The 72,089-nt window shown below is 45.8% G+C and overlaps 2 protein-coding genes and 1 long non-coding RNA gene across 4 annotated transcripts; 2 read left to right on the top strand and 1 right to left on the bottom strand.

Annotated features, from left to right (window-relative positions):
* Positions 1-8,136: 8,136 nt before the first annotated feature.
* Positions 8,137-11,047, top strand: LOC119345009 (spliceosome-associated protein 49-like). 2 transcript variants are annotated; one of them, XM_037615267.1, is made up of 4 exons: positions 8,137-8,273; positions 9,771-9,982; positions 10,201-10,393; positions 10,479-11,047. In XM_037615267.1, exons 1-4 carry the CDS (start codon positions 8,249-8,251, stop codon positions 10,607-10,609), a joined length of 561 nt encoding a protein of 186 aa, XP_037471164.1. In that variant the 5' UTR covers positions 8,137-8,248; the 3' UTR covers positions 10,610-11,047. The 2 variants fall into 2 exon arrangements, with proteins under 2 accessions (XP_037471164.1, XP_037471157.1); XM_037615260.1 differs by lacking the exon at positions 8,137-8,273 and adding an exon at positions 8,354-8,601.
* A 48,077-nt stretch (positions 11,048-59,124) lies between these two features.
* On the bottom strand, positions 59,125-61,948 carry LOC119345003. The gene is made up of 2 exons (XR_005166888.1): positions 61,144-61,948; positions 59,125-59,423 (listed from the first exon to the last, which is right to left on the bottom strand). It is a non-coding gene; the product is annotated as an uncharacterized LOC119345003 (long non-coding RNA).
* Positions 61,949-62,662: 714 nt separating this feature from the next.
* On the top strand, positions 62,663-65,055 carry LOC119307465 (probable beta-1,3-galactosyltransferase 8). Its single transcript, XM_037583548.1, has 8 exons — positions 62,663-62,818; positions 62,897-63,106; positions 63,234-63,301; positions 63,390-63,835; positions 63,944-64,031; positions 64,135-64,260; positions 64,349-64,458; positions 64,554-65,055. Exons 1-8 carry the CDS (start codon positions 62,813-62,815, stop codon positions 64,703-64,705), a joined length of 1,206 nt encoding a protein of 401 aa, XP_037439445.1. The 5' UTR covers positions 62,663-62,812; the 3' UTR covers positions 64,706-65,055.
* The last annotated feature ends 7,034 nt before the right edge of the window (positions 65,056-72,089 follow it).

Here is a 72,089-nt window from a genome sequence, read left to right as displayed (position 1 = left end):
ACCATGGCAGAAAATAGAAAGAGAATGAAAAGTCATTCCCTATGCCTCAGTCATAGGTTCTATAAAGTATGCTATGCTGTGTACCAGACCTATTGTATACCTTGCTCTGAGTTTGGCAAGGGAGTACAATTTTGATTTAAGAGTAGATCACTGAACAACGGTCAAGAAAATCCTTAATGAGGACTAAGGAAATATTTTTTGATTATGGAGGTGATAAAAGAGCCCGTCGTAAAGAGTTACAACAGTGCAAGCTTTTACACCGATCCATATGACTATAAGTCTCAATCTGGATACATATTGAAAGTGGGAGCAATTAGCTATAGTAGCTCCATGCAGAGCATTGTAGACATAGAATATTTGCAAAATAGATACGGCTCTGAATATGACAGACCCGTTGACTAAACTTCTCTCACGAGCAAAACATGATCACACCTTAGTACTCTTTGGGTGTTAATCACATATCAATGTGAACTAGATTATTAACTCTAGTAAACCCTTTGGGCGCTGGTCACATGACGATGTGAACTATGTGTGTTAATCACATGCAGATGTGAATATTAGTGTTAAATCACATGGTGATGTGAACTAGATTATTGACTCTAGTGCAAGTGGGAGACTGAAGGAAATATGCCGTAGAGGCAATAATAAAGTTATTATTTATTTCCTTATTTCATAATAAATGTTTATTATTCATGCTAGAATTGTATTAACTGGAAACATAATACATGTGTGAATACATAGACAAACATAGTGTCACTAGTATGCCTCTACTTGATTAGCTCGTTAACCAAAGATGGTTAAGTTTCCTAATCATAGACATGAGTTGTCATTTGATTAACGGGATCACATCATTAGGAGAATGATGTGATTGACTTGACCCATTCCGTTAGCTTAGCACTTGATCGTTTAGTATGTTGTTATTGCTTTTCATGACTTATACATGTTCCTATAACTATGAGATTATGCAACTCCTGTAGGAACACTTTGTGTGCTACCAAACGTCACAACGTAACTGGGTGATTATAAAGGAGCTCTACAGGTGTCTCTGAAGGTACATGTTGGGTTCGCGTATTTCGAGATTAGGATTTGTCACTCCGATTGTCGGAGAGGTATCTCTGGGCCCTCTCGGTAATGCACATCACTATAAGCCTTGCAAGCAATGTAGCTAATGAGTTAGTTATGGGATGATGCATTATGTAACGAGTAAAGAGACTTGCCGGTAACGAGATTGAACTAGGTATTGGGATACCGACGATCGAATCTCGGGCAAGTAACATATCGATGACAAAGGGAACAACGTATGTTGTTATGCAGTTTGACCGATAAAGATCTTCGTAGAATATGTAGGAGCCAATATGGGCATCCAGGTTCCGCTATTGGTTATTGACCAGAGAGATGTCTCAGTCATGTCTACATAGTTCTCGAACCCGTAGGGTCCGCATGCTTAGCGTTCATTGACGATATAGTATTATATGAGTTATGTATGTTGGTAACCGAATGTTGTTCGGAGTCCCGAATGAGATCACAGACATGATGAGGAACTCCGGAATGGTCCGGAGATGAAGTTTAATATATGGGATAATGTTGTTTGGTCTCCGGAAGGGTTCCGGAATTCACCGGAAGGGGTTCCGGATGTTTCCCGAAATGTTTGGGTACGAGAACATGTTATTTGGGCCAAAGGGGAAAGCCCACAAGGTTTTTGGAAAGCGCAAAAGGGAGTTTTGCGGAGTCTAGGGGCCAGACGCCAGGGTCCCTGGCGTCTGGGTCCAGACGCCAGGAACCCTCGCGTCTGGCCCTAGAGTCCGAGAAGGACTCTTGCCTTTCGGGTGAAACCGACTTTGTGGAGGCTTTTACTCCAAGTTTCGACCCCAAGGCTCAACATATAAATAGAGGGGCAGGGCTAGCACCAAGAACACATCAAGAAACACCAAGTCGTGTGCCGGCAACCCCATCCCCTCTAGTTTATCCTCCGTCATAGTTTCCGTAGTGCTTAGGCGAAGCCCTGCGGAGATTGTTCTTCACCAACACCATCACCACGCCGTCGTGCTGCCGGAACTCATCTACTACTTCACTCGTCTTGCTGGATCGAGAAGGCGAGGACGTCATCGAGCTGAACGTGTGCAGAACTCGGAGGTGCCATGCGTTCGGTACTTGGATCGGTCGGATCGTGAAGACGTACGACTACATCAACCGCGTTGATAAACGCTTTCGCTTAGCGATCTTCAAGGGTATGAAGATACACTCTCCCTCTCATTGCTATGCATCTCCATGATCTTGCGTGTGCGTAGGAAAATTTTGAAATTACTACGTTCCCCAACCCCCCCCTGGTGAAGAGAAGTGCATATTCGTCAATGCCTAAATTCTCCATCAGTGCACTGTGTTACATTTCTTCTCAGCCACCCATATTGATGTGGGTGGTTAAGAAGAAGAACTAATCTCTTCTACAAGGTCAGGTCTTCAATCAACTACAACCAGGGCGAATGCACGTACAGGTTTTGGGCCCTTATACCTGGCTTCAGATATGTGGCTTTGCCTCTGCTTGGCCCAGGATATTTGCCCCCACTGGCCTGGCTACTTCTCTACTGTTCTGTTATATAAAGCCCAACCCATCTTCTATTGTGTGGAAAAAATATAGCAGCGGAGCAGCCCATCTTAGAGAGATTGAGAGAACACAGGAGGCAATGCAAACGAGTAGGCTCAAGTCAGTAGAAGCGTAAGTGCTCGTCAAACAAAAAGAAAACCGTATCGCTCGTCCACCACCTGGCTTCTCGCATGGCCGTCGAAACAAAAAGAAGCCGCTGCTGACGCCACCGGACTCCAACTATCAACCTCAATCTGCAGTTTGACACATACACGCCGAGTCGCTGATCGGTCGGCCGGGTTGCCATCCCTAAGGAGAAAAACTAAAAAAGATGCACGCCACTCATCAGCCCTAGGTTTAGTTCTGATATTTCCCTTCTAATTTTCAAAGTATTAGTCTATTCTGATTCCATGTTTAAAAGGTACAAGTTGGTAATTAGGTTGACTCAATCTAGCTTCATATAATTCCGTATGAATAAGTTTAACCACTCCTCAAACCCTAGGTTCAGTTCTGCTGGGAGTAGAATAAAATATATAGACTATAGTACTATACTAACTTGATGTATGCCAATTTATGTATCATTTAACTACTTAACAATGCCAGGAAAGCTAATGGAGAGATATTTTGCAAAATCCACAACTGGTAGTATGCCTAAAATAGTTGATTGATCTGGACAAGCTTACTCGGGATCCATCTAAAAGGAAGAGACTGACAGATTATAATATCAATCATCATGAGGAGATTATGAGAAAGTACCTGACATGGGGGGCTTATCAACCTTGTCCAGCCAAGTTTAAACCCAGGTTGATTGGTAAGAGTAAGCGGTATTTCAATCCTGAATGGTATGATCTGCATCGTAATTGGCTAGAGTACAATGAGGTAGAGGATAGGGCATATTTCTTGCATTGTTATTTGTTTAGAGGCAACATTAAAGGTCACAAACCTGGGCATGATGCATTTGTGGTAGATGGCTTTGTCAATTGGAAGAAGGCAGTAGAGAGATTTGCGACTCATGTTGGTGATCGTGATAGTTTTCATAACAATGCACTTAAGAATGGTGAGGATCTAATGGAAACAGAACAATCAATCCTTGTAGCCTTGCATAAACAGAGTGAACTTGAGAAAAATGAGCATCTTATCTGGTTAAATGCTGCAATTGATGTATGCAGATACTTGTTGCATCAAGGACAACCGTTTCGGGGCCATGGTGAGTCAAAGGAGTCTACAAATAAAGGAAACTATCGGGAGTTGATGGACTATACAATTATGCACAATGATGTTATAGCCAAGGCATTCAAACATGCCCCAGCTACTAATCAGTTGTTGTCTTCAACAATTCAAAAGGATATTATCAAGTGGTTTGTAGAAGAAGTATTGAATTGTATTTTGAAGGAGCTTGACAATGGCGTGTTCAGCTTATTAGTTGAAGAATGTCGTGATGTTTCCGACAAAGAGCAAATGACAGTGGTTATACGTTACGTTGGTACACATGGACTGTCAAATGAGAGGTTTGTTGGTGTTCTTCATGTGGAGGAAACAACATCTGCTTATCTCAAGTCTAAAATTGATTTTATAATTGCAAAGCTTGGTTTGAGTCTGCAACAAGTGAGAGGACAAGGTTATGATGGAGCGAGCAATATGGCAGGTGAGTTTAATGGTTTGCAAGCCAAGATTATAAGGAGAACAATTTAGCTTTTTTTGTACATTGTTTTGCTCACAAACTTAACTTGGTTGTTGTGGCCATTGAAAAAAAGATACTTGATGTTGGCGATTTTTTTGATATGATATCATTGTTAGTGACTGTCGTTGGATCATCTTGCAAGAGAAAGGATAAACTTAGAGAGAACCATTGAGAAGAACTAAGGAAAGCGATTGGTAAGGGAGAGATTGCTACAGGATCATGATTAAACCATGAGCTTTCTCTTCAGAGACCAGGTGATACTAGATGGAATTCTCACTATACCACTTTGTTGAGTTTGTCTAAGATGTTTCCCTCTATGATAAAAGTACTAGAATATGTGGAGGAAGAGGGTTCAGATGCTACTAAGCAACGTCAAGCTAGTGGTCTTTTAAAATATTTCCACTCATTTGATTCTACATTCTTTCTACATATGATGATGATTATATTAGCTTTAACAAATGGGCTATCAAAAACCTTTGAAATAAAGGGTATGGACATTGTTAAAGCTATATCAAATGTGGAATTTGTTAAGCGAGAGCTAGATAAGCTTAGATCTGAGCATGAATGTAATTCTCTCCTGAGCAAGGTACGTTCTTTTTGCAACAAGAATGATATTTTTGTTATGGACATGGAAAAGGAGTATGTAAATCCAAAGAAGCTAAGGCAAACGACTAGCATTAATAATGAGCATCATTATCAGGTCGGCTATTTTTTTGCTATTTTGTATTAATTGGTAGAAGAACTAAACCGGAGATTTAATGAGGTAAACAATGAGTTGCTTTGTTGTATGTCTGCTTTCAACCCAAGTTGTCAGTTTAGTCACTATGATGATGAGAAGCTGATGAAGCTGGTTAAGTTCTATCCTAATGACTTTAGTGATAACGACCTAAACCATCTTGAGAAAGAGCTTTGCCTCTACATAGATAATGTATGCAATCATACAAGATTTGCTAGTTGGAAACTATCAATGATCTGGCTAAACTGATGGTGTCTACAAAGAAGCATCTTTCTTATCATTTTGTCTATCGACTTTTAAAGCTAGTACTGACTCTTCCTGTTTTCACTTCAACTGTTGAGAGATGCTTCTCGACGATGAAGCTTGTGAAGAATGCTTTGCATAACAAGATGGGTGATGATTATTTGAGCAATAGCCTTATTTGCTTTGTGGAAAAAGAAATGTTGGATACTATTCCTAATGAGGTGATAGTTAAACTCTTTCATGCAAAAAAATGTCTTGGGATGAAACGGAGGAGGTAATGTGCTCAATCTTTTATTTTCATCTATCAATGTTTACATTCTGTCTATGTTTAAAAATGATTTTTTTCATGTAGCTTGAAGGCTAGAAATAAGAGACATAGCAACAAAAAGGAACGTCATACCCATATTTCTCAAGTTATTCTGTCTTAAGTGGTTAGTTTACTTTTATTTTGGCATTGAACATATCATAGTTATGCGTGTGATGACATTATCTTATAATAAATTATATGATTTTGCTTCGTTGACACTACATGTATGCTTGTGTGGTTAGTCCTTGAAATTATCTACCCATTAGTTCGTATACATGTTTCTAGAAAAAAAATTGTATACCTCTGCCCCCACTAGTTTTTTGTCCTGGCTCCGCCCCTGACTACAACTATCTGATGAATTTGCTGAAGACTTGACATATGCTTGTTGGGATCAAAGCTAATCGTGATAAAATGAGTTTTTCATTTCACACATCCATTATGCTGCTAGTTATAATTTGTTGATGAAATTCACTTACGAAATTTATCATCATATTCTTCACTCTGAAGTATATGAATTTGTAGGTCAGACTAATGCTTCTACATGATGACACACCAAAAGCCAATGAGTGGGTCCTGGACAATGGCTGCATGGATCATATGATTGGTGATAGGAATCTCCTCACCAATGCCCCCCTTACTTCGTCTCATCTGAAGCATATCACTTACGCTGTTAAAGGAAAAATCAAGGTATTGAGTATAGGTAAGATTGCTATCTCGAAGGATCGACACATGGAAAAGGTGATGCTTGCCGAGTCCCTTGGATATAACCTCATGTATGTCTCAATGTTTTGTGATCTTGATATGATTGTCATCTTTGGAATAGATGCATTGTGTTAATGGAATCTGACAAACCTAGATGGTTAGATGTCATTTTCTTCAGAGACCAAGAGTGATTGTGGTTCTCGAAGAAGAAGTTTATGAAGGTTGGGAGATCACCTCAAGTATCTACCACGAGTAATCGACATTGGTTGACGAATCAATTGTCGAGGAGAATAGGCGAATAGAGTTTATCTTCTGTGTTAAATCACAACACCTCCAACCAGACGTAGTCCTTGTGTGGAAGGACGAATTGGTCTATCAAATTCCTCGTCTCCACCAAGCTTTACTGGTTATTACTTCACTCTATTTCATTCGAATTACCCTGCCTGTATGATTACAATCATGTGATTTTCATCAATGACTGTGTTTAGTTTTAGTTAGGTAGTTTACCTTCACTCACTATTATCGGTTATCCTGTGTTCTGAGAGTTTTGAAGGTTCTGAAAGAAACTTTAAAACTCCCATTCACCCCCGCTCTGGTAGACATACTTTATTCCTACAAGGAGTAATTCCCGGACACTTTAATTCTTGTCACAACACTCTTGCGGTATTTTCACTATTGCATTGCTTTTGCTTTGAACTCGATAAACCTCTATAAGAGGCAAATACATTTCCCATCTCTTTGTGGGATCGACACTCTTAATTCAAAAAGGCTACAACTCAACCATGTGCACTTGTAGGACATCAAGTATTTTATTGTGCATGAGTTCGAAAATTTGGCCACAATTTTGTCAACATAACAAGGTATTATGTTTAAAGGAATGAGATAACAGAAAGGATCTCCAGAGTAGGCGAATGCTTAGGTTTTTGGGTAGGACTGGGCCGTTTTGCTCCAATTTCCTTTCTATGTAAGAAACAAGTGCGGATATGGAAATTCCATTTTTGTTAGTGTTTCGCGGAAAAACATCATTTTGGTTGCATTTCCTTTTATGCAAGAAGCTTTGCGCTTCACTTTTGTTCCATAATTTTTCGTTTTCATATTTATCCTTGTCTTCCATATTTCAATTGTTTCTTCCATATTTGGCCGAATGAAAAATTTCCATTTCATTTTCATCTCTATCCACCTTACCATAGCTGGGCCGCTGCCCTGGCATCCGGATCCCGTCAAATTCCCTAGGAAATAACTATAAAAAGGTAAGCATCGTTGGGGTTCTTTCTTTTTCCAAGTGAACCCACTCTTGAAACCCTAGCCGCCACAACTCCGCCGCTCCCTCACCAACGAGGCCACAGGCCCCCTCCACCGATTGCCCTCCGGCGACAGGAGGGGGTGGGGACCCGAGATCTCCATTGCAACACTGTCGTTAGATCTCTTAGGATTAGATTTCGGTTCCACAACGTGACACTATGGTGGTGATGGCAGAACTATGCAGATCCAAATAAGATTTCCCCGACTCTTGGCCCACTCGTCGACGACGATCTCGTCGGCGGCCTAGAGGATGGTGGGGATAGTCCAGTCACTGTTCTTACGGAGTAGTGGATCTGATTTGTGTCTGCGTGTTATGTAGGTGGTCTTCAAAGGTGTCTTCCGACGGAGTGGATGCTGTCGCTTCGCGCCTTGGTCCTCGGGCTCCTTCTTTGACAGGCGACATTCAGACAATTTTGGTGTCGCCGAGGAACTTGTCAGGTTATCTCTCCTTGAATGTGTCTGGTTATATCTCCCTGAATATTCTAGTCGGATCTGGGTGGTCGTCCAACCCATTCACTGCCTTCTTCTTTGCAACGATTGTCTGTTTCCCAGGTCGTTGTCCTCGACATGTTCTAGCTCCGACCGACTCCCTGACAACAATGTGTCCTTGGATAAGATGATGTATCGGAGGTCCAATGCCGGCAACAAGCTTTACTCGTGACGCGCCGCCGCCGCCAAGCGGAGGAGGAAGATGTCATGGATCTCCACAAGGACCGGTGTGGTAAGATTTTATCTTGTTAACAGCAGCGAACAAGCGCCCACCGATACCTAGGCCCATTCACTGCTCAGCCGCCCGAGTCCACCGAGCCGCCTCGGTCGCGGCGTCGGCAGCCGAAGCCGAACGGTACCGTCTCCAAACCACCTGCTAGAAATAGCGCCCAAACGCCGTGAGCCACCAATCCCCTTCCCTGTGAGCTCGTGCGTCGCGCAGTCGTCGTGTGGTAGTCGCTTCGCCCGCCTTGCTTCCCCCGGTTGGACTCCTTCCTCCGCGTCCGCCTCCCCAGATCCGGTCCCTATGGCGAGGAATCCGGGCTGCGCCGTCTACATAGGTGAGATCCCAGCCCGAATCGTGCGGTGCGGTTCTTCCTGCGAGTTTCCCCCAATTTTTTGTGGCCGTCCTGGTGGTTCGGCTTGGGATTGAGGGGGGAATTCGCTCTGTTTCGTCCGAAAAGTTGACGCCTTTGCGGCCGGTGCTCCTACTGATGTGCCCTAAGTTGTTACTTTTCGGAATTGCTGTCGTTGCCCCGCAAGCAGGTTCAACCAGATTGCGCGCTGTAGATGTTTTGATGAAGCGGGATTTCGCCCCCTTTTCGATTTGGCTGGCGTAGATTTACGCTCTATCACCGTAGCTTAGATAGTACTCATGTGTTGATACTCCAGCTTTTAGATAGTACTCTATGGATTAATTGATTATTAAGCTTGTACAGTCGGTGATTGCCTCATGTGTTGCTGTACCTAGCTCCTAGATTCGGAATATGAATTGTTCGCTGTACTATGTTTACTTGTATATTGGCAGGTTAATTAACTTGAACATGCTGATTTCCTTGTGCAACAATCATTTCTTGGTGTTATGGGCCCTGTGTGGTGCTTTCAATTGAAATTATGTAAGCATGCACATAGTGAAAATCAGCATAAGCATATGCCCGCAAAACCAAATCTAATAGCAAATTGAGTCTGCTTAGTAAATGCATTATCAAGGGTTTAGATGTGTGAATGATTGTTGTGAGATTTATGACAATCATGGATTAATGTTATGCTTTATGGGGCTAGCCATAGAGGGCCTATTTTAGTAGCTGACAACTTTGTGTCACCGAGAGGAATTTACCACAGCTTCACTAACTATGGTCCTTGAAAGACATTGTTGTAAGATAGAAATGAACATGCTTTTGTATCAGGGTATTTAGGGGTTTTGTTTACTGTTAGGCTGTTGCAGATCCTCTAGTTCTGCTAGTTGACAGATCTATGTTTTTTCATGGTTGACACTGTTGCAGTACTCTAGCTCTGCTATTTTTCAATGATTGTTTTTGCCCCATTTTGCCTCTCTTTTTTGCATGCCTTAATATATGTTTTTCATGGTTTACACTGTTGCAGTACTCTAATTTTGCTATTTTCCAATGATTGTTATTGTTCCACTTTGCCTCTCTTTTTTGCATGCCTAAATATAACGAAGTAATCACCAGTACTGTATTAATTCTTCAACTGTGTATTTGTTAAATAGGTAACTTGGATGAAAAGGTCTCGGAGAGGGTTTTGTATGAGATTCTTATTCAGGTAGGTCGTGTAGTAGACTTGCACATACCCCGTGACAAGGAAACTAGTCGACCCAAAGGTTTTGCTTTTGCTGAGTATGAAACAGAGGAGATTGCCCAGTATGCTGTTAGGCTGTTTTCTGGCCTTGTTCGGCTTCACAATAGAACACTTAAATTTGCGGTGCGTTCTTTTTTCTCCCTGGTTATTTTATTTGTTATAGTATAGATTGCAGTGTGTTGTTCTTATGGTATGGTGACTTACATTCTCTGTGAATAGTTGATTCTGGGCCCAATCCAATACCTGAGGTTCTTGCAGTTACTAGGTTTCTATTTATATATTTATTTGCGAAGCAGTAGCAAAAGACTCGACCCTGAAATTATGCCCTTTATGTTTGACAGATTTCTGGGCAAGACAAGGCCTCTTCAAATGTCAATGTTCCTGTAACACCTAAAATGAACCCTATACCACTATCAAATCCACCTCAATCAATGAGATTTGGTGATACTCCTGTGTCACAACATAGAGTGATAAACGGTAGGATTGCAGGCCATGGTGTTTCTCCAAATCATTCTTATGATTTCCATTCCCAAGGTGAGAGAGTTTCTTTGGCCATATGAATTATGAGATATTTAATGTGAATTTTGTATTAAATCTGACGATTCCTTTTTTTCTCCAGCATCAAGTGGGGTAGCAAGTAGAGGATTAAACAATGGTACATATGAGTATAGTAGACGTGTATTTGGTTCTGTTATGAATGATGTTAGCCGTCGAGCTGACAGACAACCAGTTCCATACCCGTCCTACTAGCATACTAAGCTCCAATGAATGAAACATCGGCCAGTGCAGCCATTGTTGTCTCAGCCCTTCCGTAGTGTCATCTGGGTACTTGCCATTACATGCATGTAAATATGGCTGATGGTAGTGCATGTGCGTATCTGTCTGGTTGTTTGTTGTTTTCTTCATCGTAGGGAGGCCTGTCACTGATGGTTAGGTTCCATGCCTTATCTTCCTGATAGGATATTGCCTCCACTAATGTCGCTGTAGTACTTCTCCTAGTCATAGGGATGGGGTTGCAGTATTCTCAGTTCAAAAAATGTGAACTATTATGTTATTTGTTGTTTCTCATGTCAGTTGGATCTGTATTATGTTGGGACCTAAATGGGTAAAGAAACCCAAGAAATCTGCCATGTATCTTTAAACTTATCTATAATTGTTGGTTGTTGATATGACTTGTTTGCTTGAGCAGTATTTGTATGGCAGCCACATGCATCCATCCTCACTTTGGATCCAGCATTGGCTACCTCTTGCACCTGAGTAGTCGAGCTGTACATTTTCGATTACTTGCTGCTGAGGTGCAACTGCTGTGATTTCCTGGTATGGCTTACTGTTCTTGTTGGTTGTACGAGGAAAGTTTTGCTACTTGATTTTTCAACCGTTACCATTTGTAATATTCATTGATGGTGCATTTGCTGAGTTACAAATTTGTCAGTGACCCGTTTTTACTGAGAATTTCACAACATATACGAGAACCATCTGCTAGTCACATCATTCAGAATGATAAGAGCTGTGGCATTGAGTCAGATGGCTTAAAACTACTGAAGTGTTAACCTTGTTCGCTTGTGTAGCTTGTTCATGGAAGTACTAGAATTTATCGAGCCATGAAGTGCGGTGTACTTGGGGTGCGGGACCCAAATTTCAGGAAGTGGCTAATTTTGAAAGCTAGCTGATTTAAACCAACCAGTGGCTTGCAGTGCAGGGGGCCATTGCATTGCTGTAGGTGATTTAGATGTAAGCACTGTTTGATGTGGTTACACGTTGCCTATGTGGCTTAAAGTGCAGTATGATGTGTCACCTGCTGTGGCTTACTTATTCTTCTTTCTCTGTACGAGCTCAGTTTTTCTATTTACCTGCTGATATGCAGAGGAACTACTCAACCAAGCTTCACTGGCGATTGTTTCACCTCATGAGTGAACTTCATGGCGATTATTTCTGTTGTTGGAAACGAGTTGAACTTCTTCCTTTCTGTGAGCTCCTTTATCCTGTTTCCCCTTGATATGCAGCGAAGCTATGGAACTGCACATGGTAGCATCCATTCCAGATGTGATGCTTATATTGTAAGTAGACGACATTGGTGACCGCTTCATATCTGATGAGGTGGCTTACAAATGATTTTAACCTGCCATCCGCGGCTTACAAATGAGTTTAACCTGACATCCATGGCCTATATTGCTATGGAGTTCGAAATCATTGTGTGCATGGAAGGACAGGCCGAAGTGCTCGGGTGGGTGGAGGTGCCAGTGATTAGCCAGTCGGAATCAGGGCAGTGGTATGATCGGATGCTCGAGCCTTGTTCAAGAGCGTCTGAGCGGCAGGAAGAGAGTTTATTTTTTAAGCTTATATAGGGTGAGCCATGCAGCACGTTGGCAAACTTTGCATGTCGCATACTCCCTCCGTTCTAAAATAGCCGATTCAGCTTTGTACTAACTTTAGGAACGGAGGGAGTAGGTTTGAAAGTCCTTTTGGTCCAAGTCATTTAGGCTAACCCCGTGTAAATGAACTCTATTTGGTGAAATGAAATCTCTCTTTCCTTGCACGAAGAGGGAAATGAACTGTGCTCGGCAAATCCTGTCTGTTTTCTTTGCTGGCCTACATCGCCTCCCCACTTGTCTCCAATGCTGTGCACAGCGGACAGTGGTATCAAATGTCTGTCTCTTTTTCAAAAATAGATAAAAATAAATTAAACCAAATGTCTGCCATGCAGTCTCACTTTGAATCATCGATCGATAGCACTTTAACCATACATTTAAGGGTCAATTACATTTGTGCCTTTAATTGGAACCCGCTACTCAAATTTGTCCTTAATTTCGAAGTGTGCTCTATAACCACACTTGACGGAAGAGGGACAAATTTAAGCAAACTTTGGAATTAGGGGCAAATTTGAGTAGGTGGTTCGAGTTAGGGGCTGAAATGTAAAGGACCCTACATTTAAATCCTAACAAGAACACTGGATATTCTAGAATTTTTCAAAATCCATCGATCTCAGATTCAACCATACCCCTCAAAAGCAGCCTTAATCTCAAGTTTTCTCTCCTCGAGCTTGAATTTCTTCATTGACGCATGTTGTTCACCTAGATGGCCTCCCCTCAAGCTTCATCAAAACACGCATCAAAGTGAAGGGCTTGCCCTCCGTCCTTCGGTACATCGTGGCAGCGCATGCGAGCTATACAATGGCATGACCATCAAGTTGCATTGAGTGAATGAAAAAAATGATCAACATGTAGAGTAACAAGAAGCAAAACTTACGATCTCCATGATTGACGTGCCCATTAGTCACATTCTTGCCACTTGTACAAGCACATTTATGATGACATTTTGAAATGGTGTATCATCGATGGAGTAGTGATTTGGCATTGCGATCATGGATCACATCCAAATTATAGGGCGTGTAGTGCTTGTGCTCATGAAACCAAGAATTCACTTGTTGCCAAACTATCGTTCCCTTTTGCTTAATGCCTACAAACCCTACACTTGTGGCCAACCATGCATCACACAACAATGCACCCGCCATCACCGAGTACGCCGCCATCGTGCTTCCTTCATATTAAACAAGGAGAAAGTAATAAATAAATAAATCTCCATGGCATTTGGCTGTTGGGTGTGGTGTTTGCCATGGACGACGACAGACGATACCTATGCTGCTAACGGATCCGGGGAGTGCAACGGCGGCAAAGTATAATGCACCTGGGTGGAGCGGCGGTGGTCCGTCAAGAATTGGGCGACGGCTGGAGTGGTGTAGAGGCGACGACGGTCTTGATGGGTGCAGATGCAGAGCAAGAGGGAAGGGACAAAGTGAGAGAAAAGGGCTCCAAGGGGAGGGTTTTGGTGGTTCGGGTGTGTCGAAGTCATAGCGGGTGTCCGGACTCCCCCAAACCCCCATGAGTGTGTTCCCGATTTGGCGGAATTCGGACGTGCGGATCTATCGGCGGGTATACATGGCGTCAGAAATGTCCGGACCACATTATCTGAGCGTTTATTGGCAGTTTGATTTTTTTTGAGCAAAAGAGGGTTTCCCCTCCGATTTCCATTAGAGAAACCATCAAAATCCATTACATGTTTAAAGAACGCACGACTGACCAACACCAGCTAAAAGGTAATCCGGCCACACCCCAGCGACTACATCTTTTATAAAAGGAGAAAACGATACACTCATCTATTACATCCAAAAGAAAGACATGTGTCCGGGAGACAACTATGTGAGAGTTTCCCCCCATAGGTGCGTGCCATCACATCTTCAGCCGCAGTACTCCAAAGCGCCATCCTTGAGCTGCCCTGTAGATTTCACTTGCCACCTGCTCGATGAGCCTTGCTCCCAGCATCAATATTTTTTCCTCTGGGTCTTTTCTCTGCAAAACAGCCCAATCAGTAATCTAATTGCACATCATTTTAATTATCTCCATTGGGTCATTATTTTGTTTCCTGTAAAAAATAATGTCATTTCGGCAAATCCAAATCGCCCAAAGTAAGGCAGAAGTGCCATCAAAACCAGCTCTTTATCATTTTTTTGGAATTTGTTAAGCCAATTCCCAAAGCAATCATTCAGGTCGCCCGGAACCTGTTTTAGATCAAAAGCACACCCAACAAAGTTCCAGACGAGCCTAGCAACCGAACAGGAGAAGAAGAGATGATCAATGGTCTCCTCTTTCCCACATAGGACACACTACTTATCACCTCTCCATCCTCTCTTCAACAAATTGTCTCTAGTTAGAATATATTTTTTGCTCAACAACCATAAGAAAATTTAATTTTCACTGGAATTTTTATTTTCCACAGAAATTTTTGCGGGAAGCCAACGTCCGTTTTGATGAGATGGAGGTAGAGAGACTTTATAGAGAATTTCCTATCAGCAGACATCATCCACATAGGTTTATCTCTCCCTTCATACATCAAGACCTCCTCACATCTTTCTTTGAGACTTTTCCACAGTTGTTCAGTATCCCCAAACAGAGATCTTCTAAAAGTGAAGAGATCCCATCCTTTGTCAATGGCTTCTTTAACAGAAATGTTGTGATCATTACTAATGAAGTAGAGTGAAGGATAAGCATATTTTAAAGGTTTGTCTCCTACCCACCAGTCTTCCCTAGATCTAGTACTTTTACCATCACCAAGTCTTTTTTTAACATGAGGGTAAAAAATATTTTAATTTTGTGAAGACTAGACCAGAATTGGGATCTCCATTTTTTTGTTTAACCCCAGACAAACATTTGTCTTTGACATACTTTGCTGTAATTATATCTTGCCAAAGCCCATCTTCCTCTTCTAATTTCCACAACCACTTGGCCAGAAAGGCAATGTTGAGGAGTTCCAAATTAGTAACCCCTAGGCCCTTGCTGTTTTGGAAGACAGCAGGTCTTCCATTTGACCAAATGACATTTCTTTTTATCTTCTTCAGCCTGCCACACCATCCTAGCTCTGTAGAAATCTACCTTTTTCTTTACTCCAGCAGGAAGAAGATAAGAAGACATCATATAGATGGGTATGTTTGTAAGACAAGATTGTACCAATGTAACTCTGCCAGCAATATTAAGCAATCTGCCCTGCCAACAGGCACATCTTTTTTCAATTTTTTTAGTCATATTTTTCCACATGCTATTTCTAATTCTTTTATTAGAGACAGACAATCCAAGATATTTCAGAGGCATTTCCCCCAGGGCACATGTGAATATCTCTTGATAGATAACACTTTTATTTTTAGCTCAAAAGTAGTCAGAATGAATTTAAGATTTCTAGCAGATTCTTCATCATTTTGTATTAAGAATATAATATCACCAGCATATTGCAACATGTTTACCCCATTTTCATGAACATCTGTGAGTACCCCTTTCACATATCCTTCAGTCCTGGCTTTATCCAAAATTATGGCTAGGGCATCTACAACTAAGTCAAATAGCAAGGGAGATAAAGAATCCCCCCTGCCTGAGCCCTTTGAAGGTTTTGAAAAAAGGACCCACACTATCATTGACTTTTATCCCTACCCGACCCCCTCTCATGGTGTGCATAACCCAATCACACCACTTGTCAGGGAAGTTTTTAAATTTCAACATCTTATGGACAAAAGACCATTTGATTTTATCATATGCTTTTTCAAAGTCAACTTTGAATAGCATAGCATTTTTCTTTTGAGTATGTATGGAATTCAAAACTTCATGTAAGATAACCACCCCTCCATAATGTATCTCCCTTTCACAAAGGCAGTTTGAATGGGAGAGATTATGGGATAAACCACCTTACTAAGTCTATTCCTCAAGACTTTAGTAATAATTTTAAAACTCACATTTAGGAGACAAATTGGCCTGAACTTTTGAATATGTTTAGCTTCTTTAGTCTTGGGGACCAAAGAAATGATTCCATAGTTAAGTCTAACCAAGTCAAATTTCGCCACTATGAAAGTCATCTAATATAGCCTTTAGATCAAATTTAACCATCTCCCAAAAATGTTGGTAAAATCCAATGGCAAAACCATCAGGCCGTGGGCTTTTATTTTTTTCCATGGAAAAAACCACATTCTGTATTTCCTCCATGGTAAAAGGTTTGGTCAATTCCTCTTGTGCCTGGGAAGAGATCCCTTCGGTGCCTTGGATGTTGAGGTTGATATTTGAAATATCAAATTGCCCAAATAATTTTTTATAAAACCCAGTGATGTATTCCATGAGCTGTTTATCTCCTTCAATCACTTACCCATCCTGTTCTAATTTTAGGATTCTGTTTTTTCTCCTTCTCTCATTCACCTTGGCATGATAATATCTAGTGTTAGAATCCCCTTCTTTGATTTCCTTATCTTTATATCTCTGTAGCCACTTAATTTATTCTAGTTTAAGAAGATCTTTTAACTATTTTCTCAGATTTCTCTGCAACTCCCTATCATGAGCACTAAGGCCTCTGACTTCAGCATTTTTATCAATCTTATCTAACAAGTCCAGCAGCTCTTTCTTCCTTTTCTTGTACACAACATTGGCATTCAGTATCAACCCTTTGATTTTTTGTCTTATGTTTCTTAATTTTTTCTGCCAAGCATCTAGGCTGGAGCCATTGCAATTAATCCCCCAGTCTTTTTTCCACAAATTCTTTGAATCCATCCATCAACATCCATGCATTTTCAAATCTGAAAATAGCCTGAGCAGGTTTATGATCCCCAATATTTCAGATATATCTCTCTCCATAGCATTAACTATGGCCAGGGATATTTATCTTCCGAGTTAGGACAAATTAATATTCTATCTAATCTCTCATAAGTGGGATCTGGTAAATTGTTAGCCCAAGCGTATTTTCTGCCATTCATTGGCAAGTCTCTAAGCCCTGCATGTTCTATTATGGCATTGAACACAAAATGAAGTGGTCAGTCCCCCCTGGTTTGTTCTTTTCAGAGCTGTTTCTGATTAAATTAAAATCCCCTCCAATCACACATGTAGGGGGTTATCTTGATATATTCTGGATAGCTCAGCCAGAAAAGCTGCTTTTCCATCTTTTTTAGCATCACCATAAACTGTAACTAGATTCCAGCTAAATTCATCCTTTTTGTCAAAGAGAAGCAATCTTACAAAATATGCTCCTTTTCCCACTTGCATCAGCTCAAAGCAATCATTATTGATGCCTACTAAAATACCACCTGATTTACCCCTAGAGGCAATCCATTCCCAGAGATTTTTTTTGCCTCTAGAAAGGTTATGTAATTCATTTTTAAAAAAAATCACTCTTAATATTCTTGGAGACCCACAAAATCAAGATGTTTTTCTAGAATGGTGTCTCTAATAAAATTTCTCTTAGTTTCTTGCCCTATTCCTCTAACATTCCAAAACATTCCTATCATTGTTTCTTTTCTTTTTCTTTTTCTTTTTCATTCCTATCATTATGCACTGTTGGGTGAAGTGTCAGTTCTCATTTTTTTTATTATTGGAGAAAATATTCTTAAGATTGTCATAATAATCCAACTCCAATTCAACATCAGAGTGGTCATCTTCAGAACATAGGTCTTCCAAGACAGTGATACGTCTCCATCGTATCTACTTTTCCAAACTCTTTTGCCCTTGTTTTAGACTCTAATTTGCATGATTTGAATGGAACTAACCCGTACCGACGCTGTTTTCAGCAAAATTGCCATGGTGTTATTCTTGTGCAGATTTTTTTTTCTCGGAATGACCTGAAACTTCATGGAGATCATTTTTGGAATAAATAAAAAATATTGACGAAAGAATCAACCGAAGGGGACCCACACCCTATCCACAAGGGTGGAGGGCGCACCCACCCCCCTGGGGCGCACCCTCTGGTCTTGCGGGCCCCCTGGAGCTCCACCGACCTCAACTCCAACTCCATATATTCATGTTCGGGGAGAAAAAAATCAGAGAGAAGGATTTCATCGCGTTTTACGATATGGAGCCGCTGCAGCCTCCTGTTCTTCCTTGGGAGGGTAGATCTAGAGTCCGTTTTGGGCTCTGGAGAGGGGAAATCATCGCCGTCGTCATCATCAACCATCCTCCATCACCAATTTCATGATGCTCACCGCCGTGTGTGAGTAATTACATCGCAGGCTTGCTGGACGGTGATGGGTTGGATGAGATTTACCATGTAACCGAGTTAGTTTTGTTAGGGTTTGATCCCTAGTATCCATTATGTTCTAAGATTGATGTTGCTATGACTTTGTTATGCTTAATGCTTGTCACTAGGGCCCGAGTGCCATGATTTCAGATCTGAACCTGTTATGTTTTCATAATATATGTGAGTTCTTGATCATATCTTGCCAATTATAGTCACCTACTATGTGTTATGATCCGGCAACCCGGAGTGACAATAGTCGGGACACTTCCCGATGATGACCGTAGTTTGAGGAGTTCATGTATTCACTAAGTGTTAATGCTTTGGTCCAGTACTCTATTAAAAGGAGGACTTAATATCCCTTAGTTTCCAATAGGACCCCGCTGCCACGGGAGGGTAGGACAAAAGATGTCATGCAAGTTCTTTTCCATAAGCACGCATGACTATATGCGGAATACATGCCTACATTATTGATGAATTGGAGCTAGTTCTGTGTCACCCTATGTTATAACTATTGCATGATGAATGCCATCCTACATAGTTATCCATCATTGATCCATTGCCTATGAGCTCGTTTCATATTGTTCTTTGCTTAGTTACTTTTCTGTTGTCATTGTTACAATTGCTACAAAACTGCTAATGTTACTTTTGCCACTGTTACCGTTACTTCCATACTACTTTGCTACTAAATACTTTGCTGCAGATATTAAGTCTTTCAGGTGTGGTTGAATTGACAACTTAGCTGCTAATACTTGAGAATATTCTTTGGCTCCCCCTGTGTCGAATCAATAAATTTGGGTTGAATACTCTACCCTCAAAAACTGTTGCGATCCCCTATACTTGTGGGTTATCAGACAACATCACCAATATCTATAAGACTTGGAGAGCTCATTTCTGCCTTCCCCCCCTCTTTGTTTTTTAAACTTTGGAGATATATATGTCTTTTAGCCTGTTCCATATGGGCAATCAGGTCTAGAGTTTGGTTAACTAAGCCAATAATACACCCTAGATCAAGTCCTACACTATTAGCCATATCAAATAAAGAAATTCTTTTGTCAGTTCAAATGGGTTTCTTACCATAGTTATCCTTCTCAGCAGCCCTTTCCTTGGCTAAATCTTCAATCCTGGCATCTTTCTTATCCAGGTTTGTGTTACTCCTTCTAGTTGGTCCATCCTTGTCCTTGTCCTTTTCCTTTTCATCTTTTGTTGTTATCCCCAGTTTTGATCCCAGGGATTCCCAAGAATCTTGGCTGGCAGTATAATCTATAGGTCAGCATAGGCATCTTCCATCATTGGGTCTTGTGGGATGTTTTTATCATACTCACTTTTATCCCCAAGCTCCTCACTAGTCAGTTCTTTGTATTCCAAAATGTCAATTTTTCCATACATGTGTTAACGAGCTCTTGTTGTCCCTTGATCATTTCCATCAGATTCTTCTTCTCCACTTCCCAGATAACATTTTTTTTCTCCTCGACAGCCCTCCAAGCTTCTTGTCTACACCTATTCTCTTCCATTTCTTGCATCCTCAGCTTCACTTTGTCTAAATCAGCTTCAACTTTCTTTCTTAATCCAACCTCAGCCAAGTATTCTTTCTGAATGCTAAAAATTTCTTCATCTTTTTCCTCATCTCCTCAAACTGTTTGAGCCCCACACTGCCTAGAGATATATTTTCCTTGTTCCCTTTAGCATCCATACCTCCAATCTTGATTTTCCCCCTCATATCTTCTGAATATGTTTCCTGCCCGATTTCAACATCCTCATATTTCCTTTTATCCTCATACCAGCCTTGATCCAACACCTTCTCCAGCTCCATGGTCACTCTGCAGATCATGAGATCTTTGTCAGTAACTTTAGTATGTTTGGGGATATTTTCAAAGTCTCTCGCTCCCACCTGGGCTCTGACCTTGTCTTGCAGAATAGTGGTCATGTCAATTTCCAAAATAGGGCCAATTGTTGCAGCAACCTCACAATCTCCAAAGAAATGTATGAAACACTCAGGAACTTTTCCAAATTTCACCCACACTGTGTGAAGTTTTCCTATAGCTTGGGTGTCATATGTCCAACTGTCAACATTGATGATAGCTTTTGTCCCTAGCAAGTTGAAATTCCCAAACTTATGAAGCTCTATCAATCTACTTTTGTTTGGAAATCTCATGAGATAGGCCCCATCTCCCTGTTTTTTGCATCTCCAGTGCCAATTCCAGTTGAACATGTAGTTAAATCCTTCCAAGAATTGGGTCTCATTTATCTCTCCTGAGGTAACATTGATAATTACCATAGGATTGATTTGCTCACTGCTCACCATCTCCTTAGAATTTTGAATTAGGAGCACTCCAAGACCTCTTGCTGCATATCCTACAAATTTAGGTGTTGGTTTAATTTGTTTCAGCCAGACACATTCTTCATTGATGTGTGATTTTTTTTCCACAAATGATGTAATTAGGCAGTTTGCACTCTTTGGTCATATGTCTGGAGTCCTTGCACTTGTTGCATAACACTCTGAAGTTGGTCCCATTCTTGTTCTGATTAGCCCCTTCTCTCTGCCCAAACCTTGGTGTTGCCCCCCAATTGTTCTACCCTTGTCTGCTGCCCGATCCTGCATCAATCTCTCTCCCCTATTACTGTCAATGTCTTCCACAATGTCTCCTCTTCTCTTTTCGACCTCAGCATCTTTTGTCACTTCCAGAGAACATACACTCCCCTCTCCAAATGAACCACCCACTCCCTGTTGGGCAATTTGAGCTAGCAAAGCCCCAAACCATTGCTGTTGTTAGAGCATCTCAAAAGAGGGGTCGATTGCAGACACAATTTCTTTATCTTTTGGATCTTGACCTGCTTGCTCCACCTCTTTTCTTGGTGTGAGATTTTCCTTACTCCCATCAGAAAACATTATTTCTTTTCGAGATCCATCCCCACCATCCACCTGATGATTGAAGCTTCCAACGTTATTTCTTGGCCCGGAATTTTCCCCGCTTCTGCTGTGATGTTGATAGCTCTCTTTGAATCCGTCTACCTCCTCCTCCTTTTTCTTGTACTGAAAATTCTCTCTACCCCCTATTAACCCCCCCAATTTCCTCCAAAGCATCTGTTTATCATCTCCCCCTCACTTGCCCTTTTGGATCTGGTGGCGGCGGAGGGGGGGACCCTAATTACACGAAGGAGTCGCACTCTCCCTCTAACAGAAAGAGAGGCTCATCATTTACAAACACAAAAGTTTTAGAAAGCATATTATTCAAAGCCATGTTCTCTCTTTTCCCATTTTGCCCTTCTTTTACACACTCTTTGTCTATTTTCCTCCAATCAGGGTTAACATCGTCTCTTATTATTGAACAATTGTCAATTCCCATCTCATCTACATAAACTGCCTCATTAGACCAGAAATCTGGAATTTGGGCATATTGTTTCTGACTCATTCTCTCAGCAATTTCTTTTCGAAAAAGTTTTTGGTCATGAGTAACCTTGTAGATGTTTCCTCCATCGAGGACAACACAAATATGCGATCTATTTTCATCTATAATTTTACCACATGGAGCAATATGTCTATGTTTCTTCACATTTCCCCTATTCAAATTTTTGTAATCATCAGAACTGAGTAAGTACTTATTGAGATGGATGCCCGTACCTTGCGAATCCGGCGAGGCCCCAGTCTCCTCATCGGAATCCTCTCCGGCCAGCATCCAGAAGCGACTGCCAGCCGGTGAGACCCCTACTCCTCCTTCATGAAGGAGGCCAGGTGGATTAGGCGGGGGGAACATCGCGGGAACCTGGGGGCGTGCCTGGGTAGCGCTGTCACCGCACACTTGTTCTTCAGCTTGGTCGCCTGCGCCACCCCAATCTAGATCACCGCTGCCCCCCCTCGCCATCTACTAAATATGAACTGATCTCCACCGGACGCATCTTTGAGCCAAGCGCGGGGGCGGAGAGCGCCATTACCGCACCAACCACCACCTCCTCTGGCCTCGTAGGGGCGGCGCGCCTGGATCTGAACTCTCTCCACTTCTGCGCCTGCTTGGGGTCATCGGTGGACGCGTCCTCCATTGCCCAGAGCATCTTCCGTAGTGGCCCCACGGCTCCGCCGTTTGGGGACAGTCGGATGTCTTCCTCTTCTGTGAGCATCCAGAATCCTTGCGCCGCCGCCACCTTCAGATCTCCCTTCTCCGGGAACCAGGAGATGATCTCCCTCATCTTCTCCATCTTCCCTTCGTCTCCATCTACAATCACCGTCATATCTGCCTCAAGCGATCATTTCCAGGACGCCATCGAAGCCCAGAGCCGTTCGAGCGATTGGGGAGGAGGGAGGGGATTTTTGCCTCTCCACGTCTGTGGGAATGGCGAATGAGGTCTCCACCCCACTCCCCACATTTAAGTTGCAGCCGCCATGGTGGACAGCCTTCTCCTTGTTCACTAGCGCCATATGCCAAGGGAACGAGATCTGCATAACTTCCTCGATCTCCTTCCCCGGCCGCACCGCTCTCGCGTCGACGCAGCCGCCCCGGTCGTTGATCAGAAGCAAACGACGGGCACGGGCTCGCTGGATTACCAGGAGGGCCGGTGGAGGTCGGTGTCTGTGTCAAAACCGACAGATCTCGGGTAGGGGTGGCCCAAGCTATATGTTTGAGGACCAATGGTAACTATGGACAAAGGACACAGTGTTTACCCAGGTTTGGGCCCTCTTAATGGAGGTAAAACCCTACTCTTGCTTGATTATATTCGAGGGTATAGGGGTTACAAGAGTTGATCTACCACGAGATCGAATTGGCTAACCCTAGATTAGCTAGCCTAGCAATGTTGTGATCCTGCCTCCGATCTACCCTCCGGTTTATATAGACATGGAGGGGCTTAGGGTTGTACAAAGTCGGTTTTATAGAAAGGAATAACATACCTGAACATCTATACTTGCCATCCACGCATACGGGAGTCCCTTCCGGACACGAGAGGTGACCTACTGTCTTGTATGACGGCCCATCAATCTGGCCCACATCCAATAGACCGGATGCCCGAGGACCCCCTAGTCCAGGACTCCCACAGTAGCCCCTGAACCAGTCTTCAATGATGATATATTCGGCAATCAGATTGTCTTTGGCATTACAAGGTGGGTTCCTTGAAGAATACACATTGGCTTCCCTTTGTAAAAGAATTGTATCATGCTTTTCATAATAAACACGACACTTAGCCGCGAAGACAGGATATAAAAAAGAAAGACAATGTCTTTTACTGACAACTTTTTCGGTGAAGCTTCAGACTTAATCCTTCGACATTTTGAACCGTTTTCCCACCCCGCGTTCTGTGTTTTGAGGCCACGCCTCATGGGCACATCCTGTCAAAACAGAGATCGTGCCCACTTAATACGGTATTGCACATCAGTGATATTTGGGTAATCCAACCGTCTGCGGTGCACACCTTCATTGGGAATAGGCGAGATTCAAGGCACGAGTGGGGGGCAGTTGGTATTTTTACTGCCTATAAGAGGGCAATGGATCTTTACTTTCTTCCCCACGCCTTCACATCTCCTCAGCCTTCCAATCTCCCAACCTCTCTGCGCCCGCAAAGTCTCCATATTTTTCACCACAACCACCTCCTCCGACCATGGCCGGAGCTGGCTCCAAAGGCAAGTGGGAGGCCTCCTCCGTGACAGAGAAGGAGATAAAAGATCTCCGGAGTGCAGGGTACCTCGCCGCCGATATCAAGCACAGGCTTCCCCCCGGAGGTCAAGTCATTCCCACTCCGAAGCCCGTCGAACGGGTCATCTTCCTTCCCCACTTCCTTAGAGGGTTAGGTTTTCCACTCCACCCGTTCGTCCATGGACTCATGTACCACTACGGGCTAGATTTCCATGATCTAGCCCCGAACTCTTTCTTCCACATCTCAACGTTCATCGTCGTGTGTGAGGATCTCCTCCGCGTCCACCCACACTTCGTCCTGTGGCTCAAGGTTTTCAACGTGAAGCCGAAGGTGGTCGACGGGCAGCATGCGAACTGCGGGGAACTATGATTAGGAAGCTGCCGAACACCACATGGCCCAAAGGGGCCTTTGTGGAGACCATGAAGATCTGGCAATAGGAGTGGTTCTATATCACCGAGCCGTGCCGCATTAAGTGGGCGGCCATTCCAGAGTTTAGATCCGGACCCCCCATGAGGCTCACCTCCTTTAACGCGAAGGGCCTCGACTGGGGGTCCTAGACGGAGGTGCAAGCGCTGCAAATGTGCATCACCAACGTGCTAGGGAAGAGTGTTGGTCTAACCAACGTGGTTCAGATCATGCTCTTCCGCCGCATTCTCCCCTGCCAGTGCCGGGCTTCCCCCATGTGGGAATTCAAGTCGGAGGAGCCGCGGATGCTACAACATTTCCTCGACACCACGCACGAGGGAATGTGGAAGCTGCTCTTCAAGGCGCAGAAGAGCTGGCCCATGGAGACCGAAGATGTCAGCCTCAACGCCATGATTCCGACCTCTCCGGTAAGTATTCGATATCTCCGAAGACATACCTAGTATATATATATATGTTCGATCTATGCCGAACTCACCAGCCCATCCTTTGTTACAAGGCTGGACCAAGAAGTCGGAGCAGATCAAGTGTCTGGCTCCGCTGCCCGAAAACCCGGTCACTCCTTAGCTGGAGGAGATGATGGTCCTGGCGCCTTACAAGCCACTGGAGAAGAAGGCCAAGAAGAGCAAGAGGTCCAAGGACAGGCCCCGCTGCAAAAGTCCTCCAGAAGCTGTGTCCGGAGAGACCGAGCCCATCTCCTCCCATGAGGAAGACAAGGACGAAGAGGAGTAGGAGGAGGAGGAAGAGGAAGTGGAGAGCGAATCCCCCTCAAGACGAGGAGGGGAAAGAGGACAACCTCCGAGAACCTGGAGGGGCAACGTCGGAGAAGGAGGGGGGTGGTCCTCTCGGATAGTTCAGACTCGGAGTCCGAACACAGCCCGGAGAGGGTCCAAACGGAGAAGCCCCTGGCCGAAACGTAAGTGTCAGAAACTTACTTGTTCTCGCTTTAATCTGCCTCTATCATGCCCAATCTTTTTATGCTTTTCAGCCCTCTGCGTGAGATCTCGATTCCTTCCACTTCGGAAGGGAACTCTCTAGCCCCTGGAGAGGCGGAGAGTGACAGTCCATCTCGTGCCTCCTCCCTGCCATGGAGGACACCGAGGTGTCATCCCAAAGGCCATCTCCTGGCCGGGGAGGTCCAGATGAGACCGTCCAGAAGGCGCCCGAGGACAACACCTCGGATGCTGTAGAGCGGGCCACGGCGACCGCCATGACCATTGAGGGTGGGGGGCTTCAACAATCTGGGCCCTCACCAAACACCGCCCCGGAGACCAGTACGGCTCCGGGTTCAGACCAACATCCCCCTTCGAAAGAGGGGGGAGGAGCCGGAGCTCCATCGGTGGCCTCTGCCAATCCGGAGGCCGCTGACAGTATGCAGGAGGCATTGCAACATGCCTCCATTGTGGAGGAACACCACACCCTGATGGGTGTGGTCATGGAAAAGGTTAGGTCCGCGAAGAGTGGACTGACCGAAGCCTTCAATAGCCTATTGACAGGCTTTGAGGTAAGCGATGTAATATTCTGTACTAGCTTTTTATTTTTTTTACACATATATGTGTTAGGCAAAACCTATGTGTAGACAGTAGCCCCTGAGGCTATGTCCGGATTAGGACAATCCGGACAGAGGATCAAAACAGGTTGATAACGTGCCATATATATTGTTGGACATGCTTCGATGTTGGCGGCTACTGCCCAGGCCGCAGAGATAGCTGAGCTCAATCGGAAGCTTCGGCTATCCGACGAGGAACTCGACCGTATCAACAAACGGTTTAATGAAACTGAAGGTATGTGAAAGTACTTCATACCTGAAAGTGATGTTTGTATGTAGTCGTGTAAACTGACTAAAAATGTTACAAAAATACTCACAATTGGCGTAGATGAGGTCGAGTCCCTCAAGAGTGCCATCACCAAAGCCAAGAAGGAGGCAGAGGTGAGCAAGGTGGCCGCGGACAAAGCGGCCAAGGATTTAGAGGAGGAGCAAACCTCCGAGCTCACCAAAGCTCTTGAGAGCCTTAAGGAAGCCCGGGTTGATGCCCAGGGCGCTCGCTAGGAGATCCAAGAGGAGAGGCAGATTGCGGCTGGTAAGGCCTTTATCATGCAGAGTAGATATACTAGTAAGAGATATATTTTACTGACCCGAGTTTGGAGTTGTCCAGGTGCCTTTGCGGATCTGCCGAGTAGTATTGCGGATGCCGCGACATTCTTCCGAGCCGAAGAGGGGAGCTCAACGGAGAAGTTGTTCTGGTCGCAGTACCTTGCGCCAGAGCTTCTAGTGCCCCTGAGTGACCAGCTGAAGTAGCTGTCCGAGCTGCACAGGGTGGCCGGACTGGCCATGAAGGACGTAATAGTCTGTCTATGGCCGGCCGAGGCCATACCTAGCAGCCACTTTGGACTCGTGAAGAGGCTGGTGGAGGCGCTTCCTCGGATCGATGCCCTCAAGCGGTCGTCCTACATAGAAGGTGCTCGGAGGACCTTTGCCCATGTCAAGGTGCAGTGGGCGAAGATGAAGGCCACCAAGATTGCCATCACAGGGCCACCTGAGGGCAAGGAGCATCGGCGGCCAGAGACGTACTTCGACGAGGTCCTCGAGGGAGCCCATATTATAGAGGGCCAGTGCTCCAAGAACATCATATTTGAGTAGTTGTGTCCGGTTTGTAAGAGTCATGTAATGAACTCATGATGTAAAAAATGGTTATGCTTTTTATGATTAGTTTATCCTCCTATTTGGCCGTTTATATGTCTGAAAGTTTACCAGTCGTCTGCTTCAGCCCCCACGTAAATATTACAGGGGTGTTCAGGAACACATGGCAACACTTAATCCAACGTCTTGGTCCGATGTAGGAGGCGTCTTGTGGAGTGAACTAGGCAATCAGACTATGTGTCTTTGTACTTTCACTTGGCCATAAGAGTCCATTAGTGGTGCTAAGTACTAGCCCCTCGTCGCATGATCGGCAATCCGGAGTGCGGCACCTTTGCAACGCGGCTGGTCGAAAACCCAACCCCTCATATAACACGACATAAATCGCGAACGATTCATAGTATAACACTAAGTCACCGGGTCGCTGACCCGCTCTTGCTCACCATGACAGTCAGTTTTCGGCTTTCTCTACTGAGGTACTTAATCGGATGAACCAGAAATACAATTGCAGCAGTTCTCCCTTTACTACCTTAGCCGAACTTGCGGAACATAAGGTGGCAAACACAGGAGCCGGGCAACCCAACTATAAACCAAAGACATAATTCGGAGTCGATGCATATAATGCCATATCCGGGACGCCGAAGAGTTCCCTATAGGTGTTCGGACTTAATAATTTTGCAGGGCCGAATACAACCCCTGTTATGAAGGCCGTGTCTAACCACGTATGTCAATCGAGCGTAAGGGGGAAACACAAATGACAAGGTAATAACATGACCCCACCATTAAGGTGATAATCATCTGCTTCCTTTATATATCTATTGATACGCCGGCGATAGATAGTGCTATTAAGGTCATATTTCATGCCCCCCCCCCAAAATAAAGGGTTTTACATAAGGGAAAGTCTAACACAGGGCCTAAAGATCATAGTTTTGAAAAACACAAAAAAAAGAAAATCCCAATGATGCCCTGCCGCACGTCTGCGACTTTTCTCCTTAGTAATAATTCCTTTGAGAGGAGTGTTTGATGGTTGGGAAACGCTATCCTTAAGAGGATCTCCTGCAACAACCATATAGCAAGTAGGGCTCTTGATCAACCTATAGTAAGAGAAAAAATATATATGCGGTCCAAGTAGGATCAAGCTGTACAATGGACCTCTTCTACAGTGTGCCTCCGGCGCCGCCCAAGGTATTTTTAGTGCGTAATTATGTACACGCGGTACACAAATCGCAACCTGGTAGGGCGATCGGCGGAGGCCGAGCTGCTAATCAAGGTCTGGATCCGTTGATTTATCGCTATTAAGCATGGACCAGACTCGTTTGGACACTCGTTGGTTTTTTTGGCCGGTGAACTGATTGGCTTGATAAGGTCGCCATATACTTTGGCTACAAGGGCCGCGGTGTGCTCTTCAGTATGGAGGTAGCGCTCCATATTACCATTGACTGTAATAACGCCACGAGGTCCAGGCATTTTAAGCTTCAAGTAAGCATAGTGCGGGACTGCATTAAAGCAGGCGAAAGCAGTTCGTCCGAGCAGTGCATGGTAGCCATTGCGGAAAGGGACGATGTCGAAGATTAATTCTTCACTGCGAAAATTATCTGGGAAGCCGAATACTACCTCCAGTGTAATTGAGCCCGTACAACGGGCCTCCACTCTTGGTATCACACCTTTAAAGGTAATGTTACTAGGCTTGATTCGTGATGGGTCGATCCCCATCTTACGGACAGTATCTTGATAAATCAAGTTGAGACTGCTTCCTCCGTCCATAAGGACTCTAGTGAGATGATATCCGTCAATAAGTGGGTCAAGAACCAGGGCGGCCGAGCCCCCGTGCCGGATACTGGTTGGGTGGTCCCTGTGATCAAAGGTGATTGGATAGGCTGACCATGGGTTAAACTTGGGGGCGACATGCTCTACGACATAGATGTCCCGTAGTGCGCATTTGCGCTCCTTTTTGGGGATATGAGTGACATATATCATGTTCACTATCTTCACCTTAGGGGGAAACTTCTTCTGACCCTTGATGTTCGGCTGACGGGGCTCATCACCATCTTCGCTTGGAGGCCATTTTCCATTGTTATCGGTATTGATTTTACTGGCCTGTTTGAAAACCCAACAATTCCTGTTGGTATGGTTCGCAGGCTTATCGGGTGTGCCATGAATCTGACAGGGCCTCTCAAGGATTTTATCTAAGCTGGATGGCCCGTCCTTGTTGCCTTTGAAAGGTTTCTTCTGCTGACCGGACTTAGGACCGTGATACGTCTCCAACGTATCTATAATTTTTAACTGTTCCATGCCATTATATTGTCCATCTTGGATGTTTTATATGCATTTATATGCTATTTTATATGATTTTTGGGACTAACCTATTAACCTAGAGCCCAGTGCCACTTTCTGTTTTTTCCCTTGTTTTTGAGTTTTACAGAAAAGGAATACCAAACGGAGTCCAATTGACCTGCCAATTTTTGTGGATTTTTTATGGACCAAAAGAAGCCCTCGAAGTAAAAGAGTTGGTACAGAAGAGTACCGAGCCATCCACAAGGGTGGAGGGCGCGCCCTACCCCTGGGCGCGCCCCCTATCTCGTGGATGACTTGGAGACCCCCCCCCCCTAACGTGAGACTGACGCCAAAAATTCCTATAAATACAGAAACCCCCGAAAAGAAACCTAGATCGGGAGTTCTGCCGCCGCAAGCCTCTATAGCCACCAAAAACCTCTCGGGAGCCCGTTCCGGCACCCTGCCGGAGGGGGAATCCATCACCGGTGGCCATCTTCATCATCCCGACGCTCTCCATGACGAGGAGGGAGTAGTTCACCCTCGGGGCTGAGGGTATGTACCAGTAGCTATGTGTTTGATCTCTCTCTCTCTCTCATGTTCTTGATTTGGCACGATCTTGATGTATCGCGAGCTTTGCTATTATAGTTGGATCTTATGATGTTTCTGCCCCCTCTACTCTCTTGTAATGGATTGAGTTTTCCCTTTGAAGTTATCTTATCAGATTGAGTCTTTAAGGATTTGAGAACACTTGATGTAGGTCTTGCGTGGGATACCCGTGGTGACAATGGGGGTATTCTATTGATCCACTTGATGTATGTTTTGGTGATCAACTTGCGGGTTTCGTGACCTTGGGAATCTATGCATAGGGGTTGGCACACATTTTCGTCTTGACTCTCCGCTAGAAACTTTGGGGCACTCTTTGAAGTTCTTTGTGTTGGTTGAATAGATGAATCTGAGATTGTGTGATGCATATCATATAATCATACCCACGGATACTTGAGGTGACATTGGAGTATCTAGGTGACATTAGGGTTTTGGTTGATGTGTGTCTTAAGGTGTTATTTTACTACTGACTCTAGGGCTGTTTGTGACACTTATAGGAATAGCCCAATGGATTGATCGGAAAGAATAACTTTGAGGTGGTTTCGTACCCTACAATAATATCTTCGTTTGTTCTCCGCTATTAGTGACTTTGGAGTGACTCTTTGTTGCATGTTGAGGGATAGTTATATGATCCAATTATGTTATTATTGTTGAGAGAACTTGCACTAGTGAAAGTATGAACCCTAGGCCTTGTTTCGGAGCATTGCAATACCGTTTTCGCCCACTTTTGTTACTTGCTACCTTGCTGTTTTTATATTTTTAGATTATAAAAACCTATATCTACCATCCATATTGCACTTGTATCACCATCTCTTCACCGAACTAGTGCACCTATACAATTTACCATTGTATTGGGTGTGTTGGGGACACAAGAGACTCTTTGTTATTTGGTTGCAGGGTTGTTTGAGAGAGACCATCTTCATCCTACGCCTCCCACGGATTGATAAACCTTAGGTCATCCACTTGAGGGAAATTTTCTACTATCCTACAAACCTCTGCACTTGGAGGCCCAACAACGTCTACAAGAAGAAGGTTGTGTAGTAGACATCAGACCGCTGAATCCGGCATTGACTATCGTATCATCTGCGTCGTCATTGTTGTTGTTCCAACGTTTGTTTTTATTGTGGCGAGGTTTACCATTGCCGTCCCGCACCTTAGAAGTGCCGGGGTCACCCGAGTTGTTGCTTCTACGAGCCAACCAGCTGTCTTCGCCTGCACAAAAGCGGGTCGTGGGTGCCGTTAAGGCTGCCATGGTCTTCGGCTTTTCCTGCCCAAGTGTCGGGCGAGCCATTCGTCACAGACACTATGTTTAAAGGCCACTAAGGCTTCGATGTCCGTATAGTCTACGATCTGGTTCTTTTTAGTTATGAACCGATTCCAAAGCTTGCGGCCTGATCCGCCTGGCTGCTGAATTATGTGACTCAAGTCGTTAGCATCCGATGGCCGGACATAAGTGCCCTGAAATTTGGCCCGAAAAGCATCTTCCAAGTCTTCCCAGGTTCCAACAGGAGTTTTCTGGGAGGCTGTTTAATCGGTGACGTGCTGGTCTTTTCAGCTTTAGAGGAATATATTTAATGGCGTGGAGATCATCTCCTCGAGCCATGTGAATGTGGAGAAGAAAATCTTCAATCCGGATCGGTCGTCCCATTGTACTATTCGATGTTTACGAGTTTAAAACCTTTCAGAAATTGGTGTTCCATGACCTCATCTGTGAAGCATAAGGGGTGTGCGGCCCCTCTATATCGTGCAATGTCGCGGCGGAGATCGGCTGACATCTGAGTTCGGTTCTGATCCCAAATACATTAATGATCGTCATGCCGGGCTTCATAGCCATTGTCTCGCATCGGGGCACGACCCCTTGATCCGTAGATTGACCTAGTCTGACAAGCTTTATTGGCTAGGTCACGTTGCAAGTCATACGTGTATCTCGCGGCTGCCGTCTCCCTGCCTCTTCGACAAGGGGGTGCAGGTTGGTGTTCGGCTTGATATGCCGTTTTATCCCGCCCACGTGGTGGTCAGTCTGGTTGGTCTGCCTGATTATACTTCGATGGTATTGGCTCAAGGGCTTCATCGTCGAATTGTGGCAGCAGCTTGCGCTTAGGGTAACTTTTAACAGGTCACTCGTGGCCGTATTCCTCAGTGACCAGGACCTTAGTCCACCTTTCGTTAAGCATATCTTGTTAGGCTTTTAGCTGTTGCTGCTTATTTTTCAGGCTCCGGGCTATAGCAATAAACTGTCGCTTGAAGCATTCCTGATCGAGGGGTTCCTCTGGGATAATAAAATCTTCGTCGCCGAGGCTGACCTCCTCTTTGAATTCTGGCATATAGTTGCTATCCTCCCAATCTTCGTGATCGACGTGTCCGGGACTGTATTCACCCTCTTCCCTTTCGTCCTGTTCGGATGTGGGCTCGACGGAGTATTCGGGGTCTTCGGCATCATCCGGAGTCTCATTATCTCCGGTGCCGGTGTTACTGTCCTTCGCTTGTCGCGATCGTGAGCGGCGCCACTGACGTTGGTGCTTTGGTGGTTTATCGACATGGTTGTCCTCATTGGGGCTCGGATTATCCTCGTCGTTCTTTTTATCCAGAGTGTCCACCATGTACACATCATAGGTTGAGGTGGCCGTCCAACGCCCCATTGTCGGTGTCAAAACTGGCGGATCTCGGGTAGGGGATCCCGAACTGTGCGTCTAAAGCTAATGGTAATAGGAGGCAGGGGACATGATGTTTTATCCAGGTTCGGGCCCTCTCAATGGAGGTAATACCTTACTTCCTGCTTGATTGATCTTGATGATATGAGTATTACAAGAGTTGATCTACCACGAGATCATAGAGGCTAAACCCTAGAAGCTAGCCTATTATTATGATTGTTGTTGTCCTACGAACTAAACCCTCCGGTTTATATATCCAAGCTTGCCTTCCACGCAAAGGAGAGTCCCATCCGGACACAGGACGGAGTCTTCAATGTTGTATCTTCATAGTCCAACAGTCCGGCCAAAGTATATAGTCCGGCTGTCCGAGGACCCCTTAATCCAGGACTCCCTCAGTAGCCCCTGAACCAGGCTTCAATGACGACGAGTCCGGCGCGCAGATTGTCTTCGGCATTGCAAGGCGGGTTCCTCCTCCGAATACTCCATAGAATATTTATAACATGAGAATCATGTCCGACTCCGCAAATCAAATTCCACATACCACCATAGAGAGTATAATTTTCCATAAATCTAATCCACTAACAGCTTTTCATAGCGTGACGTCCCACCACGGCCCAGTCTTTATTCAAACCGTTTCTCCTGACCAGCCACTACACGTGCTGCGAGGCGGTTTTATCGGCACGTCTTGTCGAAGCAGAGATCATGTCCCCCTTATCACGGGATTCTCATCAATACGAGTGTGGGTAACCCAACCGTGTTTGTTTAATATGACTCCTTGATTTTAGGCAAGTCCCAAATGGTCACGCGGGGGACGCTTGATATTCGTCCTCTTTATAAAGGGGCCAAGGCATGTCCTTTTCTTCCCATGCTTGATCCTGCCCTCCCGTGCCTCGAGTTCCAACACCCAAGGCTCGAGCTAAAGCACTTCGGTCCTTCGACCATGTCTGGATCCAATCTTCAAGGCCGGTGGATGGCCTCGTCCGTCACAGAGGAGGACACCCGGAAGCTTAGGGAGGCCAGGTATCTCACCGCCGAAATCCCGCACAGGCTGCCTGCTCAAGGGCAGGTCATCCCCACTCCCGAACCCAACGAGAGTGTCGTATTTATTTACCACTTCCTCCGCGGGCTAGGTGTTAGTGTTGATCCCTTCATGAGGGGGCTTATGTTCTATTACAGGCTAGATTTCTACGATCTAGCTCCGGATTCCATCATTCAAATCTCGTCGTTTATCATCGTGTGCGAAGCCTTTCTCCGCATTACCCCCCACTTCGGCCTGTGGCTCAAGACTTTCAATGTGAGGCCGGGGGTGATTGACGGTCATCACGCGGAGTGCGGAGGGGCTATAATAAGCAAAGATGCCGTCGCCCCATGGCCAAAAGGTTCTTTCATGGAGACTTCTGATTTATGGCAGCGGGAGTGGTTTAACATCACCGCTCCCTGAGGAATGAAGTGGGTGGCTGCTCCAGCGTTCCGCCCGAGCCCTCCACCGCAACTAGCGTCGTGGGTCAACAAGGGGCTGGACTGGGGGCCGGTTAACGACGGGCCGACATTGCAAAGCCACATCCAAGACCTTCTTAAGAGGGAGGTCAGCCTTGTTAAGATAATGCAAGTGATGCTGGTTCGTCGAGTCCTGCCCTGCCAACGTCGTCCTCTTCGTATGTGGGAGTTCAACCCAGAAGGACCGCGAACCGTCCAACAATTCTTTGGCATGACGCTCAAAGAGATGTACGAGTCATTCTTCGGATCAAGAATAAAGTGTCCGGACACCACCGAGGACGCGGGTCTCAATTGCAACTGCCCAAATACCTAGGTAAATACTTCCGCTACCGAACACACCATCCTTTATGTCTATTATGACATCATTCTAAAAAATTACTCTCTGCCAGGACTGGCTGAAGAAGGCGGAGAGGATTAGGTGTCCGGCCCCTCTTCCCGAAGGCTTGCCGAATCCTTTGTTGACCAGGATGCTTGAGCACACGCTGTATCAGGTGCCATCGCGAGAAGACGATGGGAGGAATAGAGAAGCCACTGGTGGGCCTCACTTTCTACACATCCAAATCGGAGGAGCAAGTGCCTCCGCGAAGGAGGATAATTGGGAAGGGGAATCTAAAATCTCCTCCCCTCAAGGTAAGAAAAGGGCAGCCTCTGAAGATTTGGAGATGGAGGCTTCTAAACGAGGGAAGGAGACCTCGCAAGGGGGTCGGCCCTCCATCGAGCCGTAAGTAAAAGAGTACTTCGGTAAATATACCCTGTTTTGTCTCTAAGGATAATGACCGAAACATATTTGTTGCAGTCTGGCTCATAGCCCTTCTCCACAGAGTTTGTCCTCAGGGGATCTTCCTTCGGAGATGATGGAGAGCGAGACGCCTCCCCCTGCTTCCCTGTCACACGGGGCGGACGACCTTGAGGTGTCGACACGGAGGGTTTCTCCTAATCTACCAAGGCCAGAAGTTGATACTTCGGCTGCCCAGAGTCTGGAATATCCGGCTCCCAAAGAGAGCTTCAGGAGAAGTCCGGGGCTGTCCGGCACACAGCCGGACACACTAATGGGCCTTCTGGAGCGGGCGGCCATCTCAGAGACACATCGTGCCCTAATGGGTACGGTGGTTGAGAGGATTTCATCCGCGAAAAGCGGTTTGAATGAAGCTTTTACGAGTCTGCTGAGAGGCTTTGATGTACGCAAAAAAATGTATTTTTGATGGTACCGCACATGCGAAGCGTGCTCTTCATAGATAGTAGCCCCTGAGACTCTGGTTGCCATCAACATGGCGAACAGAGGATCATAATCTCTGGTAGTAAGCGCTCTGCTTTATGTGCAGGTGGCTGAGGGTCCGGTGGCCGAACGATCCGCTGATTTTTCCGAACTAAAGCGGCAGCTGGACGTGGCCGATGTCGACATCGTGCTAGTTAGCAAGCAGCTTGACGAGGCCCGGGGTATGTATTTTCGGCTTGTCAGCAAATGTTTAAGAGGAGCATGATGCTAGTATTTATAATATGCTGTGACTGCAGATGGAGCTGCTGCCGTGGAGACCTTTCGGGCGGAGCTTGCCAGAGCCAAGGAGCAAGCCCGAATAAGTGATGCGGCCGCTCTGAAGGCGGTCGAAGAGTTAAGAGCCGAACAGGCTGCTCATCGTTGGAGCGAAGAAAAGATAGCCCAGATGGCTACCGAGCTGGAAGATGCCGCCAACCGCCGTGAGCTCCTTGAAAAGGAAAATCAAGCAAAAGCGGCTGACCTGAAGAAGACCTTGGAGGCAGCCAAGGAAACCCGCTCTGAAATGAGGGGGATAAGAGAGGAGCTTCGTGAAGCCAGAAATATCGTGGCTGGGAAGCCCTATTTGTTGCGGATGAATTTCGTAGATCCGAAGTATGCCCCTCTGGATCATTTATGGAGTGCGGTGGACACGTATGCGGACCTGGCAAAGAGTGTTGCTGATGCGACTGAGTTTTTCAAAGATCGGAAAGACCATAAGGCTGAGAGGTTATTCTGGTTGCAGTTCAGTGCTCCGACGCGTCTGCTGCCGTTGAATGAAAAGATGGCCGCCTGGGCCGAACTCCACAGGTTGTCCGGGCTTGCTATGAGGTCTGTCGTGGATCATCTTTGGCCACAAGGACCAAGGCCGGACAATTATTTTGGATTGGTGCAACAGTTCCTTGGTGATGTGTTGCATATCGATGCTGTGAAGAGGTCGGCGTGCATAGAGGGTGCGCGGATGGCTCTTGCCCGTGTTAAAACATACTAGGCTGTGATGGAAACCACCACTATTGCAACCCGGAGTGCGGCGGAAGGCCAGGACCCGACCGAGCACTATTTCGAAGAAGTTTTAGAAGGCACCCGTTTAATAGAGGCTCAATGCTCGAAGAGTGCCATGTTCGAATGATATGTATCACAATTGTAAAGACAATGCTATTTTGATTATAAAGGCTGTGTTTATACTTTTGCCTAAAAGTATTATAATGCCTCCTGTGCGGCCGTTTATGTATGTATATAACCTGAAAGTTTGCAGTCGTTGGCTTCAGCCCCCACGCATATAATGCGGGGGTGTTCGAGAAAGCGCGTAGTCACACTTGATCCAACGTCTTGGTCCGTTAAGGAGGTGATAGCGTGACGAACCAGGCAATCGGACTATTGTATAGCCCCTGGTACTTTCGCGGTCATCCGGATATGGTGCACGTATGTACGTGACCGGGAAACCGGTCCTTCGTTTAATGCGGAGGAATTGCGAAGATTCCGTTGGGTCATCGAGTGGTTGACCAGTCTCGTGTTGTATCATGACAGTCAGTTTTCGGCTTTCTCTACTGAGGTGCTCATCCAGATGAACCGGGGCACAATCACAGTAGTTCTCCTGGTGCCGCCTTAGTCGATAGAGCGGAACGTAAGGTAGCAAAACATGGGAGCCGGGCAAACCCAACATTTGACCAAAGACATGATTCGGAGCTGATGCATATAAGGCTAAACTCGCGACGCCGAACACTCCCTAAGGTATTCGGACTTTATAATGTGTAATGGGCTGAATAACGCCCTTGACAATAAGCCCTGAGTTTCCAGGTATGAGCAATAGTCTGGTGTGACAAAAATGCCGAAAACACTAGCATCCCTCCCGGTTGTATAAAGTATCTAGAGGGGAAGAAGCAACAAGAGATATTAAAAAGGTTTACGCAGGGTCTTAATCTAAAAAGAAACCTTTGAGCGGGTCCCTGCTGCACGTCTGCGCCTTTATCTCCGTTGTCCTGGAAGGGTGTAGCACGATGATCATCTGTAAAAAAATAAAAAACCTAGGTGAAAGACTTCGTGCAAGGTGTTCGTTAATCTGAGTGAACCATGGAAATGCAATGTGTTATTGTATTGATAGGGTCGAGCCAAACTGTGGGCTCTTCTTGCGGGTAGCCCCTAGGGAAATCCCAACTGGGCTGTTACATTGGGTAGAGCACCGAACTCGTCTAACCGTGTCCATGGTCTTGACGACCGACCATTCATCCTGGTTGGAGGGCCGCTTAGTGCTTGGCTGCTAGAGCCGCCACGTATTCTTCCGCGCGTAAGGAACACTCTGTATTTCCACTAACTATGATGACGCCTCGTGGACCGGGCATCTTAAGTTTGAGGTAGGCATAATGCGGTACCGCATTAAAACGGGCGAAGGCCGTTCTTCCGAGTAGTGCGTGATAGCCACTTCGGAATGGAACGATGTCGAAGGTTAATTCCTCGCTTGTGAAGTTGTCGGGAAAACCGAATACAACCTCTAGTACTAGAGAGACCATACAGTGGGCCTCGACACCTGGTATTACTCCTTTAAAGGTAGTGTTGCTTAGGCTGATTCTTGAGGGGTCTATCCCCATTTTGCGGACAGTGTCCTGATATATCAGGTTTATACTACTGCCGCCGTCCATGAGGACTCGTGTGAGATGGTATCCGCCAGTTATTGGGTCGAGCACCAAGGCAGCCGATCCTCCGTGCCGGATACTAGTCGGATGGTCCCTGCGATCGAAGGTGATCGGGCAGGCCGACCAGGGATTAAATTTGGGGGCGACGGGCTCAACAGCGTATATGTCTCGGAGTGCGCGTTTGCGTGTTTTCTTTGGAATGTGAGTTACATAAATCATATTCACTGTTTTGACTTCTGGTGGGAATTTTTTCTGTCCTCCAGTGTTCGGTTGACAAGGCTCATCCTCGTATTCACTTGGCGTCTCCCTCCCCTTTTGTTCGGCATTCAGTTTGCCGGCCTGTTTGAAAACCCAACACTCTCTGTGGGTGTGGTTTGCAGGTTTTTTGGGGGTGCCGTGAATCTGACATAATTTGTCTAGAATCTTGTTTAGGCTGGACAGTCCATCTCTGCTGCCTTTAAATGGCTTCTTCCGCTGACCGGGTCGAGAGCCCCTGAATCTGGCATTGACCATCGTGTTTTCTGGGCTGTCATTATTGTTTCGACACTTGTTTTTGTTGCGTCGCGGCTTCCCGTTGCCATCAATGACTTCGGATGTGCTTGGGTCGCTGGTGTCGCTACGTGCCAGCCAACTATCCTCCCCCGCGCAAAAGCGGGCCATAAGGCTTGTTAGGGCTGCCATTGTCCTCGGCTTTTCCTGGCCGAGGTGTCAGGCGATCCATTCGTCTTGGATACTGTGTTTGAAGGCCGTTAGGGCTTCAGCGTCCGGGCAATCGACAATTTGATTCTTCTTAGTAAGAAATCTGTTTCAGAGTTTTCGGGCTGACTCTCCGGGCTGTTGAATTATGTGACTTAGGTTGTCTGTGTCCGGAGGTCGGACATAGGTCCCTTGAAAATTGGGCCTAAAAGCATCCTCCAGCTCTTCCCAACTTCCAATTGAGTTTTCAAGAAGGCTTTTCAACCAGTGGCGAGATGGTCCTTTCAATTTGAGGGGTAGGTATTTAATGGCGTGGAGATCTTCTTCACGAGCCATGTGGATATGAAGGATAAAGTCCTCGATCCAGACCCTAGGGTCTGTAGTTCCGTCGTATGCCTCTATATTCACGGGCTTAAATCCTTTAGGGAATTCATGGTCCAGCACCTCATCGGTGAAGCACAGGGGGTGTGCGGCACCCCTGTATTTGGACGTGTCATGGCATGCTGTCGACGGTTGTTGTGTTTGTAAGTGCATCTAGTGCCACCCCTAGTTGGTTTTGGAGTATTGACGACAAAGTTGGTTGAGGGACTAATGCGTTTGTGAGAATTGCAGGATAACGCAGGTAGTGTCCCTCATTGATTCGGTTTACCTACCGGAGATGACCCCTAAAAATGTATGAAGACATTGACGACAATGGTGGTATGTGAAGATATTCATATTGAAGACTATGACATGAGAAGACAATGAGTGAAGACTATGGAGCGTGAAGACTGTGTTGTTTCGTTGGTTCCTTTTCTTCTTTGTTGAGTCATAGGAACCACCGTACTGTTAAGTGGGGTCCAAGTGAACAAAGTCAAAATGACTGAAGTGATGCTCAACCCAAATCCTATGTCTTCGAGCAAAGACAATGAGAGCAAATCTTATCCAGAGCTGGATGAGTCAGCTTTGCTTGTAGCCCAAGTAAAGTTGCCGTGTGTGTTTGAAATCTGACCGTTGGAACACGTGTCAGTTCCTTAGTGACCCAGGGTCATTTCAGACATATCAGGTCGGGTTGCCTTGTGGCTATAAATAGCCCATCCCCTACACCATAAATTGCTGGCTGCTCAGAGTTAGTTTACGGCTTTTGTCGTTTTGAGAGCAACCCACCTTGAAGCCTTTGAGAGAGAGAAATCCTTGCGAGGACAAATCCCAAACACCCAGAGCCAAAGAGTGTTAGGCATAACTGAAGTCTTTCTGTCTGAGTGACCTGAAGACTTATTACACTTGAGGACTGTGTATCCTCCAGCCGGTTAGGCGTCGCATTCTGAGCATCCAAGAGTCATTGTGGATCGCCGGTGAACGAAGTCTGTGAAGGTTCGGAAGTCTACCTTGAAGACTTACCAGAGTGATTGGGCGAGGACTGTGTGTCCTTAGCTCAAGGGGAATAAGGTGAAGACACGGTCTTCTAAGTTGAATCTCAGCCTCCCTAACCAGACGTACAGTTGTCACAGCAACTGGAACTGGTCCAACAAATCCTGTGTCCTCAACAAGTGACTGGTTCTATCCTCTAACTCCCTTTACCTTAAGTTTGTCTTCATGAAGTCATTGCCTATTTGTCATACCTGTTTGACTTTATTGCTAGACTTCTATCGTTGATTGGCTTCATACTATCTTCCATCCTAATCTTTACTACCAAGCTGCTATTAGTCTTTGTACTTTCACATTATTGCATACTTGACTATGGTTTGCTTGTTGTAGTTTATCTTCCACTGCATATCAATTAGGTCATTTCTATTGTTTGTCTTCGAAACTTCCACATTTTGAAGACTTTGATAAAAATCGCCTATTCACCCCCCTCTAGTCGATAACTAGCACTTTCAATTGGTATCAGAGCAAGGTACTCCCTTGTTCTATGTGATTCAGTTTAACCACCTGGAGTTTAGCTATGTCGACTGCAGGGATAATCAAAGTCTCCGCTGCTTGCCCCATGTTCGATGGAACTGAATATCCCTACTGGAAGAATAAGATGCGCATGCATCTTGAAGCCATTGATGTCGACCTCTGGTATGTCGTCAAGAACGATGTTCCCAAAACTGGTGAAGGTGTCACCCCTACTGATGTCAAGAAGTTCATTCAACTGGACTCGACTGCAAAGAACATCATCTGTGGTCATCTGACCAAAGGACTGTATGGCCGTGTGAGTGCTCTAGAAACGTCAAAGCTAGTCTAGGACTGGCTATCCAAGGTCAACAAAGGCGTCTCAACTCAGAGAGATCAAAGGATCAGTGTTCTTCGCAACCTCTTCAACCGCTTCAAGAGAAACGACAATGAAAATGTCCAGCTCATGTTTGATCGCATCACCGACATCACAAATGAGCTTCAGGCTCTTGGCGCCACTGAGATTACCAAGCATGAAATCGTCAAGACACTACTGAGATCTCTTGACAGCTCCTTTGACACCCTTGCCCTCATGATACAAGAACGCCCTGACTTTAAGACACTCGATCCGTCTGATATACTTGAGAGGCTCAACACACATGAGTTCCAGCTTTCTGAGAAAAGAGATATCTATGGTCCCAACTATGGCCGAACTCGCGCTTTGAAGGCAAAAGTTGTTTCCTCATCTGAAGAAGAATCTGACTGCGGTTCTGATGATCCTGAAGACATTGGAAAGGAACTTGCTATGCTTGTGAAGAAGTTCCAGAAGTTCACCAAGAAGAAGGGCTTCAGAAAGTCTTCATGATCCAGTTCAAGAAATGATGAAACTTCCACTCATGACAACAAGAAGAGAACATGTCACAAGTGCAAGAAGCCTGGCAACTACATCTCTGAGTGTCCGCAGTGGGAAAATGAGAAGAAGAAGAAGAAGAGCAAGGAATATGATTCTGATGACAAGAAGAAGAAGAAATCTTCAAAGTCTTCTTCCAAGTCCTCATCAAGGTCTTAATCTCATAAGAAGAGCTCATCTGGCAAGGCTCGTGCTTTTGTTGGCAAGGAAATAGATTCAGAGGAGGAGTCTGCTTCTGAGGAGGCGGAGGTGGAATCTGAAGAGGAGTCCGACCCTGGCGTTGCAAGTCTGGCTCTAGCCACAGCCTATGTTGCCAAGTCCATCTTCAACACTGAAGACAATGACTTCCACACCAACGCTGAAGCTGATGACAAGGAAGATCCTGCTCCCACCTACTGCTTCATGGCACGTGGTGCCAAGGTAAAATCACGTGATGCTTACTTTCAAACATCAAGTGAAGATGACTCTGATTGTGAATCCAAACCCAGCTACAAAACTCTTGCTAAAATTGCAACTGAACAACAAAAAGCTATGGAACATACTCAAAAACTGTTAGACAAAAGCGATGACCTGTTGGACGCGGAAATGACACGTTCATAGTCCTTAGTTGAAGACATAAAAAATCTTCATGCTAAGTACCAAGAACTTGAAAGTCTTCATGAGACGCTCTCAACCTCTTATGAAAAGCTCTCCTATGATTATCTTCAAAGGAAGCAAGAGCTTGAGAAATTGAAAGCGGCTCATGAAGATCTTCAAAAGGAGAATGAGTCACTTCGCGCTCAACAGATCAGTTCCGCTCAGGATGGATTTGAACCACCATGTCTAAAATGCATTGAGCGTGATAACGCTACCTCTGTTGCTGAATGTTCCACTGCTGCTACTATTGCTTTGTCTTCAACTACTGATGTGGTAACTAACCCCTCTACTGAGGATACCACTACTATTGCTGATGAAAATGCTAGGTTGAAGACATTGCTTGAAACAGGGATGTATAAAAGTCTGAAAGGACATCAGACACTTTGCGATGTCCTCAAAAAGCAGATTCTGAACCAAAACCCTAGGAAAGAGGGTGTTGGGTTCGAGAGGAAAATGAATGTTGATGGTTCCTACTGGAAGCCTGAGTAGTATCCCAAAACCACATGGGTTGCTGCAAAGGAACCTTCAGTGGATCCATCCACCTTATCTGGCTTTACCTGTGCTAATCCTATTATCATTGATGAATCCTTTGATGAAAACTATAAACTGTTCAAAAATCAGAATGGTGAAGTGTTTGCCAGGTATATTGGTACTAACTGCAGGACTGGACCACCTATGAAGAAGATCTGGGTTCCCAAAAGCTGTCTTGAGAATCTTCCTGTGAATGTGGTCATGACACCACCAGGGGAGAAGACAAACCCCAGACCTAAGGCGTCATATGGTCCAACGGCTTCATACAGATACAAGACTCACTTGAGTCACCCTAACGCCAATGTTTTGCAGGGAAATCGTACTCAAACTTATGAATATGAGCGTGTGTCTTCAAACCACTATGTTCATAGGACTAAGAACTTTTATGCTTATTCACATGAGTATCATTCATCTCCTGCAAGGCTATTTGCTAGGGCTCCAAAGCCGAAATTCTCAGATGCTGCACTTAGACTCATTGCTTCTAAGCCAACCCTGAAGATGTGGGTGGTGAAGAAGAATTAACTTTCTTTTGCAGAAAAAGGTCTCTAGCCAGCAATCAAAGGCGTCCGATACGATTGTTGGGGACCTAAAACACAATAAGGGACGCATGATAAAATGGTCTTACTATGTAGTTCATATGAGAATTGCTTACCAGTCATACTATGAGTTCTAACCTTGATCTAAGCTGTAATAATCCTTGTGTGCGTCAAATGCTTATGCTTCACAACATACTTTGTGAAGCCTATCCTCATAACTGCACTGTAGGGTATGACACCTCATGCTTCAGAGTGGATTATGGACAGCGGCACTAATCATATGACTGGTGATCGAAGTCTTCTCATGGACCCAACCTTACGTCCATCAGACAAGAGTCACATGACATTTGCTGACACTGGTAAAAGCAAGGTATTGGGTCTAGGTAGAGTTGCAATCTCAAAGGATCAACACATGGATAAAGTGATGCTTATTGAATCCCTTGGGTTCAACTTAATGTCTGTCTCAATGCTTTGTGACTTGAACATGATTGTGCTATTTGGAAAATATCGTTGCCTTGTACTAATGGAATCTGACAAGTCTCTAGTCTTTGAAGGGTATCAGAAAGATGATCTATACATGGTAGATTTCTCAGCAGGTCCACAGCTTGCCGTATGTCTTCTTGCAAAAGCTTCAGAATGCTGGCTCTGGCATCGGAGGCTGGGGCATGCTGGCATGAGGAACTTACACACACTCGTGAAGAAGAAGCATGTCATAGGCATCAAGGGTGTCAAGTTCAAGAAGGATCATTTGTGTGGTGCCTGCGAAGCTGGAAAGATGACTAGGGCAAAGCACCCCTCGAAGACAATCATGACGACATCTCAACCCTTCGAGCTGTTACACATGGACTTATTTGGCCCTACTCACTACTCTACCCTCACAACAACAGCTTGTCTCTATGGCTTCATCATTGTTGATGACTACTCAAGATATACATGGGTGCACATAATTCTCTACAAGACTAAAGTACAAGATGTCTTCAGACGCTTCGCAAATCGAGCCATGAACAATTATGGCGTCAAGATCAAGCATATCAGAAGTGACAACGACACTGAATTCAAGAACACCGGGCTTGATCTTTATCTGGATACAATGGGAATCACTCATGAGTTTTCTGCTCCATACACACCTCAGCAAAATGGCATTGTAGAGCGCAAGAACAGAACCCTCATTGAGATGGCTCGAACAATGCTCGACGAGTACAAGACACCAAGAAAGTTCTGGCCTAAAGCTATTGATAAAGCATGTCACATCATCAACCGTGTTTACATCCATAAGCTTCTGAACAAAACATCCTATGAGCTCCTTACTGGCAAGAAGCCAAATGTCAGTTACTTCAGAGTATTTGGTGCAAGGTGCTGGATCAAGGATCCCCATCACAAGTCAAAATTTGCACCTAAAGCTCACGAAGGCTTCATGCTCGGTTACGGAAAGGACTCGCACTCTTACAGAGTCTTCAACCTCTATCACTATAAAATCGTTGAAACTGTGGACTCGCGATTTGATGAAACCAATGGTTCACAAAGAGAGCTCCTGCCAAGTACACTAGATGAAGCTCCGTCCAACGAATCTATCAAGCTGTTGGGAACTGGTGAAATCATGCCTTCTGAAGCACAGCCTAAAGAGGAACTTATCATTTCTGCAACAAACCAACCTGAAGACAATGCTCAGACCGAAGACAATCCTCCCAATGATGAAAATGATCAGCAAGAGCAAGGTCCTCATCCAGTTCATCCTCGTGTTGCAAATGAAGTACAAATTGAGAAGATAATTGATAGCATCAATGCACCTGGTCCACTTACTCCCTCAAGAGCAACACAGTTAGCAAATTTCTGTGGGCACTTTTCGTTTGTGTCAATATCAGAGCCCAAGAAAGTTGCTGAAGCCTTTATGGAACCTGAATGGATTCAAGCCATGCAAGAAGAACTTCAACAGTTCAAGCTGAATAATGTTTGGGAACTTGTCAAGCGTCCTGACCCTCGCAAGCATAACATTATTGGCACTAAATGGATATATCAGAACAAGCAAGATGAGCACGGTCAAGTCGTCAGAAACAAAGCACGTCTTGTGGCTCAAGGATATACTCATGTTGAAGGAATTGACTTCGATGAAACATTTGCTCCTGTGGCTAGGCTTGAAGCTATTCGCATACTGTTAGCCTATGCTAACCACCACAACATCTTACTATATCAAATGGATGTGAAGAGTGCATTCCTCAACGGCAAGATTGAAGAAGAAGTGTACGTTGCTCAACCACCTGGCTTTGAAGATCCAAAACATCCTGATATGGTGTACAAGCTAAACAAAGCACTGTATGGCCTCAAACAAGCTCCTCGCGCTTGGTATGATACGATCAAAGACTTCCTGAAGAGCAAAGGCTTCAAACCTGGATCCCTCGACCCCACACTCTTCACGAAGACATATGATGGTGAACTGTTTGTGTGCCAAATATATGTGGATGACATTATCTTCGGCTGCACCAACCAGAAGTATAGTGATGAGTTTGGATACATGATGCAAGAGCAATATCAGATGTCCATGATGGGTGAGCTGAAGTTCTTCCTTGGTCTTCAAATTCGTCAGCAAAGGAATGACATCTTCATATCTCAAGAAAAGTATCTCAAAGACTGTCTGAAGAAGTTTGGAATGCAAGATTGCAAAGGTTACACGACGCCAATGCCAGCCAAACACCATCTTGGTCCCGACGACAATGGTAAAGAGTTCGATCAAAAGGTATACCGCTCCATGATTGGTTCTTTACTTTACCGATGTGCATCTAGGCCAGATATCATGCTTAGTGTTTGCATGTGTGCTCGATTCCAAGCGGCACCAAAGGAATTGCATCACTTAGCTGTGAAGCGAATTCTTAGATATTTGGCTTACACCCCAACACTCGGATTATGGTATCCAAAGGGCTCAAGATTTGATGTGGTTGGATTCTCGGATGCTGATTACGCTGGTGACAAGGTGGATCGCAAGTCTACATCAGGCACATGTCACTTTCTGGGATGATCACTTGTCTGTTGGTCTTCAAAGAAGCAAAATTGTGTATCACTCTCAACTGCTGAATCTGAATACATTGCTGTTGGATCTTGCTGCGCTCAGATTCTATGGATGAAGCAAACTCTCAAGGACTATGGGGTCAATCTAAAACAAGTACCTCTCTTCTGCGACAAGGAAAGCGCCATCAAGATTGCCAACAATCCAGTCCAGCACTCGAAGACAAAGCACATTGAAATTCGTCATCACTTTCTCAGAGATCATGTCATGAAGAAAGATATTGACATCATTCACGTCAACACTGAAGAGCAACTGGCAGATATCTTCACAAAGCCCTTGGATGAGAAAAGGTTTTGCAAGTTACGGTGTGAGCTAAATATCTTGGAATCCTCAAATGTCCTGTGATCAGGCACACATCCTAACACTTATGCATGTTGATGACTTAGATGTGCAACACACGAAGTAAAGTATATCTTCAAACAATGAAGACTTACATTCTGAGTGTGAATACATTAACGTGGAATTTGACTTCGGAGCGCCACGATAATTGTGCGCCGTGTCTGGGTCTAATACTTCCTATACGGTGGGTAACGCCACCACCAAATTTCTTGGTTTGAAGTGTTTCACTCATGGCGTTATTGTTGCAATGTCTTCGCATTTGGTTTGTCTTCATATTTCAATTTATCTTCATGATTTGATTGCTTTCTGATATACATACTAGTATTCTGTCCTCTACAACATTCACTTATAGCTATGTCTTCCTTGTTGAATCTTTTGAACTAAGTGAATGTGATCGGACCCTAATCTCTCCATGCTTTCTATCTCAAACTCTATCTATCCAAATCATATGCATTCTATTGAAACTGTCGAATGTCTTCTCTGCATCCTGTCAGCAGAAGGCACAGAGACAAACATTAAGTCTGTTTTTAAATGATTCATCCTTATTGTTTGAAATCCAAAGAAGCCGGAACAACCATCCGACAAACTTGGCGGGCGTGGGAACGTGCGACAACTCTGAGTATGTTGCATGCTTGCCACGTGTCCCTCAGATGTGAACAGGCAGGGGCACCTGCGTAATTGTGCTATGCCGCACCCCTTCTTATAAATACATGTCCCCTGCGGTAAAGAAAACCTTCTTCCACCTCTCCACCTCGTCAAAACCCTAGCGCCACCGCTAGCTCTCGATGACGCCGGCGACGAAGCGCTTAGCTGCCGTGACTTCTCCGACGCCGTCCTCACGCTGGCCGCGGACATCGTCCTCTCCGCCGCCGCCGTAGGTGTCCTCCATCGCCAAGTTAGGGCACGATGGATTGAACTACTCGGTCTCCTATTCATCCCATATAGCAGTTCTTCGTGTGGTAAATATAACTCTATTTTTACCTTCTTTTTGATCCTCAGTGATTCATCCTATTTACCAAAATTGGTTTCTGCCTATACAATGTTAGATCTATTCTGTCTGCATATCATACTGCCCAGTATATTCACTTAAGCTTCATATCTAGTTAGATTCCTCACTTTTACTTATTCACAGATTCGTACAAATCTGGAACCAACACTCAACATATAAGTGAATGTCTTCGCAGCATGAGGTCAATGTCTTCAAACTGATTTATCTTCAAAATCTTCTGAGAATGCATATGACCTCTTCCCCTTCCCTCGCATCTCTAATGCTGTCATAGGTACATGTCCGTGGGAGAATCCCTTGGTTCTCATAGTCTGCATTCGTTTGCAGAATTCTTACATCAACACATTAACTCTCCTGAAGCTAGTTCATGTTTATCCAGCAAGCGAAAGCCTTTGAAGCCTTTGAATGTATTAAAGCCATTCAGTTTGAAGTTCATGGCTGCAGAGAAATCAGTAAGGAAGGGTGGCAGACAACGTCGAGGGGGAACATCAAAAGATTTGCCTGATGACCTCGCAGAAATTTACAAGACAGATCTTGAAGAGGATTATAATCAGCACAAGACACGAATCCAATGGATTCGATGATATTGGGCTGAACAATGGTTCAAATACAAGTTCGTGACCCAGGAATATGCTGAGAAGAATGCTATCAAAAGTCCTTGGGGTGATATTCTCTATCGAGGCCTTCCACTCAAGAACAGAGCTGAAGCTATTGCACAGGATTTATATCCTTGTATGGTCCGTGGACCACAGCCTGACAATGCTGACCCATCATCATTGCTCTGGTGTCGTGACGATAATCTCTTGAAGCGCAACCTCTAGCACGCAAAGGCATCAGCCAAGGAAAACAAGAAGTCATTGGGATTAGACTTCAACCCTGGTCCCTATGCTCCCCGTGCTGACGGCTCACGTGATGCAGAACCCAATGTCATCAGCCCCTTTTCAAACCTTGATGGCCTCATCACTTACATCTTGGTCCAAAGTGCCAAAGTGGATCATTCTGACAATGATGATGACACTGATGAAGCCCCAGATCCTCCTCCAAAGCCACAAAAGCTAAAGAAGAATAAGGCTTCAACATCAGCTGCTCCTCCAAAAGCTTCACGTGCAAAGCCACTGGCCACTGCACCTCCTGAAGACAGTGTGCAGTTTGAAGATCTATCACGCATCTCCAAGAAGATGGAGAAGAAAAAGAAAATCGTCAAGAATACTGATCAGACATTGACTCCTGCTGCCATTCTACGAGAAGAGCACATTGATATGTCCAGCGATGACGATCTTGCAGATGATGCTCTTGAGCAACTGATCAAGAGCAAGGAAGAAGCAGAGATCTTCAATAATTTGCCTCTCTTTGATGTGGCAATCATCCATAACTTCATTGATGAGTGGTTTGACACCCCAAATCTCAGCTTTGATGATCTGCAACTCCCAATTGGCCTCAGCGTCGCCTTCAATGGCGCCATTGCTTCTGAGCTAGCTCTTACTTAGCGTATCATTGAACTGAAGCACAAGATCGACTATGAGAAAGCTAAGCATGTGGCCAAGCTCAGCGTGCAAGATGTCAAAAACTTCAAGATCATGCTACACGAGCTCAAAGAAGCTTTTCACAAGAAGCGTGAAGAAGCTCGAGGCTCTCGTGAGCGCATGAAGAATCTGGCTGACAAGTGTGTGCTAGCCTACAATGAGGCTAAGAAGTGCAAGGCTCTTGGTCGTCCTGGCATTGACCCCAGAATGGCTGCAAAGAAGAAGAAGCTATCAACTGTTCAACCTGCACCTTCAAGGCTGGATGCACCTCGCATAGTCTTCCCAAGCAGCATGACTGGCTTGAAGCCAAAAGTCATGTCAACCGCTTCAAAACTGAAGAAGACGAGGGCTTCCGAGGCTGAAGCCAGAAAAAGGAAAAACACAGAAGCCTCTGATGCTGCTCCCTCCAAGAAGAAGCGCAAAACCAAGAAGAATCAGGCTGCTCTCACAGAGCCCCTAGTTGTTGAACCTATCTCAATGGTTCGCCCTGCATCTGAACACCAAGAACGACGGATGATTGTTCATGAGCCTGCTTTCACAGAGGCTTATGAAGCTGAAGACATTCCAGCAGTTGATCCCATCCCCGCTGAAGACATTGGTCACCATGACAATGTTGAAGATGATGAAGTTCTTCCTCAGATTGAACACAACTTGGTATCATCGCCTATTCTCACGAACAGCGAACTCATCAGCATTGGTCGTCCTCTGACGCCAATTGCCCAGGATGCATCATGGGCTGATCACCCACAACAACAAGACTCCCCGAGTACTCCCCAACAACAACAACTCACACCACCTGTGCAAGTTGAAGAGGATGAGGCCCAGCCAACTCCATCTCCAAAGGCGTCGCCTGTATTACAAAGGCTTCTCAAACGACCAAGGCCTCAAGTCCCTCTTCCGAGCGTTCCAGAAGGAGAAGTGCGCCACCAATCTGTTGCACGTAAGTGTTTCCAGAAGCCACTCCAACTGTGAATGTCTCCGTGTCTGAAGCCAAAGCTGCTGAAGACAATCCGGCTGCATCAACCGATGACGAACAAGAAGAAGAACATCTCCCTACTCCCCCCCATTACTGAAGAAGCTGTTCCTGAAGTGAACGTGCCAGTGCCAGACCCTCCAGCCCATCAAGCGGAGGTTGAAAATTTTGAGGCTGCCACCACCAACACAAATGAAGCCCATGACGTAGTCATGGCTGAAGCAAGTGTGGAGCCTGCACCAACCAATATACCAGAAGCCAATGCTGCAACTGCTCCTGAAGCTTCTGTTGTGCAGCCTGAAACCACTGTTGTTGCCACTGCTCCTGTTCCGCCACCAAGGCCCCATACAATTGAGCAAGCATACAACCATGGCCAGCTAATCACTGTCAGATGGCCCATTCTGGTCCCTCCGCCTAATGTCTCAAGTCCTCAGTTTGATTATCATATTGAGCATAGGCCTCAGGTCCAGAAACCAAAGCCAAGACTGCCAAGGTTTCTAGGTACTGCCACCTCTACAGGGTCCTTCAATGCAAATGGCTTCAAAAGCCACAACACCTCTTTGACAGCGCAAAGAACCCCTACTCAAGGCCAAGAATATCATCTAATCATTTTTGGAGTCATCAGCAACGAAGCTATTACTCCTGCGTTCTGTATGATCAAGGGCGCATTTTCCCTCATATGCGCCTCGACACTGAAGCCATTGTTGGACTGCCATGCTTAGAAGAAGCACTTGACTGCTTTTGTGATGCAGGTCTGCTCAGCTTTGTGACAGACAAAGAACATTGGAATGAGGAACTTTTGCTTCAATTGTATGCTACCCTCCACATTCGCGGCTACAACAGAGATACAAAGACATGGGTTCTCAAGTGGATGACAGGAAATGTTCATCATGAAGCCAAAGCTCTTGACATCATTGAGCTTACAGGGTTATCCACTCCCGGAGAGCTGTACGAACCTGATTGTCAACTCCATTGCAATGCACTGGAGAGCATCTTCCATAAGCCAGAACCCAACATGAGCCAGATGTTGAGCATGATGAAGCCTTTGCCACATGACGCTGAATACCCAAAGGAGTTCTTTGTTGATGACCTTGAGTATCTGCCGCGCACAATATATCACATCATCAGGCGGACTCTATGGCCTATCAAAGGGCATTCATCAGCTGCAAAACTTGAAGGAGCCATGCAGACATTGGTCTTTTACATCCTCAATGGCATCAGCTTCAATGCACAAGAATTCTTCCTCCGGCAACTGGCTGCGTCTGGATCTGACCTTTTTGGCCTGAAATTCTATGCTCCATGGGTCATGCGCCTCATCAAGCTACACTCTACTATCAACTATCAGCCCTCTGCTCGCAATCATATGATCTTTCTACCAGAGGTTGATATGTCAGTTGAAGCCATATACCCTGAGCCTGCTAAGAAGCCTCTTTGTCTTCAAAATGCTGAACACCAAAGCTTCACTTAGCCCATGGAAGGAGTCCAAGCAGTAACTCGTGTCTATCCAATGGCTGGGAACACTCGTCTGCCTCATCGTGCGCCAACTGAAGCTACTGAGAGCACAATTGCCCAAAGGCCTAAGAAGCGCTCTCGCGTCCTAAATGACCGAGAACTTCTTGTGGCACTGCATCAGAAACAAGACAAGCATCACTTTTGGCTCAAGCGACAGATGCAAAGCCTCTTGGTGGACGTCAATCACATTCGAAATCTTGCCACCAAGAATGCCTTTGCCACTCACGAGACCTGTCGGCGATCATGGAAGAGTTTGACATTGCTCAGTGCTGAAGCAGATCTTCAAGACGATGGCTTCACTGAAAGATTCAAGTTTGACTCCACTCCTCCACGGAATGCTGTCCTACGTCGAACTCCATCTCTTGAAGACTCTGACTATTCTTCCTCCGCGACAACTGTGAATGCCAAAGTGATCGATGATGAAGACGATGCTACTTCACCGCCCCCTACTTCTGCATGCATCGACACTGCACCAAGTTCGTCTGCGCCGCCAAACAACAACGACAACCCTGCTGCTTCACCTACTCCTCATGAGGACGAGTAGATGCTCTATGTCTTCAAACCTTTTTGGTCATTACTAACAAAAGGGGGAGAAGCATATGAGTTTGATAGCCTTCAAGCGGGTTCATATGGGCAGTTACTTTATATTTGCCTAGTGTTTACAACTCTTGCTTTTGATACATTTTGTTCGTTGAGTTGTAACACTTAAACTCGATGGTCGTCTGCTACTTATTTGCTTTTCCATGTGCGATGATAACTTCCGCACTTAGATCATTCTGCAGACGTCCATTTTTCATTATGCATGTCATTCTCTTAGTCATAACATTTCATGCATGATGAATTATCTTCATAAGTTGAAGAGGATCTCCACAAGTACAACCTGCCATGTGCATTTGCATTCCAAAAGCAAATTACTTATATGCACATCTTCGGGGGGAGCCCTTGCCACTTATGAAGACAATACCCTATCCTTTACAATTTCACATACTTCATTCCCGTAGAAAACTTCAACCAGTTTGTCATCAATCACCAAAAAGGGGGAGATTGTAAGTGCATCTAGTGCCACCCCTAGTTGGTTTTGGGGTATTGATGACAAAGTTGGTTGAGGGACTAATGCGTTTGTGAGAATTGCAGGATAACGCAGGTAGTGTCCCTCATTGATTCGGTTTACCTACCGGAGATGACCCCTAAAAATGTATGAAGACATTGACGACAATGGTGGTATGTGAAGATATTCATATTGAAGACTATGACATGAGAAGACAATGAGTGAAGACTATGGAGCGCGAAGACTGTGTTGTTTCATTGTTTCCTTTTCTTCTTTCTTGAGTCATAGGAACCACCGTACTGTCAAGTGGGGTCCAAGTGAACAAAGTCAAAATGACTGAAGTGATGCTCAACCCAAATCCTATGTCTCCGAGCGAAGACAATGAGAGCAAATCTTATCTAGAGCTGGATGAGTCAGCTTTGCTTGTAGCCCAAGTAAAGTTGTCGTGTGTGTTTGAAATCTGACCGTTGGAACACGTGTCAGTTCCTTAGTGACCCATGGTCATTTCAGACATATCAGGTCGGGTTGCCTTGTGGCTATAAATAGCCCACCCCTACACCATAAATTGGTGGCTGCTCAGAGTTAGTTTACGGCTTTTGTCGTTTTGAGAGCAACCCACCTTGAAGCCTTTGAGAGAGAGAAATCCTTGCGAGGACAAAGCCCAAACACCCAGAGCCAAAGAGTGTTAGGCATCACTGAAGTCTTTTTGTCTGAGTGACTTGAAGACTTATTACACTTGAGGACTGTGTATCCTCCAGCCGGTTAGGCGTCGCATTCTGAGCATCCAAGAGTCATTGTGGATCGCCGGTGAACGAAGTCTGTGAAGGTCCGGAAGTCTACCTTGAAGACTTACCAGAGTGATTGGGCGAGGACCGTGTGTCCTTAGCTCAAGGGGAATAAGGTGAAGACGCAGTCGTCTGAGTTGAATCTCAGCCTCCCTAACCAGACGTACAGTTGTTACAAAAACTGGAACTGGTCCAACAAATCCTGTGTCCTCAACAAGTGACTTGTTCTATCCTCTAACTCCCTTTACCTTAAGTTTGTCTTCGTGAAGTCATTGCCTATTTTTCATACCTGTTTAACTTCATTGCTTGACTTCTATCATTGATTGGCTTCATACTATCTTCCATCCTGATCCTTACTACCAAGCTGCTATTAGTCTTTGTACTTTCACATTATTGCATACTTGACTATGGTTTGCTTGTTGTAGTTTATCTTCCGCTGCATATCAATTAGGTCATTTCTATTGTTTGTCTTCGAAACTTCCACGTTTTGAAGACTTTGATAAAAATCGCCTATTCACCCCCCTCTAGTCAATAACTAGCACTTTCAGTGTTCGGTTCTGATTTCTAGCTGGCGCTCGATCAATGTGATCGTTTCTGTAGCTCTGATCCTATGTCGGAGCGTGCTTCCTAGATCCATAGATGGATCTGGTCATACCGGATTTTTTGTCCAGGAGCTCACGTAAGTCGTGTGCTGACTTGTGTGCGGTATCATGTCGTTTTGTCATGGCCACGGGGTTCTATGGCCTCGCCGTCGAATTCAGGCAGCAGCTTGCGCTTTGGATAGCTCGTTGTGTGACGATCGTCGTCGTATTTTTCTTCTGTGTCGAGCACTTTGTTCCATATGCGGTTGAGCGTATCCTGCGCGGCCTTAAGCCTTTGCTTCTGCTTCTTTAGGCTTCTCGTGGTGGCGATAAGACTTTTGTGGAGGTTCTCTTGTTCCAAGAGTTTTTCTGGGATGATGAGTGCATCATCGTCCGGGCTGTTCTCTTCTTCGGAGACAGGTTGGTGAATTTTACCCTCGGGATCGGCGTTATCATCATCTCCTGGCTCATCCTGCTCCATCGCTGGGTCCATGGGGTCACTGTTTCCTTTGGAATCAACCGGGGTATTATTATTTCTTGCGCCGTTGTCGCTGCTTTTACTGTGGCGGGATTTTGACCGGCATCTACGGCGCCGCTTTGGTGGCTTATCGAGGGGATTATCCTTTGTTGTATCGTCACCATCGCCTTATTTTGGTGTGTCCACCATATATATATCATATGATGAGGTGGCTGTCCAGCTCCCTACAGGCGGTGGTTCCTGTTCTTCTCCTGCATCGTCATCCATACCGTCGATATCTTCGGAGTTGAAGTCAAGCACGTCAGTTAAGTCATCGACAGTGGCTATAAAGTGGGGTGGGTGGGTGGGAGACGAATTTCTTTGTCGTCCGCTCCCCACTCAAGCTGGACATAGTTCGGCCAAGAATCTCCTGACAAGGAAAGAGACCTTAATGAGTTTAGGACGTCATCCAAGGGCGAGTGCTGAAATATATCCACGACGGTGAACTCCATGACTGGTGCCCAATCAGATTCGATAGGCACGGACGCATGCGGTTCGGATCCTGTGGCCAGAGACGAGTCCGAGGGTCCGATGACACCACTCTCACAGGAGGTGGGATCAGTGTTCGGCTCCGACGCCGATGAGTGTGCGGCTTCCGTGGCGGGGTTCATCCACCCGCCCTTGGAAGGCACAGTCTGCTCCGGATTGATTCCCGGCGCCACCGCGGGCGCAATCTCCCGAATACTGTCCGACGACAGATCAAAGTCATGCCCGCCGTGACCGTTCGGCGCACCCGACATGGGCTCGAATCCGTCGAGGATCAAGTCTCCGCGGATGTCGGCAGTATAGTTTAAGCTTCCAAACCCGACCTGATGGCCAGGGGCGTAGCTATCGATCTGCTCCAGATGGTAAAGTGTATTGGCCCACAGTACGAAGCCGCCGAATACGAAGATCTGTCCGGGAAGGAAAACCTCCCCTTGGACTGCGTCGTTGAAGATGATTGAAGGAGCCATCAAGCCTTACAGTGACGACACAGTGGAACTCTCAATGAAAGCACCAATGTCGGTGTCAAAACTGGCGGATCTCGGGTAGGGGGTCCCGAACTGTGCGTCTAAGGCTAATGGTAACAGGAGGCAGGGAACACGATGTTTTACCCAGGTTCGGGCCCTCTCGATGGAGGTAATACCCTACTTCCTGCTTGATTGATCTTGATGATATGAGTATTACAAGAGTTGATCTACGACGAGATCGTAGAGGCTAAACCCTAGAAGCTAGCCTATGATTATGATTGTTGTTGTCCTACGGACTAAACCCTCTGGTTTATATAGACACCGGAGGGGGCTAGGGTTACATAGAGTCGGTTATAGAGAAGGAAATCTATATATCCGAATATCCAAGCTTGCCTTCCACGCAAAGGAGAGTCCCATCCAGACACGGGACGGAGTCTTCAATCTTGTATCTTCGTAGTCCAACAGTCCGGCCAAAGTATATAGTCCGGCTGTCCGAGGACCCCTTAATCCAGGACTCCCTCACCCGTGACGGGTGGGACTTGGCTTGGTTCGGCGTCGGCATCGTCGTCCATGCTGTCGATGTCTTCGGACGCGTAGTCTAGCATGTCGGTTAAGTCTTCGACAGTGGCTATTAAGTGGGTGGTCGGTGGGGCGTAAAATTCCCCACTCTCATCCCCCATCCCAAGCTGGGTACAGTTCGGAGGTAAGGCCTCCATGATGGCGAGAGACTGCATCAAACCCAATGCTTCATCTAAGAGCGGAAGTGAGACCGGAAACTGCGGATCTGCTGGGCTGAGTTCGTCATGGGACACCTGATCGGGCCCGTGGAGTGCAGACCTCGGCAATTCGGGATGGTTGCCCAGAGCCAAGTCTAAGATTGCATCTGGGTCTTTGGTCGGGAGTTCCACAAGGGGAATAAGTCCGGCGGGGCTTACGCTCTCGTCTTCGGACAATGAGACCCGCCCCGGGTCTAAGGCCGAGGCGGGTATGGGTGTTGACCCCTGGACGGGATCTAACAAGGGATCCGAAGAGTCTTCTTGGCGGGGACACAGAGTGGCGGCCGAGGCAGTGAACCCGTCAAAGACTAGCTCTACTCGGATGTCAGCACTCGTAGTTCAGGTTTCCAAACCTGATCTGGTGGCCGGGGACATAACTATCGACCTGCTCAAGGCGGCCGATCGAGTTGGCACAAAGCACAGAGCCACCGAACACAAAAACCTGCCCAGGGAGAAAAATTTCCTTGGACGCAGCATCATTGTTGATGAAGAGGTGAGCCATCGATCCTTCTGTCGAGATACAGCGGAGCTCTCAATGAAAGCACCAATGTCGGTGTCAAAACCGGCAGATCTCAGGTAGGGGTGGCCCAAATTGTATGTTTGAGGACCAATGGTAACTATGGACAAAGAACACAGTATTTACCCAGGTTCGGGCCCTCTTAATGGAGGTAAAACCCTACTCCTGCTTGATTATATTCGTGGGTATAGGGGTTACAAGAGTTGATCTACCACGAGATCGAATTGGCTAATCCTAGATTAGCTAGCCTAGCAACGTTGTGATCCTGCCTCCGATCTACCCTCCGGTTTATATAGACACCAGAGAGGCTCAGAGTTATACAAAATCGGTTTTACAGAAAGGAATAACATATCCGGACACCTATACTTGCCATCCACACATACGGGAGTCCCTTCCGAACACGAGAGGTGACCTACTGTCTTGTACTCGACGGCCCATCAATCCAGTCCACATCCAATAGACCGGACGACCGAGGACCCCCTAGTCCAGAACTCCCACATTCAGAGACCGGATGCGCCGCCCATCTCTAATCACCAGGAGAAGTCGCCATCTCGGTGGTCCACCTGTAGCTAGCTCTGGTGCGTGGAAATGAATTACGGGCTACTGGCGGTTTGATGCATGGCGGATGGAGATGCCCTTGAAGGCTTAATTAAAACATAGGTGAAGCACTCATCAAGCATACATAAATTACTCGGCGGATCAATAACAAACAATGCACCGTTATCCAGCAGATCATTCACTGACAGGAGATCGATAACAACAGAACGTTCGGTCTGGGAGCACCCCAGGCCGAAGCTTCGTTCGGGACGGGAGGGGCATCGACCGAACGCTTCGTTCTCGTTCGGGAGGAGAATGCCCCAGCCCGAACGCCTCACCCACCAGGCCCTACAGGCCTTTTTCCTATGAAAAGAAAAACAAAAAATAAAGCCCGTGTATGACTAGTAAAAATCCCAGTTTTTCTGCGGCTAATAAACATTGGTCCTTTGCACGACAAAATTGCCATGGACTTTTGCCATTCTATGAAAGAAATTGCCATGTTCAAGTTTATGTTCAAAAATGCCGCAAAAAAGGAAGAAGTCGTGGCAACCTTCATCTCTACAATACGAAAAGTTACCATCACTACGAAAGTTTACAAAAAAAGGGAATTTTTTTGCCATGAAGTGATATGGTGAAAAAATTCTCTCTAGGCACACATAAATTTTTCGGAAAAAATGGTGAAACCATTTTAAGTTGTAATGATATTGTACATGTAATTCCAATAGCAAAACAAATTTCAAAGAATCAAAATTTTTTGCCATGGAAAAAACAATTTTGAAAGAACAAACTTGTCATGTTCTCAAACTAATTTGTGATGGTCATGACAAACATTCTTCGGATGGACATGGCAAAAGGACACAATGAACCATGGCAAAATAATGCATTTAGTTGCCATGGAAAAGAACACATTTATAAACAATAGTACCGATTTTAGTTGCCATGGCAAGTTTGCCATAATTTTGAACATCTTAGGTTGCCATGTTTTTGAACATCGTTAGTCGCCATAGCAAGTTTGCCTTGTTTTTGAACATCACTTGTTTGTCATGTTTTTGAACATTTTAAAATGCCATGGCAAATTTTCCATATTTGTGAACATCTATAAAGTTTGACATATTTTTAAACATCTATAACTTTGCCATGGCAAGTTTGTATGTTTTTGAGCATGTTAATTAAAGAAGTTTGCGATGGCATAAAATGGAGTGAAATTTGTCATGGCAAAAATGGTTTAATTTTTGCCATGGCAAAAATGTAGTACTTTTGCCATGGAAATAAATTTAAAAACGTCATGGTTACACAAGTATATTTAAGATGCTACATAGTAAAATTTGCCATGTTCTATAAAATGTAAATTTTCCATAATATTTAAATTAAAATTGCCATGGCAACTTAAAATTAAATTTGCAATGGCAACTTAAACTAAAATTTGCCATGTGAAATAAAGTATTTTTGCCATGGCAAAAGTGAAGTAAAAATTTGCCATGGCAAAAATGGAGTACTTTTGCCATGGAATAAATTAAAAAATGTCATGGCTATGCAAGTATAATTATCGTGCTATGTAAATTTGCCATCATATTTAAAACAAAATTGCCAAGCTCTTTACAATAAATTTTCCATGGCAACTTAAAGTAAATTTTGCCATGGCAATGTAAACTAAAATTTGCCATGTGAACAAAAGTATTCTTGCCATGGCAAAAAGGAGTAAAATTTGCCAAACAAGTTTGCCATAAACATCTATAACTTTGCCATGGCAAGTTTGCATGTTTTTGAACATGTTAATTAAAGAAGTTTACCATGGCATAAAATGGAGTAAAATTTGCCATCGCAAAAATGGATTAAAAGAGTATCTTCGGTTGCCAAAGAGCTAAAAACGCCATGATGTACATACTTATAAAAATTGCCATGCTACTGTCAAAATGGGTATTTGGAAAATTTCACTAGCAGGTCCCATGCTAAAGGAATTTGACTTTTTTTGTTTGTTTTAGACCAGTTCAGTGAATTAACACATATACCCCGATAACGTGTGACCATTCGGTCTGGGAGCACCCCAGACCGAACGTCACGTTCGGGACGGGAGGAGGATCGATCGAACGAGTACGCTCGTTCGGGAGGAGAACGCCTCATCCCGAACGCCCCCACCAACCGGGCCCGGCCTTTTTCCTGTGAAAGGAAAACGAAAAATAAAGCCCATATTAAGTTACGATTAGTAAAAAAAAGCCCAGTTTTTCTGTTATTAGTAAATAATGTTCTTTCACACGTCAAAATTGCCATGGACTTTTGCCATTCTATGAGAAAAAATTGCCACGTTCAAGTTTATGTTTTTAAAAATGGCGAAAAAGGGAATAATCATGGCAATTTGCATCTGTACAGTATGAAAAGCTGCGATCACTTTGAAGTTTACAGAAAAACGCAAAAGTTGCCGTGAAGTGATATGGTGAAAAAAGTTCTCTCTAGACACATAGAAAATTTTAGGAAAACAATGGAGAAAACATCTTAAGTTGTAATGATATTCTGCATGAAATCCCCATGGCAAAAACAAATTTGAAAGAATAAACTTGCCGTGTTCTCAAACTAATTTGTAATGTCCATGACAAACATTCTTCGGATGGACATAGCAAAAAGACACAACGAACCATAGAAAAAAATGAATTTAGTTGCCATGGAAAAAGACATATCTATAAACAATACTGATTTTGGTTGCCATGCCACATTTGCCATGTTTTTAGACATCTACAAACATTGCCATGTTATTTTGAACATCTTTAGTTGCCATGGCAAGTTTGAATATTTGTGAACATGTTCATTAAAAAGAAGTTTGTCATGTTTTTGAACAAACTTAATTAAAAAAAGTTACCATGTTTTGCACATATTAAAAGTTTGCCATGGCAAGTTTGCCATGTTTTTAAACATTTTATAGTGCCATGGCGAATTTTTCATATTTTTGAACATGTACAAAATTTTGCCATGTTTTTGAACATCGTAAGTTGCCATGGCAAACTTTGCCATGTTTTTCAACAATTATAACTTTGCCATGGCATGTTTACATGTTTTTGAACATGTTAACTAAAGAAGTTTGCCATGGCATAAAATGGAGTAAAATTTGCCATGGAAAATGGTTTAATTTTTGCCATGGCAACATATCTTAAGTTGGCATGGCGCACATTTGAAGTTGTCGTAGTAAAAGTTTCCATGGCAAACTTTAGATGATTTGTTAGTTGGTGTGTGGAAAAATAATCCAAAGTTGCCATGGCAGCTTTAGATGATTTCTTAGTTGGCATGTGAAAAATACTCCAAACGGAAAAAAATTTGCCATGGAAAAACAACTTAAGTTGTAATAAAATAGGGAACATTGCTAATTTTCCATGGTCGAAAATCATCGTTTTAAATGGTGGATGGGAAAAACATGTAAACTTGCCATGGCAACACAACACATCTGAAGCTGTTCGTATGGCTAACATAGTAAAAGTTGCCATGGTAAACTTTAGATGATCTATTAGTTGGCATGTGGAAAAAACACTCCAAACTTGCCATGGCAACTTTAGATGATTTGTTAAACGACGTGTGGAAAAAATACTCCAAACTTGCCATGGCAACTTTAGATGATTTGTTAAACGACGTGTGAAAAAATACTCCAAACTTGCCATGGCAACTTTACATGATTTGTTAAACGACGTGTGAAAAATACTCCAAACTTGCGATGGCAACTTCAGATGATTTGTTAAATGGTGCGTGAAAAAACATGTAAAAATGGCAACTTTAGATCATCTCCTCTTCTCTAAACAAAAATCTCTGTTCACAAATCAGGCAGATTACAGCTAAACGCATGAAAGCGAGTTGATGGCTGATGGCTACTATTCACTAGTGAAGACAGAGCGCACACCTGCTTGATGGTTCAGATAGCTGGTGACCATGAGAGCGAGTTGATGGCCACGCTGAAGAGCTGGACGTAGACGACAAGCGCGATCATCTGGGCGGCGGCCGCTGCGACCATGACCGCTTGGTCGAGGCGGTCGGAGCAGCCGAAGAGGGCTTGAATGGCACGGCGGCTCGAGTCCTCGTCGGCCCGTCGTCGAGGCACGCGCCATCACCGTCAGCAGGCAGCGACCCGTCATCCCCACCGCTCCGAAAGCGATGGATGGGGAGTGTGCCACCAAGGACTCGGAGGCGGGCGGCTCCATGAGCGGCGGGACCAGCCGAAGAGCCTCAGCAGCCCCTCGCTCTCGGGAAGGATCCCGCATGGAGCGCCCCCTATAGCCAGTGCCACGCCCTCGCTGCCGCTACCACCGAGGCACCACCGGATCTCCTCCGGCCACCACCGCGGCCTTGAGCCCATCCCGCCTACCCAAAGGTCCCAGGCGGAGGAGTTTGGGGCCGGGCGTCCATGGCGAGGGATGCAGCGTTGGATGACCTGCAAGGATGCGGCGTCGGAGGATTTGGGGACCGGCCGTCCATGGCAGGGATGCGGCGTCGAAGGAGTTCGGGGCCGGCCGTCCATGGTGGGGGTGCGGTGGAGGAGATGCCCGCGGTCGCTGGAGCCTAGCCATGCCGCTCACCATCCCCACGCCCGGCGACCTGCTCCGACCGCCGGAGGCCTTCGCCGCCGTCCCCGCCTGCCCAACGCTGGCATCTGATGTTCTGTAGTGTGGATAAGAGAGTGGGAGGAATGGGAGGAGAACGAGGGAGTGGTTCGGGTGACTTTGGCTTCCTCCCGAACGACTCCCAGTGATGACGTGGCAAGCGCATGGCGCCAAGATTCGTGCGACGGCAACGAGATGGTTCGGGAGGAGATGCTAAAATCCGGACGTTCGGGAGTTATTGATTCCGCACAAAAAAACGAGTAGTGGTCTTTTCTTAGGCCTCAGCGATAGTTTTGCTTCCCCCTCGGCAGCCTGTTGTTGTGAGATCCTTCGCTTGCTGCGAAAAGTCCATTCTGCACCCGAGCTCATATGCTCCCGCATGAACAGTAAAATAAAAAAAAGTTCAAAAAATTTCAATTTTTTTGAGAGAAACATTGACAAAAGTTTTAAGTGCCTGCAAAAATTCATCATGAAATCACATTCCTGGAAGGCGTGGCAAAAAAAACAAATTCAGTGCTTCAAAATGCGTTTGAAAGTAGCTTTTTCAGAGTACTATTTTTGTTTTTTTTTGCCACGCCTTCTAGGAATGTGATTTCATGACGAATTTTTGCAGGCACTTAGAATTTTTGTCAATGTTTCTCTAAAAAAATTGGAATTTTTTGAATTTTTTTTGATTTTACTATTTATGCGGGAGCATATGAGCTCGGGTGCAGATTAGCCGCGTCCCGCTCGCTGGCTCACACTGGCAGCATGAGGTCCCTCACACAAAGGGCCTTGCCTGCCAACTGAACCGTTTCGCCCGTGCAGGGCGCAGCGCTGGGACTCATGCATGGGTGGGATAGATAGCCGGCGTTTTCAGCGTCGGCTCCAGCGCCTCTTCAGTCTTCAGCCCTGGAGACAGAGGCAGCTCTTCTTCGTTTCAGTAGTCTTTGAGCAGAGCCACCTCCATCCAGCAAGAACGCCTGCAGAGCGATGATGGTTTGTGCAATGCAGTCGAAGCTGGCCTGAGAGATTAACCAGTGCACTGCTCATGCGTGTGTGTTTTTCTGAATCCAGGCGCTGAGCGAGAGGCAGCCGCAGTCGGAGAAGAAGGCCCCGCGGGCGAGGCCCATGTCGGCGAAGGCGGTCTTCGTGCTGTGCGCCACCAGCTTCTTCGTGGGGCTGCTGCTCAGCGGCCGGATGACGGTACTGTCTCCCCCGGCGTCGGGCAGCCACGGCGGCTCGAGGATCGCCCTCTTCTCCGACGACGACTGCGAGCACAGGCGTGTAAGTGTCACTAGCGTTCAATCACACCATTTCTCCGTTCGCTCGACGCAAGCACACCCCACGTACGTACATTGTTGTCGATCCTGCATGCGGCTTGGTTGATCGTTCATTCTGTCTTCTTTTTCAGAAGCTGGAAGAAGAGAGCAACCCGAACGATGTCATGAACGAGGTGTCACGAACCCACCAAGCCATTCGGTAAGCACGTACAAATATTTTTGTTAGTCCCGACAATCAGGTGCCAATAGTATACTGATATTTGCTACGCATGTATGCGATGGTGCAGGTCTCTGGACAAGTCTGTGTCGTCGCTGGAGATGGAGCTGGCGGTGGAGCGCGCCAAGAGGAACGGCGGCCTGGGCGCGGCCATGCCGTCCAAGGGCCTCCCGAAGGTGTTCGTGGTGGTGGGCATCAACACGGCCTTCAGCAGCAAGAAGCGGCGCGACTCGCTCCGCGACACCTGGGTGCCCCGGGGCGACAAGCTCCGGCAGCTGGAGAAGGAGAAGGGGGTGGTGGTGCGGTTCGTGATCGGGCATAGCGCCACGCCCAGCGGCGCACTGGACCGGGCCATCGACGTGGAGGAGGCGGAGACCAGGGACTTCATGCGGCTGGACCACGTGGAGGGCTACCACGAGCTGTCCTCCAAGACCAGGATCTACTTCGCCGCCGCCGTCGCCACCTGGGACGCCGCCTTCTACGTCAAGGTCGACGACGACGTGCACGTCAACCTAGGTACGTACGTACCACACGCAGCAGTGGACTGGACTTGCTATGAGTTTGTATACGTACGTACCGTTGCTCCATCGATCGAGCTTAATTGTGTGGTGGTTGTGCGTGCAGGGATGCTGACGAACAGGCTCGCCAGGTACAGGACGACGCCCAGGGTGTACGTGGGGTGCATGAAGTCCGGCCCGGTGCTGTCGCAGAAGTAATCTAATCTAGTGCACCGAACTGAATAGATTGATTATTGACCGTCGTTTTGCCATGTCATTTTAACTGTGATCTCTCGCCATGGGTGTGTGTGGCTGCAGGGGCGTCAAGTACCACGAGCCGGAGTCTTGGAAGTTCGGGGACGAGGGGAACAAGTACTTCCGCCACGCCACGGGGCAGATCTATGCCATCTCCAGGGACCTCGCCTCCTACATCTCCATCAACCAGTAAGTACAATCTGCGTCCTAGGGTAAATGATCTTGTAAATTAACGTCGTTGCCTGATGATTTTCGTCGTATTATGATGGATGCGCAGGCCGATACTGCACCGGTTCGCGAACGAGGACGTGTCGCTGGGCGCGTGGCTCATCGGGCTCGAGGTGGAGCACGTCGACGACCGGAGCCTCTGCTGCGCCACGCCCCCTGGTACGCACAGTGCCTCCGTAGTTTTTCAATTAATCTAAACGGTGGTGAGGAGGATGGCCACTAATCCCCTTTTCCTCCGGTGTACGTACGTGCAGACTGCGAGTGGAAGAAGCAGGCCGGGAACGTGTGCGCGGCGTCCTTCGACTGGTCCTGCAGCGGCATCTGCAAGTCCGTAGACAGGATGAGGGCCATCCACAGCGCCTGCGGCGAGGGCGAGGGAGCCGTCTCCAACCTCGCCGCCGCCTGATCGGCCGCGCCACCCCTAGTGTCGACCAAGCTATGTTACATGCTTTGTTTTTTGTCAGACCTGAAAACTATCATCAGAGAAAGGAACCAACTGTAGTTTCCGGCCGGCAGGTAAACCGTAGAAACGTAGCGGCGTTTTGAGAACAGAGCATCTGGTGGTTTGGTGATCGAACCGAAGGTCATATCCTTTCATATCTGATGGTTGCAAGGCTTAGCTTTTACCAAAGTTAATCATTTGTATGTCCATTGTTAGGATTCCAAGCCAGTGCTTAACAACTTAGTTTTATAAATCATGGGCAAACTGCCGTGGACGAATCGATGTTAATTATCATTGCCACCATGCTTTTGTTGTGACTGCACTTGCCATCTCATCAGTCATCACCGCCCTCCTCCGCACTTCCTCTTCGTGTGTCCTCCTCAATGGGGTGCCGGGATCCCCAGTTCTGCACGGGCGGGGTCTTAGGCAAGGAGACTCACCGTCGCCGTTGGTCTTTGTCATCGTCATAGATTCGCTTCAACATCTTCTCAGCTCGATGACGAGGGTTGGTCTCTTTCACAATATTAGATGGTGTGGCACCTTTGTCGGATTTGGCTTTATGCCAATGATGCTGCTGTTTTTGTGGCGTCGGCTCGGGTGGATATTCCTTAGGTTACCTATAATGGGAATATCATAGCTAGTATTATGCATGCCAAATAGACATTTTAATTAGGTGACATGAAATTAAATGAAGAAAGAGAGCGTTGAATATCATACCATGGCACCGTATTATAATATATATTGTGCTACTATATACTCCATCCGTTCCTAAATATAAGTCTTTTTAGAAATTTCAATATGGACTATGTACAGATGTATAAAGACATATTTTAAAGTGTAGAACTACCCATTTTGCCAGGCATATAGTCCATATTGTAATCTCTAAAAAGACTTATATTTAGGAACGGAGGGAGTATATTGCATCAAACAAATAAGGTTATCTAAGATACTAATCTATTACTACAAAAGATACTAATCTATAATACTAAGCATTACGAAGGTAGTATCAGACAATAGTATCATATGCATGATACTTTGTGATACGACCCACTACGGGCAGGCAAGACAAAAAGACTATTGATTTATGATCATGTTTCAACCAAATATTAATCCCTTTTCTATCTGTCCATCTTTATGAATTGGTAGAGCACCACACCTTCCACTATAAATAACTAGTGGAGTGACCCGAGCGTTTGCGCGGATTGATTTACTATACAGTTTTATAAACATAATATCTGATTTTTGGACACATGCGCTAATATGCAACAACAATATATCTCTCTTCATCTTCACCCACTAGTGGTGACCGTTTGTCCTCCCCTTTTTTAAGTGGAGACCGTTTGTTCTCCTTGATCATGTATTGATCAACTGAACTATTACCAACAATTGAGCTTAAATTGAGACTACAAACCACCAACCTAAATCTGGTTTGCGTAAATACCCCGACCTACCATTAATGTACAATAATACCAAGAAAAAACTCAATTCGATAAGACATTTCGTCTTGTAAACATGAACGAATATCATTCAATCCATTCCATTCTTGCTTGTTTCTTTTTGTATGTATTAATACCAAAAGTTATAAATTTGATCATATCCTTTAGTAGGATTTTTCTTCTTATCGAAAATGGTTATGACAATTTTCAATCAATAAGTAAATCTAAATATTGATGGCTTATACAACATTAGACCATTTTGTTCTCCATGTGTCTTATTTATAAGTTAATTGAAATTAATTTAATTCCTAAAAATCATCCACATTAACCCACATCATGTTTCATTTGTCATTTTCTACTTGTGCACGGAAAGTTTGCATTATGTAGTAATATAAACTATTCAACTACTTTCCTTCGTGTGATGCTCTCACACACATACAAATCACAATGACATTAAAACACAATTATTCTCACATGATGTTAACAAAGAAAAAGTATTCTTAGATGATGCCATGCAAGCCCTTAAATGATCCTTATACATATATATATATATATATATACTCAGTTCTTCCTCTCAATCTATCACTTATTCATTACTTCTAGTTATTTTAGGGTTTGTAGTAATGGACGGTACATGGATGCTTTTGCTCAGCTACTGTGACGCCCTCGATTCAATCGTACACTAATCATACACGCAAATGTGTACGATCAAGATCAAGGACTCACGGGAAGATATCACAACACAACTCTAGACACAAATTAAAATAATACAAGCTTTATATTACAAGCCAGGGGCCTCGAGGGCTCGAATACATCAGCTTGAATACAAACGAGTCAGCGGAAGCAACAATATCTGAGTACAGACATGAGTTAAACAAGTTTGCCTTAAGAAGGCTAGCACAAAAGCATCTACGATCGAAAAGGCAAGGCCTCCTGCCTGGGAGCCTCCTAACTACTCTTGGTCGTCGGCGTCCGTCACGTGGTAGTAGGCACCCTCGGGGTAGCAGCAGTCGTCAAAGGTGGCATCTGGCTCCTGGACTCCACCATCTGGTTGCAACAACCAGAAAGAAGAAAGAAGGGGGGAAAAGGGGGAGCAAAGCAACCGTGAGTACTCATCCAAAGTACTCGCAAGCAAGGATCTACACTACATATGCAACATTATCAAAGGAAGGCTGTATATGTGGACTGGGCTGCAGAAATGCCAGAATAGAGAGAAGGTCTAGTCCTATCGAAGACTAGCATCTTCTGGAAACCACCATCTTGCAGCAAACAAGAGGGAGTAGAGTAGCATAAAGTAAAGTGGTAGTAGTGTTATCAACCTCGGCCAGAGATCCTTTCTCGACTCCCTGCGAGAAAGCAATCCCAGAGCCATACTATCCAGTTATCATCACAATCAAATCCTCATCACCATCCAGTTCTAGTTGTATCGATCGGGATACAACTCCAAGTGTCCGTTACCGTAGGACAGGCTATCGATAGATGTTTTCTTCCCTGCAGGGGTGCACCAACTTACCCACCACGCTCGATTAACTCCGGCCGGACACACTTTCCTGGGTCATGCCCGGCCTCGGCCAAACAATACACCGCAACCCGACCTAGACTTAACAGAGAGGTCAGCACGCCGGACTAAACCTATGCCCCCAGGGGTCATGGGCCATCTCCTCGGAAACTCCTGCACGTTGCGTACGCGGCCGGTGAGCAGACCTAGCTACCTCCTTCAACAAGGCAGGCGCTTGCGCAGTCCAACCCGGCGCGCGCCACTCAGTCGCTGACGTCTATTAAGCTTTGGCTGATGTATACGACGCAGAACGCCCATACTATGCCCACGTGATGGTTAGTGCTATCAGGCCAGAGGCCCCTCGGATCAAATATCCAAATCGTAGTGGATTAGGAACGCGCGGTAACAAGCAGAGACTCACGAAAGAGGTGACCCCGTTGCCCCGTCTCGAGGACTTGCGGCAAGGGCTAAGAATGCCCGGCCACGCCTCGTAATTATCTCATGGGCACCTTCCAGGTCAACCCGTCTCCACATCACTTTCCAAGTAACAGTTGTAAAGTCCAAGTATCCGTGTGTCCAAACATCAAGAGGAAAACCCAAGGAATCACCCTCGGTGGGTTCCACTCAATGTAATCATCAAGGTGAACGTAGAGGAATCACCCTCGAGGTTCACACTTGAGGGGTTGCACGACAGAGTCGTATCGGAAGTGGTTAAAGAGGAAATCACCCTCGATGACCACGACCGAATAGCTACACTACAGGGTTAACATCAGAAGTGTTGTAGAGGTCTCACCCTCGGCACTCGATAGTATCCCAGTAGTGTCGAGCAACTAAGGGGAAAGTGATGTGCGGTGCCGGGGCCTGGTCTTCAATCCCGTTGAACGGGTCTTCAATTGTGAAGCAGGGGCAACAAGGACAAGGTGGGGGTCACTGATGGATCACTAACCAACCTATACTAAGCAATTTAGGATAAGCAGGTAAGGTACAATAACAGGTACAAAAGCAGGCTATGCATCAGAATAGGAGCAAACAATAACAATAGCAAAATCTAATGCAAGCATGAGAGAATGGAATGGGCGATATCGGGATGATCAAAGAGGGGGGGGGGGGCTTGCCTGGTTGATCTGGCAAGGAGGGGTCATTGTCGACGACGTAGTCGATCACCGGGGCATCAGCGGCCTCGGGGTCTATCGGAGAGAAGAGGGGGAAGAAACAGTAAATACATAGCAAACAGAGGTAACACTAAGCATGACATGACGATACGTAGCGCTAAGCGTGCTCTAACGCGGTCCTAGACGTTATAGGTGAAGGGGGAAATCAGCCGGGAAGGTGTTCCCGGTTCCGGACCTGTGTCAGACAGATGACCGGAGGGGGAAAGTTCCATGTTCAGCATGCTAGGGGCATGTGACAGATGAACGGACCGCATATTCGGATTCGTTGGATTTTTCTGAGCAACTTTCATATAGAAAACATTTTCATCCGAGCTACGGTTTATTAGTTACGGATTTTCAAAGTTTAAACCAATTTCTGAATTATTTTAAAAGCAGAAAAGGTTTATTGCGTCAGTAGTGACGTCAGCATTGCGTCAGCTCTGCTGACCAGTCAAACTGACAGGTGGGACCCACCTGTCAGCCTCTCTGTCTAACAGAGGCTTAACTAAGCTAACATGGTTAGTTAGGGGGCGTGGGCCCCAGCAGTCAGTGACTGGTTAGTACTAACTAACTAACTAATTTAACTAACGTTTTAATTAATCATTTTTATTTAGAAAAAAAAACATTTATTTAACAAAATATGCGATGGGGCCCGCGTGTCAGAGACACTGTGCGCCCAGTCAGCACAGTTGACCACGGTCAACGTGGTCAACTGGGGCCAGGGGGCCCACGGGCAGTGACCCAGAGGCGGGGCCCAGGTGTGCCACGTCGGCCGCGTCGGGGTTTCGCCGCCGGCGACCAAAACAGAGGCGGGGCTCGCCGGACTTCACCGGGAATCGCGCACAGGGGGTCATTTGGCCCGGGACTTGGCGCGTTCGAACGAGAAGACGAAGCCGCGCCGCATGGTGTGGTCGGTTGGACGCGGGGGTGACCGGAACTGCGTCGGCGACGAGTGGAGGCGGCGGTGGGGTTCGGGACCTCGTCGGGATCGGCGTTGCAGTGCGTGTTTTGGCGAACAAAGGAGCTGGGCGAGGTCTACGGCGCTCCAGGAGCTCGTCGGAGCTACTAGCTCGAGCGGAGGAGCTCGGTGGCGAGCCCTACGACGGCAATGGCGGACGGCGGAGCTCGGCTTGCGGGCGAGCTGGCTACGGCGAAAGGCACGGCGCGAGGAGAGGAAAGGAGGAAGGGAGGAGCTCACCGGGCGGCTACGAAAAGCCTGCGACAGCTTAGGAGCGCAGAGGTGGCCGGAGATGACGGCGGTCACCGGCGACAGAGGAGAAAGGGGGCTGCTCGATCCGCTCCCCGTAGTGGCTCCCGGCTCGCGCTCACGGACGGGGACTGGGTAGACGACAGCGGCGGAGACGATGGGCTCGATGGCGAGGCGAATGGGGCTCGGTGGCCGCGAGGACAGCCGAGGCACGGCGGCGAGCGCGCTCGGGTCCGAGAGAGAGGAGTGCTCGAGGGGGAATCCAGAGGGGAGTGGGAGAGGCGAAGGTGAGTGGGGGTAGCTGGGGAGGAGGCCGAGGCGTCGAGGGGAGGGGTCGACCTTATCCTCCTCGTCGACGGTGAGGTGGTTCGGCGGGGACGGCGCCCCTGTAGCGGCGCGCACCAGGGGAACAGGAAGGGGGCGCGCTTCGGGGAGCTGGGCCGGCTAGGCTGGTGAGGTGGGCCGGCCTGCTGGGATGGGCCGAAGCCCAAGGGGAGGCCAGGGGCTCTCCCACCCCTTCTTCTTTCCTTTTCTTTTTTTTGGTTTTTCTTTTCCAGCAGCTTTTGCATTTTTCTTTTGCCACAATTGACTTTGCAAAATTATGCCACTGGCCAAAACAAACTCAAAGAATTAAAGTGCACTGCCTCAAAAAGGTTGGGTGGCTTTTGGAATAGTTGCCAATTTTATAAATCAAAAAGGGCATTTAATTTATTGCTTAGGTCACTGCTTTAAGTAGCTTAGGCCACTTAAACCTTTTGCAAAAATGTTGGTTCACCACCAATATTAGTTGTGGATTATTTGGCACATGATGAACATTTTTGTGTTCATGTCTGAGCATTTTGAATTTCACTCATAACATTAAATTGAATTCAACTGGAATTTAAAAGAGAAAGGAGACAATTATGATCGAACACTTGTTTAGCAAAAAGAATAACTTAACCCCAGGGGTTACTGTAGCATCATTACACCGGGGTGTTACAACTCTCCTCCTCTAAAAGAAATTCTCGTCCCGAGAATTAAGAGGTAGAAGGGAAAAGATCGGGGTATTCAGCCCGGAGGTTATCTTCGCATTCCCAAGTGGCTTCCTCTTTAGTATGATTCGACCATTGCACCTTGAGGAACTTAGTAACCTTCTGGCGGGTTCGACGTTCAGCTTCTTCAAGAATGCAGATCGGATGCTCCTTGTATGTGAGATCATCTTGAATTTCAATCAATTCCCGATCCACTTCATGTTCCGGATCCTTGAAGCATCGACGAAGTTGCGACACATGGAAGACGTCATGAACGTGAGAGAACTGAGGTGGCAACTCCAGTTGATAAGCCACCAGTCCACGACGGGCGAGAATACGGAAGGGACCAATGTAGCGAGGAGCTAACTTTCCCTTGACTCCGAACCGATGAGTGCCTCTCAAAGGAGTGACACGCAGATAAGCTTGTTCACCAGGTTGATAAGTTGAACCCCAGTGTTTCCGGTCATAGTTGCTCTTCTGGCGGGATTGGGCCGCCTTGAGATTATCCCGGACAATGCGAACCTGCTCTTCAGCTTGTTGAATAATGTCCGGACCAATGAGTGCTCGTTCCCCAGTTTCTGACCAATTCAGAGGGGTTCGGCACTTACGTCCATAAAGCACTTCAAAGGGTGCCATCTTCAAGCTGGCTTGATAGCTGTTGTTATAAGAGAACTCCGCATAAGGGAGAGATTCTTCCCACTTCTTGCCGAAAGAAATAACACAAGCTCGAAGCATGTCTTCAAGAATTTGATTGACTCGCTCGACTTGGCCTTGGGATTGGGGATGATAAGCAGTGCTCCAGGTAATATGAGTTCCCATTGCCTCTTGGAAACTATCCCAGAACTTAGAAGTGAAAATACTGCCGCGGTCTGAACTGATCTCCTTTGGAATGCCGTGGAGTGACACAATTCGGGAGATATACAAGGTTGCCAATTGACTAGCAGTGATAGTCTCCTTGACTGGCAGAAAGTGAGCAACCTTCGAGAATTGGTCGATGACGACAAAGATAACATCGTTACCTTTCTGAGACTTGGGAAGGCCAGTGA

This window comes from Triticum dicoccoides, chromosome 1B (assembly GCF_002162155.2).
Source record: "Triticum dicoccoides isolate Atlit2015 ecotype Zavitan chromosome 1B, WEW_v2.0, whole genome shotgun sequence".
NCBI lineage: Eukaryota > Viridiplantae > Streptophyta > Magnoliopsida > Poales > Poaceae > Triticum > Triticum dicoccoides.
This window is presented reverse-complemented; position numbering and strand designations above follow the sequence as displayed.

Excerpts from the sequence above, each read along its gene's own strand:
- LOC119345009 (XM_037615260.1), top strand. The coding sequence starts at position 8,568 with ATGGCGAGGAATCCGGGCTGCGCCGTCTACATAG. Across the intron at positions 8,602-9,770 it reads GGGCTGCGCCGTCTACATAG|GTAACTTGGATGAAAAGGTC; the intron begins GTGAGATCCCAG and ends TTTGTTAAATAG. Across the intron at positions 9,983-10,200 it reads ATAGAACACTTAAATTTGCG|ATTTCTGGGCAAGACAAGGC; the intron begins GTGCGTTCTTTT and ends TATGTTTGACAG.
- LOC119307465 (XM_037583548.1), top strand. Across the intron at positions 63,302-63,389 it reads CGAACCCACCAAGCCATTCG|GTCTCTGGACAAGTCTGTGT; the intron begins GTAAGCACGTAC and ends GCGATGGTGCAG. Across the intron at positions 63,836-63,943 it reads CGACGTGCACGTCAACCTAG|GGATGCTGACGAACAGGCTC; the intron begins GTACGTACGTAC and ends TTGTGCGTGCAG.